General features: G+C 49.6%; 2 protein-coding genes across 9 annotated transcripts; both read right to left on the reverse strand.

Moving 5' to 3' along the window:
- Positions 1–17,115: 17,115 nt before the first annotated feature.
- LOC136329423 (lymphocyte antigen 6H-like) lies at positions 17,116–41,929 on the reverse strand. Of its 7 annotated transcripts, XM_066265542.1 has the most exons (5): positions 41,791–41,926; positions 34,548–34,699; positions 34,358–34,442; positions 33,976–34,098; positions 33,020–33,673 (listed from the first exon to the last, which is right to left on the reverse strand). In XM_066265542.1, exons 3-5 carry the CDS (start codon positions 34,407–34,409, stop codon positions 33,432–33,434), a joined length of 417 nt encoding a protein of 138 aa, XP_066121639.1. In that variant the 5' UTR covers positions 34,410–34,442; positions 34,548–34,699; positions 41,791–41,926; the 3' UTR covers positions 33,020–33,431. The 7 variants fall into 7 exon arrangements, with proteins under 7 accessions (XP_066121634.1, XP_066121635.1, XP_066121633.1 ...); XM_066265537.1 differs by lacking the exons at positions 33,020–33,673; positions 33,976–34,098; positions 34,358–34,442; positions 41,791–41,926 and adding exons at positions 17,116–18,902; positions 19,206–19,328; positions 19,584–19,667 and having other exon boundaries at positions 34,548–34,598; XM_066265538.1 differs by lacking the exons at positions 33,020–33,673; positions 33,976–34,098; positions 34,358–34,442; positions 41,791–41,926 and adding exons at positions 17,116–18,902; positions 19,206–19,328; positions 19,584–19,640 and having other exon boundaries at positions 34,548–34,596.
- Positions 41,930–43,366: 1,437 nt separating this feature from the next.
- LOC136328443 (lymphocyte antigen 6H-like) lies at positions 43,367–45,024 on the reverse strand. 2 transcript variants are annotated; one of them, XM_066264604.1, is made up of 4 exons: positions 44,887–45,024; positions 44,699–44,782; positions 44,319–44,441; positions 43,367–44,015 (listed from the first exon to the last, which is right to left on the reverse strand). In XM_066264604.1, the coding sequence occupies exons 2-4, from the start codon at positions 44,748–44,750 to the stop codon at positions 43,774–43,776; spliced, it is 417 nt and encodes a 138-aa protein (XP_066120701.1). In that variant the 5' UTR covers positions 44,751–44,782; positions 44,887–45,024; the 3' UTR covers positions 43,367–43,773. The 2 variants fall into 2 exon arrangements, with proteins under 2 accessions (XP_066120701.1, XP_066120702.1); XM_066264605.1 differs by having other exon boundaries at positions 44,699–44,755; positions 44,887–44,985.
- Positions 45,025–70,087: the final 25,063 nt, after the last annotated feature.

A 70,087-nucleotide genomic window follows, 5' to 3' on the forward strand; every position in this document is an offset into this window, starting at 1 on the left:
ACCCCCACCCCTCCAGAGGCCGTCTGCTCCTGGGTCTCCATGCTAGGCCGGCTGGTCAAGAGGCCCAGGAATGACCCCCTCTGGCCCCTAAATTTCTGTTCCCCTTGCCCGTGTCTCTTGGTTGGGCAGGGACCCTGGAGCTGCCTTGGGCTGGGCCAGGCAGGACCTGTGCTGCACCCGGTTTTAGAAGGGAGGGAGGCCATTTTAGCTGCTCAGTGTGAAGGAAGAGCAGCTGAGGAGCTGGTGAGGCTACGTTGACGCTGTGACCTTGAACTTCCTGCCTCTCCTCTCCAGGCTCAGTTCTCAGTCTTAAAGTGGAGCCTTGTTGGGCAGATAAAATATATTATGTTCACTTTGTTGAAGAGGGTGCTGCCCACCTGGAAGCCCGTCGCCCAGGTGATAATATTAGTTGCCCTTCTTGCTTGGGGTGGGCGTGATTATATTAATGTTGTTGGGGGAGGGCTTTTGTGCCAAAAGGTTTTAAAAAGAAGAGAGATCATGTTGTTCCAGGGAAGAGTGATTACGTTCTAGGAGAAGCCCATGCTGGGGGAGAGCAGAGAAAGGCCACGTGGAGGAGAAGCAGCCAAGATGGCGGAGTGCTGAGGGAGAAGCCAGTTTGTGCAGAGAGAAGGAGATGGGGAACAGAGGTGAGTAAGTCTGGTGAGGTTCAAACCTTTGATTCTAGGAAACTCGGAAAAGTCTGTGGCTTTGGGAGCCCTGAATGGAAAGGGAAGTGTTTTCCCACTGTGTGTATTTCTTGCCCGCTGGGTGCAAGTTAGGATTAAATGTAATGGCTCACCAGTTCTTGGCTCTGTTGTTTCATTACCGTCTATCCGAATCAAATGCGCACCTGCACGGGCCAGGCAGCTGTGATGGTGGCCGTGGCTACTGGCTTTACGAGCCTTCACACACTCCTCTCAAGCTGGCTCCTGCCTCCCTCAGAGAACAGTCCCGGCCCTGGCTGGTTTGCACAGTGGATAGAGTGTTGGCCCGACATATGGATGTCCCAGGTTTGATCCCCGGTCAGGGCACATGAAAAAAGCGACCATTTGCTTCTCTCCCCCACCTCCTCCCCTTCTCTCCTTTTTCTCCTCCCACACTCAGTGGCTCAGCTGGTTTGAGTGTCAGCCCCGGGCGCTGAGGATAGCTGGGTTGGTCCTAGAGTCTGCTTCAGGTGCTAAAAATAGCTCTCTTGATTTCAGCATTGACCCCAGACAGGGGTTTCCAGGTGGGTCCTGGTTGGGGCACATGCGGGAGTCTATCTCACTATCTCCCTCCTCTCACTTAAAAAAAAAGAAAAGAAAAAGAAAACAGTTCAAAGTGATGCTGTAAAGCCAGTAGCCACGGCCACCAACACAGCCGCCTGGCCTGTGCAGGTTTGGGTTTGATTCGGACAGACGGTAAAACAATGGAGCCAAAAACTAGTGGGCCATCAGCTTTAATCCTAGCTTGCACCCAGTGGGCAAGATATACACACAGTGGGAAAACACTTCCCTTTCCATTCAGGGCTCCCAAAGCCACTGACTTATCAGAGTTTACTAGAATCATCTGCCTCACCAGCCTTATTCACCTCTGTTCCCCATCTCCTTCCTTCTGTCTGTACAAACTCTGCACAAACTGGCTTCTCCCTCAGCACTCCGCCATCCTGGCTGCTTCTCCTCTCCTCCACATGGCCTTTCTCTGCTCTCTTCTCTAATGCTAACCTCAGGAACTGAGAACCAGCAAGCTCCTGGTCTGCCCCATTTTATAGTGTAGAAATCCAAACCTTTAATCCAATATACAAACAAGGAAGTCTCTGATACAAAGTCACTTATCTGAGGCATAATGGGATTCCTCATGAGAGTGCACCACCCCTTTTCAGGCAACAAAGGTGTGGGGAAAAGCTTAGTCTTAAAACTAAGCCTTAGGGCAGGGGTCGGGAACCTTTATGGCTGAGAGAGCCATGAATGCCACATATTTTATTTATTCATTTTTTTTTTTAAGAGGAGAGGGAGAGAGAGAGAGAGAGAGAGAGAGAGAGGAGAGAGAGAGAGAGAGAGGAGAGACAGAAAGAGAGAAGGGGGGAGGAGCTAGAAGCATCAACTCCCATATGTGCCTTGACCAGGCAAGCCCAGGGTTTCGAACCGGCGACCTCAGCATTTCCAGGTCGACGCTTTATCCACTGCGCCACCACAGGTCAGGCCGAATGCCACATATTTTAAAATGTAATTCCCTGAGAGCCATACAACGACCCGTGTATGTTAGGCATTATCCAATAAAAATTTGGTGTTGTCCTGGAGGACAGCTGTGATTGGCTCCAGCCACCCGCAACCATGAACATGAGCGGTAGGAAATGAATGAATTGTAATACATGAGAATGTTTTATATTTTTAATATTATTTTTTTATTAAAGATTTGTCTGTGAGCCAGATGCAGCCATCAAAAGAGCCACATCTGGCTTGCGAGCCATAGGTTCCTGACCCCTGCCTTAGGCTATAATGATCCTGCCTACTTACAGCCTGTCCCCCACACCCAATACAAACTATAAGTGAGCAAACATATATACATCATATTTGCAAACTTATTTGACCCACAGAGGCCATGACTTCAGAGCCTCTGCTCCAATCACTGGGACCTCAGAGTCTTCCTCTAACTCAAACTCCCACCCCAGGACCTTTGCATGGCTGTCCCTAATCCTAGAAGAGAATACCCAGTTCAGACCTCCCTGGCCTGTGCTCTCACTTTTCTGCTTAGGAAGGCTTTCTTCAACTCCCCAGGTGAGAGCCCTCCACCTCCTGGAATGGTGTTTGTGAGGATGGCATTGCAGTTTTTTTTGTACCAAGGCCATAGGCTTCCTCTGAGCACAAACTGAGATCCTCAAAGAACTGCCTGGTGGCTGGCCGGGTGGAGGAGGAGGGCGGTGATGCTCAGTGAGGGGACAGCTGGCTTTTGTAAGTTTGCACACCCAGAATGGATCTCTGAGAGAGGAGCTGATAAGATGCTTCAATCTGTCAGGGCATTTTTTCCAGAAGAGAGCAAAGACCTTTTACCTGGATGATGGGGTTGTCCTAGTAGGACATTAAGCATCTTGAGAGTGGAGACCTACCTTGTAAGTTTCTCCTGGTTAAGGAGAGAGATGGTGTTGGGCAGATAAGATACATTATGCTCACTTTGTTAAAGATGGCGCTGCCCACGTGGAAGCCCATCGCCCAGGTGATATTAATGTGTGTTGGGGGTGGGCTGTGGGCAGGCAGGATCCTTGAAGCCTGGGGCTTGGTTTTAGGACTAAGCCTTTCCCACCCTTTTTGATGTGGGGTGGTGCAATCGCATCATGCCTCAGATAAGTGACTTTGTATTAGAGATTTCCCTATTTTGTATATTGGATTAAAGGTTTTAATTTCTGCACTATAATGTGGGGCAGACTGGGAGCTTGCTCTCTTGGTTCCTGAGATTATCATTAGAGGAGAGAGCAGAGAGGAGAGCAGAAAGAGGCCACGTGGAGGAGGCCAGGAGAAGCAGCCAAGATGGCGGAGTGCTGAGTGAGAAGCCAGGTTGTGCAGAGTTTGTGCAGGGAGAAGGAAGGAGATGGGGAACAGAAGTGAATAAGTCTGGTGAGCTAGAAACCTTTGATTCTAGGAAACTCGGATAAATCAGTAGCTTTGTGAGCACTGAATGAGTGGGTTTTGGAGTGTATGTTTTTACTTGCCCGCCGGGTGCAAGCTAGGATTAAAGAGGATGGCCCACCAGTTTTTGGCTCTGTTGTTTCTTTACTGACTGCCGAATCCAATGCGAACCTGCATGGGCCAGGCGGCTGTGATGGTGGCCGTGGCTACTGGTTTTACAGAAGGGGAAATGGCAGATGGCGAGCTGGTTTTCTATAGAGACAGCAGTCCAGAGAGGCCGGAGTTGGGCAAATAAATTTGTAAAATGTGTGTAAGGCCAGGAGCCACCATCGTGGCCATTCACATGCAGGTTCACATTGGATTCGGACAGTCGGTAAAGAAACAAAGGAGCCAAAAGCAGATGGGCTGTCATCTTTAATTCTAGCTTGCACCCGGCGGGCAAGTAAAAATACACACTGGGCTCCAAAACCCACTCACAGTCAGTGCTCACAAAGCTACTGACTTATCCGAGTTTCCTAGAATCAAAGGTTTCTAGCTCACCAGCCTTATTCTCCTCAGTTCCCCATCTCCTTCCTTATCCCAGATACAAACTCTACACAAACTGGCATCTCACTCAGCACTCCGCCATCTTGGCTGCTTCTCCTGGCCACATGGCCTCTTTCTGCTCTCTGCTCTGCTCCCTCTGCTCTCTCATGTGAATCATCTCAGGAACCAAGAGGGCAAGCTCTCATTCTGCCCCCATTTTATAGTGTAGATTCCAAACCTTTAATCCAATATACAAAATAGGGAAGTCTCTAATACAAAGACACTTCTCTGAGGCATGATTGGATTGTACCGCCCCCACATCAAAACGGGTGTGTTGGGCAGATGAAATGTATTATGCTCACTTTGTTAGGGATTACGCTGCCCACGAGGAGGCCATCGCCCAGGTGATATTAATGTGTGTTGGGGTGGGCTAAAGGCAGGCAGAGTCCTTGTAGCCTGGGGCTTGGTTTTGGGATTAAGCCTTTCCCACCCTTTTTGATGTGGGGTGGTACAATCCAATCATGCCTCAGAGAAGTGACTTTGTATTAGAGACTTCCCTATTTTGTATATTGGATTAAGGGTTTGGATTTCTACACTATAAAATAGGGATGGAGCGGGAGCTTGCGCTCTTGGTTCCTGAGATTATCATTAGAAGAGAGAGCAGAGAAAGGCCACGTGGAGGAGGCCAGGAGAAGCAGCCAAGATGGCGGAGTGCTGAGTGAGATGCCAGTTTGTGCAGAGTTTGTATCTGGGATAAGGAAGGAGATGGGGAACTGAGGAGAATAAGTCTGGTGAGCTAGAAACCTTTGATTCTAGGAAACTCGGATAAGTCAGTGGCTTCGTGAGCACTGAATGTGACTGGGTTTTGGAGCCCAGTGTGTGTTTTTACTTGCCCGCCGGGTGCAAGCTAGAATTAAAGACTATGGCCCACCAGTTTGTGGCTCCGTTGTTTCTTTACCGACTGTCTGAATCCAATGCGAACCTGCATGGGCCAGAAGGCTGCTGTGATGGTGGCCCTGGCCGTGGCTTCTGGCTTTACAGGGTGGGAAAGGTTTAATCCCAAAACCAAGCACCAGGCTACAAGGATTCTACCTGCCCACAGAGACACACATTAATATCACCTGGGCAACGGCCTCACGTGGGCAGCGCCATTTTTAACAAAGTGAGCATAATACATTTTATCTGCCCAACAATGTGTTTTTTCGGTTTGCTTGCTTATATTTTGCATTGACCTGGGCGGTGCTCCGTGTCTGTAGTCTGTGAAAGGCTGCGTGCTTGCCCTCAGGGCAGTAGATTGCAAATTGTGGATTATCTTCCTGTTTTGGAGGGGCCATTGTATTGTTAACCTTTGCTGGAGAAGGGGTATTTCCCCCAGTCTGGGTTTTGCAGGAAGAGAAAAAGGAGTGCAGAGCTGGAACCGGAGCTGAGGGACCTTGGGAGCTAGCTCCTCTGAGGCTGGTGGGGGCCTTTGCGTCCTGGAGGAATCGGAGATTTTCCGGGCTCTGGGAGCTCTGAATGAGAGGGAAGCGGTCTTCCCTGCCTGTCTGCTCGTCTGCGGGTAGGAGACTTGACTAAACGGAATGGCCCACCATTGTTTGGCTCCATTGTTTCGTTACCTCTGCGCAAATCCAATGAGAACCTGCATGGCCGCGATGGTGGCGGCCACTAGCCATATAGCTGGCTGGGGTAGGCGACCTGGAGGCTTACCCTGCTGGGTGGTTGATGGAGACACAGAGGGCAAGGGCCTCCCTTACAGCAGTGCCCATAGGGGTGCATGGTGAAGACACCTCCTCCTACTAGGCAGAAGTCCTACATTTCCTGCGTCTCAGCCAGGCAGGGTCCAGACGCCTCCTCCCACCAAGTTCTCAGCGCCCCTAGGGGTTCCTCCACCCCAGAGGTGGTCTTGGGAGGGTCCTAGAGAGGCCGCGCTGGGCACCTTCTCCCTGCCAGTCTGGGGGCGGGGCCCGTTTCCCTATCCCTGGTGCTAGTCCTCTTCCTGCGTGCCTCGCCTGCCCCCTCGTGGCCAAAGCACTCACTGCACCCTGCTGCACGCTGGGAGGCCCCAGTCAGTCCACCCCGGAGGCTGTTGTGGTCAGTTAGCCGGCTGTTTCTCCATTCTCCTGGCCACTCAATGGATTCGCTCACACAGCCCAGGCGACTGGCCAGCTTCATCTTGTTCTCTACAGCTGTTTTATTTCCTAGACTTCCAGGCCGTCCCTGCCCTGGACCCTGGCCAGCCCCCTTACCCCAAGAGCCTGTTCAGCAGGTCTCCCTAACGTGGGTCTTGGAGTTCCTCCCCTCTCACAAGCAGATCTGCTTCTAGCTTCTCAAGGTGTCCTGAAGGCGGGGAGGAGAGCCTGTGGCTGTCTCACTGCAGAGCGGGCCCTGGAAGCTCATCAAACAGTGGCCCCTGGACCCTGCAGCTGGGCTTGCAGCCCAGCCGGTTTGCAGAGTGATGTGTGGCTCTGAGCTCCTCCCCCAGAGCAGCTAGGAAAGGCCAGTGCTGAGCCTGTGTGTCACCTGCGGGGGGGGGGGGGGCAGAAATCAGCCATCTGTGGTCACTGGGAGCCCAAATGGCTAGAGGCTGGACGTGCCTTTACATAGACCGTTGCTTTTGGCAGCTTCATTCCGACTCCGACCTCAACACAGTTCTCAGTGACTTCAGCCCGTCCAGCGGGTTTCCCATCAGAAGAGGTTCCCTCTGGGCAGAGCTAGCTGGCAGGGCTCACGCACCCTCCAGTCTCCGCAGATGTCTGAGCTGGGATCCGATTGATGACCCTGTGGCTGCCGCACTGGGCCAGCAGGGGGCAGCAGCTGTGAGCCCAAGAAGTCACCTGGGGCTGGCTGGCATCACCGGACCTTGGCAGACCAGCTTATTTGTAAAATTTCCACTAGGAAATGCTGAAAACTCACCCCTCCGCGTCTTACATGGGAAAGGAGAAAGTCCACTCGGCTGTCCGCTCGCCCCGGCCCTCCCTCGGCGATTAGGATGCAGTGGGAGCCTGCGCTCCCGCTCCCTCGGAGAGAGGACCGGCCAGTGCCCCTAGACGCGCAGGTCCGCCACCCCTGCGCTCCTCCCTTTGTCCGGGTCACAGGGCCCGTTGTGCGGCTCTGACACCATCCCGTGTCCCCAGCTGAGCTGACTTCTCCATGTCACTGATAGGGTACGGGAGGGAAGAGGGAGGAGAGAGGACAGGAGAGGTAAAGAGCGGGACAGTTCGGGTGCCCTGGGAAGCAGACACGAGGACAGTGAGAGGTGCAGGAGTCGTACAGGCGGGGCACCCAAGGAAGTTAAGGGGGAAGCAGGGGGAGAGGAGAGAGCCTTCTGGGGCCTGAGCCCTCGGAAGGAGGGAGGGAAGAAGGGAGGACTGGAGGGAAGACCTGGGGGGGGGGAGCAGCAGGGTGGAGTGTGGTCAGGCGCCTGCCAGTCCCCCCCCAACCCCCCCATCCCCGTTCCCGCTCAGCACTGGTGGGAAGGACCTGGAAGCTATAAATCTTCCTTGCACCGGCTGTCACTTGAGGGGACTTTCCTCGATGCCATGGAAGGTGTCAACGTAAGAAACATCCAAACCTGTATGAATTTTTATGAGTTTATTTGAGCCAAACTGTCAACAATTGCCGGGAAGCAAAGTCTCAACGGGTTGAGAAAATGCTCCTGAAAATGGCGGTTTCACCACTTATTTTATCCATGAGAGTCAAAGGGGAAGACGTCAGGGGGTTGCATGAAATTGATTGGTGAGAGATTAGGGTGACGGGAGAAAGCAAAGCGGGGGAATCTCTGGGATTGGGTAAAAAGTAAAAGTGTACATGCTGAATTTTATTTTACATAGGTGGGAACAAGACGGTGTAAAGCCAGTTGCCGGGACCACCATCACAGCCGCCTGGCCCATGCAGGTTCGCATTGGATTCGGACAGTCGGTAAAGTAACAATGGAGCCAAAAACTGGTGGGCCATCATCTTTAATCCTAGCTTGCACCTGGCGGGCAAGTAAAAACACACACTGGACTCCAAAACCCACTCATTCAGCGCTCACAAAGCTACTGACTTATCCGAGTTTCCTAGAATCAAAGGTTTCTAGCTCACCAGACTGTTTACCTCTGTTCCCCATCTCCTTCCTTCAAACTCTGCACAAACTGGCTGCTCCCTGAGGACTCCATCATCTTGGCTGCTTCTCCTGGCCTCCTCCACGTGGCCTCTCTCTGCTCTCCTCTCTAATGCTAATCTCAGGAACTGAGAGAGCAAGCTCCTGGTCTGCCCCACTTTATAGTGCAGAAATCAAAACCTTTAATCCGCCTGACCAGGCACTGGCACAGTGGATAGAGTGTCGAACTGGGATGCCAAGGACCCAGGTTCGAGACCCCGAGCTCGCCAGCTTGAGCGCAGGCTCACCTGGTTTGAGCAAACAGCTCACCAGCTTGGACCCAAGGTCGCTGGCTCGAGCAAGGGGTTACTCAGTCTGCTAAAGGCCTGCAGTCAAGGCACATATAAGAAAGCAATCGATGAACAACTAAGGTGTCACAACGAAAAACTGATAATTGATGCTTATCTCTTTGTTCCTGTCTGTCCCTGTCTATCCCTCTCTCTGTCTCTGTAAATAAATAAATAAATAAATAAATAAAGGAAACATTTAAAAAAAAAAAAAACCTTTAATCCAATATACAAATAAGGAAGTCTCTGATACAAAGTCACTTATCTGAGGCATAATGGGATTCCTCATAAGAGTGTACCACCCTACAGCAAAAAGGGTGGGAAAGGCTTAGTTCTAAAACCAAGCCCCAGGCTACAAGGATCCTGCCTGCCCACAGCCCACCCCCAACACACATTAATATCACCTGGGTGACGGCTTCCACGTGGGCAGTGCCATCTTTAACAAAGTGAGCATAATATATTTTATCTGCCCAACAGACGGTTAACAGTTAATGGTTCAGATAACAACAACAATGAGGTGTCTGTTGCCTTCTGCTCTGGTGGGATGTCTGAACCTGATGGAAAAGAACGATGACCCTTACATTCCAAAGGCATGTTATCAGGTGCATTATTGTAGATGCAAAAGACAGCAGACAAGCTTGAGGAAAATCCCACCGACCTTTGTGTAGAGAAAGTTCTTCCCTAGGACGTGACTACCCATCATGAGCTGCTTTTAGTTAGACAGGTTTGATTTAGACCATCCTGTGTTTATCTTAGTTTCCTGAGTTCGCAAGGACATTGTGTAGGCTTTCCTTGAGCTTGTCAGGTTGTTAGTGGCCACATCATACTTTATTAAAAAAATTTTTTCTTTTTTATTCATCCTTTTTGGGCAGATAAAATATATTATGTTCACTTTGTTAAAGATGGCACTGCCCACATGGAAGCCAGTTGCCCAGGTGATGGTATTAGATGCCCTTCTTGCTTGGGATGGGCGTGATTATATTAATGTGTGCTGGGGGTGGGCTGTGGGCAGGCAGGGTCATTGTAGCCTGGGGCTTGGTTTTAGGACTAAGCCTTTCCCATCTTTTTTTTTTTTCCTTCTTATTTTTATTTTATTTATTCATTTTTAGAGAGGAGAGAGACAGAGAGGGAGAGAGAGGAGAGAGAGACAGAGAGAGAGAGAGAGAGAAGGGGGGAGGAGCTGGAAGCATCAACTCCCATATGTGCCTTGACCAGGCAAGCTCAGGGTTTCGAACCGGCGACCCCAGCATTTCCAGGTCAATGCTTTATCCAGTGCGCCACCACAGGTCAGGCCCACCTTTTTTGATGTGGGGCAGTGCACTCTCATGAGGAATCCCATAATTGCCTCAGATAAGTGACTTTGTATCAGAGACTTCCTTGTTTGTATATTGGATTAAAGGTTTTGATTTCTATACTATAAAGTGGGGCAGACCAGGAGCTTGCTCTCTCAGTTCCTGAGGTTAGCATTAGAGGAGAGAGCAGAGAAAGGTCACGTGGAGGAGGCCAGAAGAAGCAGCCAAGATGGTGGAGTCCTCAGGGAGCAGCCAGTTTGTGCAGAGTTTGTGCAGGGAGGAGATGGGAAACAGAGGTGAATAAGGCTGGTGAGGTAGAAACCTTTGATTCTAGGAAACTCGGATAAGTCAGTGGCTTTGGGATCCCTGAATGGAAAGGGAAGTGTTTTCCCACTGTGTGTATTTCTTGCCCACCGGGTGCAAGCTAGGATTAAAGCTAATGACCCACTAGTTCTTGGCTCCATTGTTTCATTACAGTCTGTCCGAATCTAACGGGAACCTGCATGGGCCAGGCGGCTGTGTTGGTGGCTGTGGCTACTGGCTTTACAATCCACAAAGGGAAGGAAAGATGGGAGCTGTTTAAAAGTGACTTTGTTGTAACACCATTTAATCTACTGTCGTCTCATGGCTCTTTGAACTTCTCACTCAGGTCGAGACTTAAAGGTTTCACAACAGAAGGAAGTTTCCCTGATTTCCCACCAATGCTGAGTCAGGCCCCACCCTGGGTCCCTGCACTATACTCTCTGAACCATGAGTGGGTCTCAGGCTGTGAATAATGAGCCCCACCCTTGGTCTGTGATCCCATGGTCATGGTCAAGGACAGGCCACTGCCCCACCTAGCCCAGTCACAGTTCTCCCTTTCCTGGGGGAGCCAGAGCCCCTCCCACCCCTTCAGGAGGCTGATGCCATAAAGAGCACACTTTTATGAATTTTTAACAAAAAACCACTCTAAGAAATGTATTTTTTTATTATGGCCAATATATATAAATCCTTATCGTGGATGCACTTGGTATGTTTCTATTCTATCCGGGTTACCTCATTCCATTCTATTTTTTATTTTAAAAAATCTGACCAAAAGCCACTGTACCGATTTCACTGCCCAGAGTTCAGAAAGCAACAAAGAAGCCCCTAGTTCGGTGTTAGGGTTAAATTAGCCCCTGTAAAACTCGCATTCTCCTCACCCAAACATTCCGTAAGCTTACAGTTAGTTTGCTTGCTATTCTCTCTCCTAACAGCAGCCTGGCCTTCACTTTGAAATGTGGCAAAAGGTTTACCTTTGCAAAAATGTCTGGGTAAACTTGCACTGGGGAGGGACCTGACCATTAGGGGAGTTGAAATCACAATAGTTGTTTGTGAAAGCTTAGCCACAGACTCAGGCCCCCAACTGTCGCTGGGAGACTGACCTCTTGGCTGTCTTCGGAATTTACCAAAGACACCAAGTCTGTGCTACATCAAAGAATTTGTGTCTCTGCAGCAGAATTCCCCTGGTTAAATCAGTAACCAAGGCCACAAAAAACCCTGATATGCTAATCTAAGCTTGCCCAGGTGCAAACATCCCCGTGCTTGCAACAACCCCTGTATCTACCGTTCTCTTCTGCAGCGCGAGGCTGATAACCCTTTGGCTGGTCTCAGCCCACTTTTTTTTTTTTTTTTCAATTTTTAAAAAATCTTGTGAAGCTGGAAACGGGGAGAGACAGTCAGACAGACTCCCGCATGCACCTGACTGGGATCCACCCGGCACGCCCACCAGGGGCTACGCTCTGCCCACCAGGGGGCGGATGCTCTGCCCCTCTGGGGCGTCACTCTGCCGCGACCAGAGCCACTCTAGCCCCTGGGGCAGAGGCCAAGGAGCCATCCCCAGCGCCCGGGCCATCTTTGCTCCAATGGAGCCTTGGCTGCGGGAGGGGAAGAGAGAGCAGAGAGGAAGGAGAGGGGGAGGGGTGGAGAAGCAGATGGGCGCTTCTCCTGTGTGCCCTGGCCGGGAATTGAACCTGGGTCCCCCACACGCCAGGCCAACGCTCTACCGCTGAGCCACCCGGCCAGGGCCAGCCCACTTTTAAAATAAACTTTCCTTTTGGAATACACCTGCCTCGTGTTTTCAGTTCGTCCCACAGTTTCTGCCTTTCATTCAGGACATTAACTTTTTGGATGACTTCTTAAGACTTTCTTCAGAGAACAGAAGTCCTTCTAATGTAATACGAGCATTAAGTTTGAGTTTGAAAAGAGCTGATCTGGGCCATAGCAGACAAGGACCTGACCACCCGCTAGGCCGTCTCCCTGTCTGTGAAGTGGGGATGGCCTCCCTGATCTCCACAGCCGGACGTGGCAGTCCTCCGCAGACACCCACGCCCGGGACCCTCCCGTGTTTTCTGTGCTGCCTGTGGGATGAGCAGAAAGCTGGCGTGTGTGTGCCCGTGCACATGGGCACGTGTGTGAGTGAGGGGTGCAGCATGGAGCCGGGCATCCTCTGGCATCCCTCTTGGGTCCCTCACCCTACCCAAGGAGCTCCTGCACCCGGTAGTGAAACCACCTCCTGTCCTGACAGCGCTCAGGGCCCTGGTGGGGTGGGGACCGGTGTCCACCTGGAGACTGACAGACTTGGGACAACTTCAGCCTTCCCATGAGCTGTGAGGGTGGCTCAGGCAAGGAGCCAGCATGGTCTGGGGCAGGGGCCCAGGGAGGCCTTTGGAATGGAGATCAGGGAGGGACACTCATGATGGGGCAGGCCGGGCGAGCCGAGATGGGAGTCCTGGCCGGGCAGCTGAGCGAGCGAGTGAGAGAACAATGGAGTGTGGGGGAGGGGAGAGGCCCCCACCTCCCTCTTCTTAGAGCCCCCCTTGAGAAAAGGTGCTCTGAGCTCTCTCCGCCCCTTGGAGAGGTATTTCCATCACTGGAAAAGGTGGGTTTAGGATGATCTGTGTCAGGTGGTGCGGCCAGGCCCTCTCCCTAGAGGCCCGTTAGTGTTCACCGGGAGAACCAGCCTGCGGTGGGTTGCGCCCCCCTCGCAGCTGGCTGCACGGTGGGGTTTCTGGCCGTCTTTGCAATCTCCTAGCCGCTTGCCCAGGGTGGGGCACACCGCACTTGGTTTAACGCTGACTCAAGGACGCGATTCATGGAGAGGTTTCCTGGGTTGGCAGGAATTTCTTTTTTTTTTTAGGAAATTTTGTTTTTAATTATATTTCTCAACACAGCTATTTGCTGCGGGATGTGGCTGAACACTCACAAGGGTCACCATCGCCAGCACGGTAAAGGCGCTAACTTCAGTGACTGGGAGGTCCTGGTACCTTTGTGAAATGTGTTCCCTCCCCCTGAGCTTAGAGGAGATGGTCCCTTTGGGCCCAGTGCTTTGTCACAGTGGAGTCCTTGGTCCCCCCCCCCCCCATAGATCGAGGTCCTTGGTGAGTGCTGTCAGTCTCGCAATGGGGGAGATCAGGGGTCTTCGCCAGCCATTCCTGACCCTCTCCTGGCCCATCCCTCCATCCTTAGAAGCGCTGGGCCACCCACTCAGGAAGGGGGGGCTGCCGGAGGAAAGGGGGCTGGCGGAGGCCGGGCCCCCCTGACCTCGAGGGCCGAGTTCTGTGTCTTCCTAGCAGCTGTCTTCCCCTTCCTGGCGCACTGTCTCTCCTCCTTCTCTTCCTGCCCCTTCTTGTTCTGGGTAGGGCAACTGCCGAGCCGGGCCACGCCCAGGGCGGGGGCAGGAGGGCTGCAGGTCTGAGGAAAAAGAAACTTGGAGAGTCACCAAGGTTGTGCTCACAGGAGGCTCCCTCCTGGGGTTCCACAGTGAAGCACATGCCACACACATGTGCACACACTCCACACATGCACAGGGCGCCCCCCTGAGGTTCTATGTGCCTCCTTGCCAAGTGTGACCATGGCAGCTGGGCCATGAAGGAATGTGAAGCCACCTACTCATTCCACAGAAAAGAGAGCGAGGTGCAGGCCTGGGGGACACCCATCCTCAGCTGTGCAGCAGGTCCAGGCAGGACGGAGGCTGAATCCAGGGCAGACAGAAAGACCCACTCCGATCGGAGTCAACCAGTTTTCCTGAGGCCACTGCTGTGCAGCCTGTGCCCATGGAGCCCACAGATGTGGACGGACTGCAGGGGTGGCACTTGAGACCTCACTGTGGCAGCACCTGGAGGCCCAGGAGTTTCTCGTTCACAAATAGTACACAGGTAAACGGAACAGTGATGGTGAATTAGGGGTCTCAAGACACACTGGAGTGAATTACTGGAATGTGGGTGGTGGCCATCTGAAGGCTGGAGAGGCCTGGACTGGTAGCAGGGGCATAGGAGGGGACGTCCCCGAGTGAGATCAAGGGACAGGACAGGAGACGGGGTGCCAGCTCTGGGCCCGGGGTCTGGACTCAAGGCCAGGACACTGGTGGACAGTGGGGGAGAGGTGAACACAATCTGTGTGTGGATGTGTGAGTCTAATTTCCTGTGTTTGACCTCAGAGATACAGTTATGTAAGAAGGTAACATCCGAGGAAGCAAATATAGAAACCGCACTCTTTTCAAACCTTCTTTGTAAGTGTGAACAGATTTCACAAGGAAAAGTTAAAAATATTTGAAGAGCAGCATGGAATGGGTGGGGTGCAGCCGGGTGGCTCTGGGAGAGGCCAGTGTGGGGGGTCTTCAAGCCCTTCGGCCCACAGGGTGTCAGGTAGAACAAAGGGGGCTGCATCTGCCCCTCCTAACTCCCATTTTTGCCAGGACTTTGTGGGTCAGAGGGACCACAGTCTCACCCAGAGGAACAGACGTGGTTGAGACATTCAATGGCTGTTGTTGGGCAAATGAGTTTGTAACATATGATTTTTAACTTTGCTCACTTTTATTGTTACAAAATGGTGCTGGGCAGTCCCAGGCAGGAATATGTGGTCTGTGAAATTGCAAATTACCTTCCTGCTTGGAAATGAGGAGCCCTGAGGAGCCACTGAGCCACCTCACCCGCAGGTGTTGTAAAGTACCAAAAGCTACAGAATCAATATTAATATTTTAAGAGGCTTGAAAAACATTTTGTTAATTTGGGTTAAGGTGTGCAGAGAAATTTTGTGAATAATCTCTGTACTGTGTGATTGGCATAAAACCAGGATGGCCCTTGGCATTGTATTGTAAATGCAAAGGGGAGGAAAACATGGATTCCCTGACATTCCACCACACCTGTGGGGAAAGGAGTGAATGGCTAGCCAGGTGCAGGGAGAGAAAAGCCAAAATAAACCTTTTCTTATAGTGATGAGCCATTTGCAGGCATTTGTCCCCACAGAAACTACCTCTCCCACATGAATGCATATAGTTAATGTGTGTGACTCTGGACAGAGAGATGGCGGATAAACATTAGAAAATATAGGAATGTCTTTTAATCTGTAAAGAGACATCTTTCTATCATTGTGTTGACCTGTAAATTTTGTTTTCTCCCAAATGATGTATGGCTTGCAAATTGAACATGGTCCTATCATGTTAAAGGACATATGACTATAACCAATAGTGGTAAAGGGCTCCTAATTGCAATTTTTGCTTCTATACTTCCCGCTTGCAAAACTATAAAAACTAAGTAGAACAAAGGGCCGGCGCGCTCTCCCTCAGACTTCTGTCGGAGCTGCCGCCGCTTGGCCAAGCTAGACAATAAAGCTCTGGTGTGGAATTGATGGATTTTATTCCTGTCTTCAATGTTTCGAGTCCCTGAAACATTGGATTAGGCTTAACAGGAAGGGCCATTGTTTTGCTAGTGCGTGCTGGAAGAGAGGTTTTCAGGCAGAAAGTTTTGAAAAGAGGCAGAGAGAGAAGCCCTGTTTGGAGAGTGAGGGCAGAGAGAATGCAGAGTGCTGAAGAAGCCATGTTGGCAGGGAAAGAGAAGGAGTGCAGATGGGGAACCAGAGCTGAGGGGCTTTGCGAACTCCGCTGAGACGGGTGGGGCCTTTGATTCCAGGAGAAACCGGAGAAGATTCTCCTGGTTGTGGAATTGGAGAATGTGTCTGTGGCTTTGGGAGCGCTGATAAAAGGGAAGTTTTTTCCTTGTGTGTGTTGTGTGTTGGCCGGTGCGAGACTTTAATAAAGGAAGGGTCTACTATGTTTCAGCTTCACTATTCCTTTACCATCGGCCCGAAATGTGAGAACCTGCATTCTGGTTCTCACAGAATGTGCACGGCCATGACGGCAGTGAATACTGGCCATACAGCTGTAAATGCCATTCTGGTGTCTCTGGAACTGACTAACTGCAGACTGACCCACCTGAATTCCAAGGAGCAGATGAAGTCTCACCAGTTCCCTATCAACACACGTCAGGGAGAACTTCCCAACCCTATACACCCCCAGACTCCCTCTTATCAGGGCTTACGCCCATCTTGGCCTCAACCCATCTGCACCCAGATGAACTAATAAGTCCATTGTGTTACCTCCCTGGGCCTCCTGGGGTTCCTCTCATGAACCTCACACAGGACACTCTCCCCCTACGCCCACCTCACCTGGAGCCCCTGTGCACAGGGTCAGGTGTGTGGTGTCAGGACCCTCACACGGGGGCCGCTGGGGCTGGGCAGACTCAGGAAGGAAAGGAGCTGGGGTCTCCAGATGTCTTGTCCCAGAGGCACACCACCCCCGCTCAGGCCCTTCGCTTCCTCACACGGGGCCCCTAAGCCTGGGGAGCAGCAGCCCCCTTGTGGGGTTGGGACTGAGTCTCCCCTTCAGCTCAGGTAGTAAGAGGACCCCTGGGAGGAGCCCCTGGTCTGCTCTGCTCCCCTGGCTCCTGAAGGGAAAACTGAGCTGGAGCAGGGGGCAGGTCCCAGCCACAGACAGAGGGCCCAGGGCAGCACCCCGGGCTCAGCACTAGTCCTTCTCCCTCGGGAGGGCCGGACCCTGGTCCTGAGTCCCTCTGGCCTCCACCTTGAAGTCTCTGTGGGGTTCCTGAACCCACACTCAGGGTTCCAGGTGATGCAGCTGGGAGAATGGGGAGAAGGTGAAGCTCTGGCTCCCCTTGTCCCTGGGGTCCCTGAGGGGGCAGCTGCTAAGAGGGGAAAAGTGTGAAAGACCCTAGAGGGGAGGAACCAGGCCCGGTGCCCTGGGAGGCGGCTCCCTGCACCTCAGCCACCACAGGGCCCTGGACCAGTGTCTCCTCCTGGGGGGTCCCGGGGGGTCCTGGGGGGGGCTGGAGGGCAGGGCGGGTGCTGGGGAGGAAGTGCTTCTCAGAAAGTGCCGGGGTCCAGCCCCGGGGGAAAGGATCCAGGGGTCCCACAGGAAGAGACGGCGTCGGCACGAATCGAGTGAGAGAGCCGAATTCTTTTCTTTCTCTTTATTCTCCAGTTAGCATTTACTGCCAGGCATCTCTCTCAATTGCTGGTCTAGCTTTCCTTTTATGCACACACACTAAGTTACAATCACATGGTATTCAGAATACATTGATTAATCATAGTTTTTGTTTCACTATGGTTACATTTCCTAGGTAACAGTTAATTCATTTCTATAAACTATAAATCATTCAAAGTACAATTATACAGTAACTTGAACAGCAATAACAATGTTGGTACAAACTTCTAAAAGGTCAGTACTGAATAACAACTCTACCTTACCTATGATGCTATTGTCTAATCAAATTTTATTTATTACTATATTCATACTCTAGTTAAGTTCTAACTTTACTTTTCTCAGAGTGTTCCACCACCTGCAGGTCAGGTATGCAAGAAGAATGGAAAGTTTCTTTACCACATGAGAAGGCTAGGGAGGAAAAGTGATGAATTAAGTGAAGGCTGAAAGGTGCTCTGTGTATAGTTACTGTTTCCTACCTATTCATAAGTCACAATCTATTCTTTCTAACATGATTAATAAGAAGAAGTTCTCCTACCAACTTAACCCTTATGAGGGATATCATAGCCAGCCTCTTATGTCTATGAGCCCAGTTCAAGGGGCTTACAGGCTTTTCTGTGGAACTCACACCCTCTGTCTCATTTCCAAAGAAATTACTACGAATCTACAGGGAAAGCACGGTACTATTATCCCTGTGCCATAAATGATAGCACATACCCAGAAAAGGGGGGATATAAGGCCAGATTAATTCAAAAAGGTCAAAAGGGGGAAGTATCGTTGTGCCTCTCCTCTGCGGTGACTTTGTCAACCCGCAGCTGTTAGTCTTCACTGCGGTGACTATATTAACCAGCAGCCATTGGTCTTCTTCTGCTGTGACTTTGTCAACCAGCAGTTGTGGATCTTCTTCTGCTGTGACCTTGTTAGCCAGCACTAGTGGATCGGCTCCCGACAAGAAAGTGTGGGGCCTCCCTCCCCACAGGACAGAGCTGTTTCCCCCAGGAAGGCCCAGAGTGCCTGGCTGAAACTGGGCTGAAGCCAATCTCCCTTTGAAGGGGTCGCAGAGACCACCCCTCCACCCCCGGGGGCGCTGAATGGCACACAGAGAGTGGGCAGTGCAGGGAAGCGTTTATTTGCTCTCTGAGGAGGGGCTGGGGGCACACTGGCTGTGGGAGTGGTCGGGAGGCCTCTGGGTGCTGCTCTCCTGGAGGCTGCTGTTCAGCGAGGGCTTCGTGGCCTCTGCCTCTCTGGTCAGCGGTTCATTAATGGTGTTGGCCAAGCAGGCGGGCTTGGGGGCACAGCGGGGGGCAGGCATGAGTAGGCAAGGTTCAGCTCAGGATGGAGACTGCCCCCTTGCCTGGGCCTTCTTCCCGAAGTCCCTGGTGTAGGACAAGTCCAGCTCGGCCAGTGTGCAGAACACTCCCAGGTCTGAGCGTGTGTGCACGCATGTGCGTGTGTCTGCATGTGAGCGTGCTGCCTGGAACTTGATTGCCCTGCCCCTTTTCTGTGCTGAAGAGGGTCCTCACAGCAGGGCCCAGAGGAGTGTGGGCCCCAGGCTGAGCAGGAGCCCCCCAGCGAGGGCCCAGAGACTGTGCCCGGCCCGGGTCACCCCATTACAGAGGTCACTTTCACAGCAAGAGAGACCCTGCACTTCAATCCTGGAGATCAGCGGATTCTGCACTGAGTTGGCTATGAGTTGCATAGCCTCTGAAGCCGTTTCGCAGGAAGGAGCACAAGACCCATGATGCACCTTCGTCTGTTGTCCTGTGGGCAAGAATAAAAGTGACTGGTGTTGGAGGCTTCGTCCTCTTTGACCTATCTGTGCTGACCCTGGTCGCCCTCTCCCAGGCCTGCTTGGCCATCCATTCCTCTGCTGGGAGGCCCATCTCGTCCCTCCAGGCCCTAGGCTTTCCTCCAGTCAGCCTTTGCCGGCTGCTCTGTACAGAAGGGAACTAAAGCAGGGACATGGCACAGCCCCAGGTGACCTGAACATTGGCCCCTGCCACACTCACAGTTTCCACGAGCCCTCCTGACCCCCCCGTCATGGTGTGGGCACCGGGAACTCACCATTCGTCAGGGTCGTGACTAGGTCACCCTTATAGCAGACGTTGGATCCCCCTCCACACGGGAGGACTTGGCACTGCTCCATACCCTGGATACCAGTACAGAGGTAGCACCGTAGGCTCAGGGCTGGGGCCAAGTGGGGAGACAGGTCAGGCACAGATGATAGGAAGACTGTCTTTAGATCCCACAGACCAGAACCACCAGTGGAGCCGGGTCTCTGGGCAGCCTCCCTCCCCCCCTCCCGTCCCCTTCATGGGAACTGTGGCTCCTGGGATGGTAGGTGTGGGAAGCAGAACCTACAGCCTCACAAACACAGCCTCTCACGAGGGATTATGAACCCACCCTCCCGGGACAGTCCCTGCCAGTTGCCCTGGTGCTCACCATGATCGTAGCACAGCAGGACGGTCAGCAGGATGAGATAGAGACCTCTCATGGTTCCTGGACAGCATGCAATGCAGGGAGGGGCTGCAGAGTGTCCCAGGTTCAGGTTCGAGCCTCCCCTCCCCAACCCTGGCCCTCCGCGGCTGACCGCCCTGTGTGCCTCCCCCAACCTCTCCCTTATCCACTCACTGTGCACCCACTGGTAGCTTCGGTCCCACTCAGCGTGACGGCATCTGAAGCCACTTCCTTGATGCTCACATGTATGTACCCAACACCCTTGTGTCCCACCCCTCGGCTGGGATTACTTGCCCGCAGTGTTCTAGCTCTCAGACCCCACCCAGGTTCTGGAGTCCAAAGTCAAGAGGGGAGTGTTAGTTCTTGGCAGAAATAGAATTTCTTCTTTACAACCAGTCAGATGTGTTGGAGAATTTCCAAGGTGAAGTGGTGGCCCTTCCACAGCTCTCTGCTGACCCTGTCTACCCTCCTCAGAACCGTGAAATGCGACCTGTGTTCCTTCCCCTCTCTAGACTGATTCTCAGCCCCACCGGTCTCGTCGTCACTGGGCGCCCATACATTCCCCAAGAAAGATGGCACAAAAAAAGCTACAGAACCAGAAAAAATTTAAATGTTAAATACACGTTTTAAAAGCTGGTGGACATGAAGTCTTGGATACCAAGCAAGTCATTGTTATTACGTCCTCCCTTGCACACTTCCTAGGTTGAGATCATGATTTGTATAATCTTAAACGTCTAAGGCAGTGGTTCTCAAAGTATGTGCATGGTGCACTTGTGCGCCCTAGATTACCAGGTGCGCCCTTTGGTGTCCCAGAGAAACATGTGCCTGTTGGGACCAAAAAGCCAACAGGGTTTTTAAAGTTTAGATTTTGGGGGGACAGAGGTGTGGGGAATTGGCTATAAGCTGACAGTCTGCCCAACCTCCCACCTCACTTGCCTGATTAGGTTGCAAAAGGCTGTTAAGCTGTGGTGCTGGATGGTTTACACTACCCCCATGTTCCCCGGAAAGACTGGAAAAAAGTTTCTTTTATCCTTTGTTTGGTGTCAAGTTAATGATATGTATGGTGGGGGTTATCTGTAGTTGGTAAAATTTTATTTTCTTTTTTTTTTTTTTACAGTGACAGAGAGAGGATATATAGGGACAGACAGGAACGGATAGAGATGAGAAGCATCAATCATTAGTTTTTGAACGCTGTGACACCTTTGTTGTTCATTGATTGCTTTCTCATATGTGCCTTAACCGTGGGCCTTCAGCAGACCGAGTAACCCCTTGCTCAAGCCAGAGACCTTGAGTCCAAGCTGGTGAGCTTTGCTCAAACCAGATGAGCCCACGCTCAAGCTGGCAACCTCGGGGTCTTGAACCCGGGTCCTCTGCATCCCAGTCCGACACTCTATTTACTGCGCCACCACCTGGTCAGGCTGTACTTGGTAAAATTCTTGGGTTGCCTTGGCAACATGATCAGAGACCGTTGATTTGCTAATGGTCTCACTTTGCCTTATAAATATAGCAAGATGCGGTTTTTGGGCATGCTTTGTTCTTGCCAGCAGCAATTACAGGGCCTTTCCAACCCCATCTTTTATTTCTTTAAGTGTATTTTCTTTATATATATATATATATATATATATATATATATATATATATATATATATATATATTTTTTTTTTTTTTTTTTTTTTTTTTTTTTTTTGTATTTTTTTGTATTTTTTTGTATTTTTCTGAACCTGGAAACGGGGAGAGACAGTCAGACAGACTCCCGCATGTGCCCAACCGGGATCCACTCGGCAGGCCTACCAGGGGCGAAGCTCTGCCCACCAGGGGGCAATGCTCTGCCCCTCTGGGGTGTCACTCTGCCGCGACCAGAGCCACTCTAGCGCGACCAGAGCCACTCTAGCGCCTGGGGCAGAGGCCAAGGAGCCATCCCCAGCGCCCGGGCCATCTTTGCTCCAATGGAGCCTTGGCTGTGGGAGGGGAAGAGAGAGACAGAGAGGAAGGAGGGGGGGTGGAGAAGCAAATGGGCGCTTCTTCTATGTGCCTTGGCCGGTAATCGAACCCAGGTCCCCTGCACGCCAGGCCAATGCTCTACCGCTGAGCCAACCGGCCAGGGCTAAGTGTATTTTCTTTTTTTTTTTTTTTTTTTTTTTTTTTTTTTTAATTTATTCATTTTAGAGAAAAGAGGGAGAGACAGAGAGAGAGAAGGTGGGGAGGAGCTGGAAGCATCAACTCCCATATGTGCCTTGACCAGGCAATCCCAGGGTTTCGAACTGGTGACCTCAGCATTTCCAGGTCGACGCTTTATCCACTGCGCCACCACAGGTCAGGCTAAGTGTATTTTCTTAATTCCGCACGGTTCCCACTCAGGAGCGGGACTTACTAGCTGCGCTGGTTCACGGCATGTGCCCAGATATAAAAATAAATACAGTTACTCTATTATATCATTTCATTAAGGAAATACCACTCTTTTTGTTAACACATCATTATTATATTTATTACTAACACTTCATTATATTATGTATGTTTCTCATAAACTCAAGAATGAAAAAACTTAACACATTCGCACTGGGACCTGCAGAATTTACTAAATCTTACAAAGAATGTATCTGTATATATAAAAAGATAACATTTTTGTCGTTTTCTTTGTTTTTTTTTAACCTGTCTTTTTTACAAATTCTAAAATGCATAACTCAAAAAATGTAACATAAAAATGTTTTTTTAATGTCAGAATAAATGTAATTTTGTCGTATTTATTTCATTTAATTACCATAAATGCGTGCTTGGACTTTATATTTTTTCTCTTTAATATTTGACTTAATTATAACGTATTTCTCAGAAATTTGTATATAGTATGCTTCCAATCATTTGTAGGATTTTAAATGTGCTCCAACTTCAAAAAGTTTGAGAACCACTGATCTCTTGCATATAACATCAACGTATTTGGCTAGCAAACCCAAGCCGAATAAAATGTGTGTTCCTGCTCCGTTTATTGCTGGTGACTCAGAAGACAGCTGTTTTGTTGGTTTTTTTTTTGTATTTTTCTGAAGCTGGAAACGGGGAGAGACAGTCAGACAGACTCCCGCATGCGCCCCAGGGGGCGATGCTCTGCCCCTCCTGGGTGTCGCTCTGCCGCAACCAGAGCCACTCTAACGCCTGGGGCAAAGGCCAAGGAGCCATCCCCAGCGCCCGGGCCATCTTTGCTCCAATGGAGCCTTGGCTGCGGGAGGGGAAGAGAGAGACAGAGAGGAATGAGGGGGGGTGGAGAAGCAAATGGGCGCTTCTCCTATGTGCCCTGGCCGGGAATCGAACCCGGGTCCCCCGCACGCCAGGCCGACGCTCTACCGCTGAGCCAACCGGCCAGGGCCTCGGAAGACAGCTGTTTTTATGACACAAGCAAGAAGACACTAGTCTTATCTAACAGAGATGTACTGAAATCACATGAACTTGCATAGCATTTGTGCCAGTTCCTATATTTATGACAGTTTTTAGTGAGATTTCATTTCTATAAGCTCTGCTTATGTTTCAGCTAATCAGAACAATCTTCCTCATGGTATTTTATCATTTAATTTGAAAACAGCATCGGGAGGTCTGAGACCATCGTGTATACACCAGGTAGAGTACACGCACACACACAAACATACAGAAGGACACTGAGGCCTTGATTCTGAATGTCTGCCTTACAGAACTGTGATCGAGTCCATTTCTGTTGTGGTAAGCTGCCAGTCTGTGGCACTGTGTTTCAGCAGTCCTAGGAGCCCATAGGGCTCCATGTCAGCACCTGTCAGATGCGCCCCATCCTGCAGGACATCCTTGTAGCCCACCCCTGGGAGTTCCACCCCCTCCCACAGCCAGGGGATCCTTCCCTTGTCACTGGGTCAGCCGAGTTCCTAATTGTAATGTGCTCAATGTTGCCAATCCTCTTTCTGGATGTGCATTTTCTGTCTGGGTAAGAATGTTTCCCCACAGTGAGGCCAGGAGGCTCTTTACCCACATGGCCCCCTAGGAGCTTTGTTGGGCAAATGAGTCTGTAAACTATGATTTTTGAGTTTGCTCACTTTTATTGTTACAAAATGATGCTGGGCAGCACCAGGCAGGTATATGTGGTCTGTGAAATAGCAAATTACCTTCCTGCTAGGGAAGGGCCATTGCCTTGCTAATGTTTGCTGGAGGAGAGGTGTTTGTACCAGAATGTTTTGAAAAGAGAAGGAAGAAGGAGAAGAGGCAGAGAGAGAAGCCCTGTTTTTGCAGGGAGAGCAGAGAGAATGCAGGGAGCTGAAGGAAGAAGCCAGTTTGTGCAGAGAAGGGAGAAGGTATGCAGGTGGGGAACCAGAGCTGAGGGGCTTTGCGAGCTCCGCTGAGAGGTGTGGGGCCTTTAATTTAAAAAGGAAACTGAGAAGATTCTCCTGGTTGTGGAACCAGAGGATGTGTCAGTGGCTTTGGGAGCCCTGAGTAAAAGGGAAGTGTTTTTCCCTGTGTGTGTACTTCATCAACTGGTGCAAGACTTCAATAAAGGAATGGTCTACTATATTTTGGCTTCACTGTTTCTTTTTTTTTAAAATAAATAAATTTTTATTAATTTTAGTGGGTTGACATCAATAAATCAGGGTACATATATTCAAAGAAAACATGTCCAGGTTATCTTGTCATTCAATTATGTTGCATACCTATCACCCAAAGTCAGATTGTCCTCCGTCACCTTCTATCTAGTTTTCTTTGTGCTCCTCCCCCTCCCCCTCCCTCTCTCCCTCTTCCTTCCCCCTTCGCCCCCTGTAATCACCACACTCTTGTCCATGTCTCTTAGTCTTGTTTTTATGTCCCACCTGCTGGGGTCCAGCCCCGGGGGGAATCCAGGGGTCCCACTGGAAGAGACGACGTCAGCATGAATCGAGTGAGAGAGCCAGATTCTTTTCTTTCTCTTTATTCTCTCGTTAGCATTTACTGCCAGGCTTCTCTGCCAATGGCTGGTCTAACTTTACTTTTATATACACACACTAAGTTACAATCACATGGTATTCAGAATACATTGATTAATCATTGTTTTTGTTTCACTATGGTTACATATTTCTAGGTAACAGTTAATTCATTTCTATAAACTATAAATCAGGTGGTAAGTCATTCAAAGTACAATTATACAATAACTTGAACAGCAATAACAATATTGGTACAAACTTCTAAAAGGTCAGTACTGATTAATAACTCTACCTTGTCTAAAATTCTATTGTCTAGTCAAATTTTATTTATTTACTATGCTCATACACTAGTTAAGTTCTAACTTTATTCTTCTCAGAGTGTCCCACCACCTGCAGGTCAGGTATGCAAGAAGAAAAAAAAGTTTCTCTACTCTACCACATGAAAAGGCTAGGGAGGTAAAGTGATGGATTAAGTGAAGGTTGAAAGGTGCTCTGTGTATAGTTACTGTTTCCTACCTATTCATAAGTCACAATCTATTTTTTCTAACATGATTAATAAGAAGAAATTCTCCTACAAACTTAACCCTTTACGAGGGATATCATAGCCAGCCTCTTGTGTCTATGAGCCCAGTTCAAGGGGCTTATAGGCTTTTCTGTGGAACTCACACCCTCTGTCTCATTTCCAAAGAAATTACTATGAATCTACAGGGAAAGCACGGTACTATTATCCCTGTGCCATAAATGATAGCACATACCCAGAAAAGGGGGGATATAAGGCCAGATTAATTCAAAAAGGTCAAAGGGGGAAGTATCGTTGTGCCTTTTCTTTGCAGTGACTTTGTCAACCCACAGCCATTGGTCTTCACTTCTGTGACTTTGTTATCAGCAGTTTTTGATCTTCTTCTGCTGTGACCTTGTAAGCCAGCAGTCGTTGATTGGCTCCCAACAACCACCAATGTATGGAATCCTGTAGTTCTTGTTTTTTCTGATTTACCCATTTCACTCTGTATAATGTTATCAAGATCCCACCATTTTGTTGTAAGTGATCCAATGTCATCATCTCTTATGGCTGAATAGTATACCATGGTGTATATGTGCCATCTTTTTTATCCAGTCTTCTATTTTTTTTACACTGATTAAAGCCTTTAAGCAAACTGTTGGCCAATACAGCAAGAATCCATAAAAGAGTAGTGTCCTTAACATGTTCACCAAGTCCAAGTTGGCCCCAACACCATGCCAAATCCCTGAAAAATGCAACCCAACCCCAGTTCAGTCTGTTAGGAACTGTCACAAGGAGCAGGAGTCCAGGAAAAGTCCACACAGGAAAAGTCTGCATGGCACTGGAATTGTTGTCACCATTCTATACTTTGCAGCTCATGTCCAAGTCCCAATGACAGCTGCTTCTAGCTGGTAATGATTCAGGTAAACTGGAAAAGCCATCTGCAGCATGTGTGGAGATGGAGCTTCTGTTCTCTTCTGCCTGGAGAGATGAGACCAGGTTGCTTTTCCCTGGAGCTCTGTGACTGTGGCATGGTAAAGAGAACCTTGGGATACACTAAGCTGGGTGGCAAAGGTAGATTCATAATAGAAGTTGGCAAAAGGGGGAAAGAGAGCTCTAAATTAGGAGTAGGTCCCAGCCTGAAATATGTGTGGGGCATTGAGGTAGGAGGAATAGAGGAAACACTATATATTAAACAAAGCAGCAGAAAACAGGACTATCAACACCCACAACAGAGATCTTCGAGGGAAGAATAAAAAACCTGACTATTCAGGCACGACATAGTTAAGTGGCCCTTGTGCAAATGAGATCAGTTTACCTGCTTCTTGGAAGAAATACCCCAGGCTCGTCCACAGTGTCGTAGATGGGGCCGATGGCCCTGGGCACCTTCAGCCTTCAGTGGCAAACCCCAGCTTTCTGGGCAAGGTTAGGTCATAGGTGGCTGGAGCAGGGCTGGAAGAGACTGAACCCTCCCTTAGAGGAGCGAGGGGGAAGCCTACCTTCCAGTGTCTCTTTTTCCTCACAGCAGAGGCATGTAAGCCTGGCAGGCTTTAGCTCAATGACCTTCCTTTCCACTATTGAAGCAGGACCCAGATGGCATCCTATGAGACCTCTTTGGGGCGTTGGAGCCTTTAAGGGTGTATCCTAAAAGCTGGTAGTTCCCCTGATCTCTATTGGGCTTTTTCTGCCTCTAGGTATCTTGAAAGCCATTCTCAGAAGATCTCGCTGAGGGGTTTGAGGATTCCCATCCGCCTATATAATACTTTCCATATATCTGGAGCAGTCTCGGTGTGGCTTCTTCAGTGTTCCTTGGATGAAGAGTCCTCTTAGTTTAGTCCAAAGTTGGTTTTTCCAGATGATAGTTCTTAAAATTAGTTTGTAATCCACTTTGGTTCTGGGAGGTGGGTGTTGGTACGTCCGCCTACTCCAGCGCCATCTTCTCTCCTCCACTGTTTCTTTATCATCTGCCTGAATCCAGTGAGACCCTGCATATGCACGGCCATGGTAGAGAATACTGACCATACAGCTGTAAACGCCGTTCTGGTGTCTCTGGAACCGACTAACTGCAGACTGACCCACCTGAATTCCAAGGAGCAGACGAAGTCAGACCTGTTCCCTATCAACACACGTCTGTGAAATCTTTCCAACCCTGTACATACCCAGACTCCTTCTTATTGGGGCTGACAGCTTTTTCCACCTCTGCCCATCTGCCCCCAGATGTGTTAATAAAGTCCATTGTTGTACGTCCCTTGGCTCCTGGATTCCTCTCTCGGTGAACCTAACACTTGCTGCTGAAACCCGGGAGACCCAACAGGGAGCTGGGCTCCGCTAGGCGCTGCCCCCAGTCCTTGGGCTTGCAGCTCGGAGAGCAATTGGCAGCAGCAGCTAGTCCTAGGCTTAGGGCTGAGACTCCTTAGTGGTCCCCTTCTCCCAGCTGGGTCTCCTGAGCCAGTGGAGAGGAGGAAACCAGATCAGGACCTCGGCTTCCATTGCTGACCCCCCATCCACACCAGCCAGTCATCTCAGATGAACGAGTACTCTGTGGCCCCTTCTGGGTTTCCTGATTTGCCCAAACAGAGGGTCAGGGAAAGTCTTAGCGCTTAGCCAGAACCGGCCTCTCAGAGGGACGCCTGACCCAGGTGCATGTCCACTGTGCCCACGGTCACAGCGCCACTGAACTTCCGGCTATCTTCACTGGCGAGGGGACGCCCTTCCTGCTGAAATACCTCACAGCAGACTGGCAGGGTTTCTCCCTCGTCCAGCCCTTGTGCTGCGGGGAATTCTCCATCCACGACTTCTAAAAACACTCCAATGGATGTCCTCTTCCGAAACCTAAATTGCTTCTGCCTGTCCAGGGAGCTCCAGCCTAAACGTCTCATTTTTACTGCAATGTGGCCTGACCCCGATACAGGCTAGACAGTGGGTCCACTTGGCCAGATAATGGCACTTTTGATCTTAACATCCTCACTGAGCTGGACAACATCTGTCGCCGCAATGGAAAATGGTCCGAGGTTCCCTATGCCCGAGCCTTCTTCACTGCGCCCTCGCCCGTGGCACTGCCCATCCTGTTCTGCTGACCAGACTCTCCTTATGCACTCCCCGCCCTCACTGCCGTGTCCACCTCTGAGTCTCCAGACACCAGCACTCCTCCCGACACCCCTTGAGATCCAGCTGACTTAAGAGCCCCTCCCCCCAGGGACCACCCTACCCGACCCTGAGCCCCATCCTTCACCTGCTCACTCCCCTCCGTCTCCTCCTGCTTCTAACAATTTCTCTCCTGTGCACACTCACTCACCATCCGCCCCTGAGGCTGCCTGGGTCCTCCCCCTCCAGGAGATAGAGAAAGCAGGAGGAATTGTCCAGGGGCACACCTCCTTTTCTCCTTATGACCTTTCCCAGATTGAAGAATGCCTCGGATCCTTCACAACGGACCCTTCATCAAGGAGTCTGAGACTGAACCCAATCCCATGACCTGACATGGCATGACCTTTACATTATCTTATCTGCCACCCTCTCCCTGGGAGGAGAAGGAAAGAGTCTGGCTCGGTGCCCGGGCACATGGGGATGATCTCCACAGACAGGACAACACCCAACCTGTAGGGGCCACCGCTGAGTCTAGACTGGCACTCGATTGTCAATATCAGGCCGATTCCCCTGGGCACCAACATAAAATCTATATGATTACTTGTTAATAGCGGGGTTATTGAAGGCTGCCCATAAGGGAGTCAACTGTGAAAAACTAAAAGAAATAATCCAGGGTCTGACCAGGCAGTGGCGCAGTGGATAGAGCATCGGACTGGGACACTGAGGACCCAGGTTCAAAACCCCGAGGTCGACAGCTTGAGTCCAAGGTCGCTGGCTTGAGGAAGGGGTAGCTCACTCTGCTGTAGACCCACGGCCAAGGCACATATGAGAAAGCAATCAATCAACAACTAAGATTCCGTAACGAAGGATTGATGTCTGTCTGTCCCTATCTGTCCCTGTCTCTGTCACTTTCACACACACACACAAAAATAACTCAGGCCCAAACAAAAACTATGCCTCTTTCTTTCCTGCCTAAATACGCATTTTATCTCTGTCAGTGCCAGCTGTCCGGCACAACTTACAAACACTGGAAGATGGCCCGCAGGCCCCACAAAGAAACCTCGTAAACCTAGTCTTTTTAGTCTTTAATAATCGAGATGAGGAGGCAGATTACAGAAATCCTAAAGAGATCAGGTAAAATAGGAAACGCTTGCTGCTGCCACGGACAACCCAGGACACAACACGTACCATAATCCGGACGAGGGGTCCAGCCCCCTCCAGGCCCTTGGTACTAACATGGCAAGGAGGGCCGCTGGGCTAAAGCGTGTCCTGGGCCTGGCCCCGTGTGCGGGAAAGAGGCCACTGGGAGTCAGAGTGAGACAAGGCCCCTCACAGCCAGGTCCCATCCCCTCCCCGGGTGTCACAGAGTGAGCAGGACTTGAGCTTGTCCAGCCTCCTCGGACTCGCTACTGAGGAGTGACCAAGCAGACACAACTGCCCCCGTGCCGATCACACCGTCGGAGCCTCAGGTAACCTTGAGGGTGGCAGGTAAGCCAACCTCCTTTCTAATCACCACGGGGAGAGGGGCACTTACTTGGCTTTACCTGAATTCCCTGCCCTTCATGTCCATCTCAGGTCTCCATCCTGGGAGTGGACAGCTTAATTTCCCCTCCATTAGCTAGTACCCCCCTTAACTGTCACCCCCTAATGCCCCTTTCTCACATTCATTTCTCATCCTCCCCAAATGTCCAGCTCCCATCTAGGTAGGGACATGCTGACAAAATTTAAAGCCCCCTTCATGTTCTGTTCATCAATACCACGAGCCAAAGCCTCTCTCATTCTCCTCCTTTCCGCGTCACCAGGACGCCCTCCCATCACCCCCATCACTCGTAAACCCTGAGGTACGGGGTACTTCCACTCCTTCTGTAGCTCGACACTATTCTCCTGTAGAAATAAAGGTCAAGGACCTCTCCAAATTTCCTTGCCAGGCCCTATGTCTTATCTTAGCAGAAAGTCTGAGAGGATTACAGCCCATCATTACCTGCCTTCTTTCTCAAAACCTTCTAAGTCAACCTACTAATTCTCCCTGTAACACTCCCATCCAGCCTGTAGGAAAGCACAGCTCCTGTGGCCTTGCTCAGGGTCTACGCCTTATTAACCAGACGGTACCACCCATCGGCCCGGTTGCTCCTGACCCGTGCACTATGCTCTCCCTCATCCCTCCAACACCACCCATTTTATAGTCCTCACACTAAAAACTGCCCTCTTCATTATCCCTTACATCCCAGTTCCCAAGACCTATTTGCTTTTACCTGCCTGATCCCAACACTAATCTCTAACGCCAATGAACCTGGACGGTCTTAACCAAGGCTATAAGGGTAGTCCCCACTTCCGTGGACAAGCCCTGGACACTGACCTTTCTAATCCAGACATTTCCCCAAGCACCCTCTTACACTATGTCCATGATCTCCTATCTTATACAGCCCTTCACAGGAACTCTATTAAACTCAGAACTTCCTAGCAGAAAGAGTTTACTGAATCTCACCTGCCAAAGCACGACTGTCTGTTCCCCAAGTCACCCTATCATGGTCTCGCTCTGACTCCCCCAAATCGAGGCATCACGGCCGACAGAAAGGGTCCCGTTGCCTCCCTCACAGCCCACAGCCAAACTGGACCTTCTACCTTCTCAGGCCGGCTGGACAGTTCCCCCTCTGGATCCCTAAGGTCAGTGTTCTAGCACGCCCTCTTTATCAGCTACAGAAGGACCCTTGTCAGACCCCATGGACCCTGCCCTCCCTGGACAAGCACACGTCAGTCCACTCCAACAAGCCCTCCCCTCAGCTGCGGCCCTCTCCCCCCTGACCTTCCCTCCAGTCCTTCAAATGACATCTGATGAAGGACAGGGCCTGGCGGTCAGGCTGTTAGGTCAGAACTGCGGGGGAGTTAGGAATGATAGCCTGCCCTATCATAGCAGCTCGACGCTACAGTCATAGGTTGGCCCACGTGCATGCGGGCACTGGTACCAGCCTCACTAGCTCAGGAGAGTGACAACTTAGCTTTCAGGAGGCCACCTGAGTTGATTCCTCTCCTTCCCGCACTGATCTCCATCACTGGGGAAATGACTCAGCAGAACAAGACGCAAAAGCTGCAGCTTTTCTTATACACACACACACACACACACACACTCACACACGCACACACACGCACGCACACGCGCACACATGTACACACTCACACACGCACACATGTACACACACACGCACCATGCAAACACACACACACACACATGCGCACACACACACGCGCGCGCGCGCACACACACACAGAGGTTCTCAGGTGACGACCTCAGAATACTCCCAGGAGGAAGAACGCAGTCGCTTCTCTCCCTGGGTGTCCTCACCCAAGGGCCCTCACGTGCTGTCTCTCACCACACCCTCAGCAGTCCAGCTCCAGGGAGCACAGGCCTGGCTCCATCGCTCCAGAATCCAGCCTCTTCCTCCTGATCACCACGGTGTTTACAGAACCGCGGACAGGCCATAATTAATCACGCAGCTTTCGGTGAACCCCTTTTATGGCAACAAAGACACACAAAATACCAACAGTACCCCAATGTTAACGTCTTTCCTTTACAGGTTTCTCGTCCTTGTCCCCAATAAGCAGGAAGCAGCTGCAAAGAGAAACGGAACTCCTTTTTCAGACATTCTAACAAATCATTCAACCAAAGCCGGGAATGTCAGGTAGAACAAAGGCAGCTCCATGTTGCCCCTCCTAACTCCCATTTCTGCCAGGACCTTGCGGGTCACAGGGACCACAGTCTCACCCAGAGGAACAGACACGGTTGAGAGACTCCAGGGCGGCAAACAGCGTTCTGGTGTTCCTGGAACTGACCCACCTGAATTCCAAGGTGCAGATGAAGTCTTACCTGTTCTCTGGCAACACACATCAGCGAGAACTTCCCAACCCTATACACCCCCAGACTCCCTCTTATCAGGGGAACGCCTTTTCTGGCCTCAGCCCATCTGCACCCAGATGAACTAATAAGTCCATTGTGTTACCTCCCTGGGCCTCCTGGGGTTCCTCTCATGAACCTCACACAGGACACTCTCCCCCTACGCCCACCTCACCTGGAGCCCCTGTGCACAGGGTCAGGTATGTGGTGTCAGGACCCTCACACGGGGGCTGCTGGGGCTGGGCAGACCCAGGAAGGAAAGGAGCTGGGGTCTCCAGATGTCCTGTCCCAGAGGCACACCACCCCCACCATAGGCCCTTCGCTTCCTCACATGGGGCCCCTAAGCCTGGGGAGCAGCAGCCGCCTTGTGGGGTTGGGACTGAGTCTCCCCTTCAGCTCAGGTAGTGAGAGGACCCCTGGGAGGAGCCCCTGGTCTGCTCTGCTCCCCTGGCTCCTGAAGGGAAAACTGAGCTGGAGCAGGGGGCAGGTCCCAGCCACAGACAGAGGGCCCAGGGCAGCACCCCGGGCTCAGCACTAGTCCTTCCCCCTCGGGAGGGCCGGACCCTGGACCTGAGTCCCTCTGGCCTCCACCTTGAAGTCTCTGTGGGGTTCTTGAACCCACACTCAGGGTTCCAGGTGATGCAGCTGGGAGAATGGGGAGAAGGTGAAGCTCTGGCTCCCCTTGTCCCTGGGGTCCCTGAGGGGGCAGCTGCTAAGAGGGGAAAAGTGTGAAAGACCCTAGAGGGGAGAAACCAGGCCCGGTGCCCTGGGAGGCGGCTCCCTGCACCTCAGCCACCACAGGGCCCTGGACCAGGGTCTCCTCCTGGAGGGTCCTAGGGGGTCCTGGGGGGGGGCTGGAGGGCAGGGCGGGTGCTGGGGAGGAAGTGCTTCTCAGAAAGTGTGGGGCCTCCCTCCCCACAGGACAGAGCTGTTTCCCCCAGGAAGGCCCAGAGTGCCTGGCTGAAACTGGGCTGAAGCCAATCTCCCTTTGAAGGGGTCGCAGAGACCACCCCTCCACCCCCGGGGGCGCTGAATGGCACACAGAGAGTGGGCAGTGCAGGGAAGCGTTTATTTGCTCTCTGAGGAGGGGCTGGGGGCACACTGGCTGTGGGAGTGGTCGGGAGGCCTCTGGGTGCTGCTCTCCTGGAGGCTGCTGTTCAGCGAGGGCTTCGTGGCCTCTGCCTCTCTGGTCAGCGGTTCATTAATGGTGTTGGCCAAGCAGGCGGGCTTGGGGGCACACGGGGGGCTGGCATGAGTGGGCGAGGTTCAGCACAGGGTGGAGCCTGCCCCCTTGCCTGGGCCTTCTTCCCGAAGTCCCTGGTGTAGGACAAGTCCAGCTCGGCCAGTGTGCAGAACACTCCCAGGTCTGAGCGTGTGTGCACGCGTGTGCGTGTGTCTGCATGTGAGCCTGCTGCCTGGAACTTGATTGCCCTGCCCCTTTTCTGTGCTGAAGAGGGTCCTCACAGCAGGGCCCAGAGGAGAGTGGGACCCAGGCTGAGCAAGAACCCCCCAGCGATGGCCCAGAGACTGCGCCCGGCCCGGGTCACCCCATTACAGAGGTCACGTTCACAGCAAGAGAGACCCTGCACTTCAATCGTGGAGATCAGCGGATTCTGCACTAAGTTGGCAGCGAGTTGCATAGTCTCTGAAGCCTCTTTGCAGGAACGGGCACAAGCCCCGTGATGTAGCTTCGTCTGTTCCCCTGTGGGCAAGAAAGAAAGTGCCTGGTGTTGGAGGCTTCATCCCCTTTGACCTCCCTGTGTTGACCCTGGTCGCCCTCTCCCAGGCCTGCTTGGCCATCCATTCCTCTGCTGGGAGGCCCATCTCGTCTCTCCAGGCCCTGGGCCTTCCTCCAGTCGGCCTTTGCCGGCTGCTCTGTACAGAAGGGAACTAAAGCAGGGACATGGCACAGCCCCAGGTGACCTGAACATTGGCCCCTGCCACACTCACAGTTTCCACGATCCCCCCTGAGTCCCCCTCATGGTGTGGGCACCGGGAACTCACCATTTGTCAGGTTCATGACTAGGTCGCCCTTATAGCAGACGTTGGATCCCCCTCCACAATGGCGGATTTGGTAATGGTCCGTAGTCCGGTAACTGGCATAGAAGTAGCACCGTAGGCTCAGAGCTGGGGCCACGAGGGGAGACAAGTCAGGCCAAGATCACAGGAAAGCTGTCTTTAGACCCCTACAGACCAGAACCACCAGTGCGGCCGGGTCTCTGGGCAGCCTTACCACACCCCTCCCGTCCCCTTCATGGGAACTGTGGCTCCTGGGATGGTAGGTGCCGGAGGACAGAACCTTCACAGGCTCACAAACACAGCCTCTCACGAGGGATTATGAACCCACCCTCCCGGGACAGTCCCTGCCTGTTGCCCTGGTGCTCACCATGATCGTAGCACAGCAGGACGGTCAGCAGGACGAGATAGAGACCTCTCATGGTTCCCGGACACCATGCAATGCAGGGAGGGGGCTGCAGAGTGTCCCAGGTTCAGGTTCGAGCCTCCCCTCCCCAACCCTGGCCCTCCACGGCTGACCGCCCTGCGTGCCTCCCCCAACCTCTCCCTTATCCACTCACTGTGCACCCACTGGTAGCTTCAGCCCCACTCAGCGTGACGGCATCTGAAGCCACTTCCTTGATGTTCACATATATGTACTCAACATCCTTGTGTTTCACCCCTAGGCTGGGATTACTTCTACCCAGAGTTCTAGGGCAGAAGGTCCTGTGGTCTAAGGCCAGGAAGGGAGTGTTAGTTCTTGGCAGAAATATTTATATAATTCCCTCTCCACAACCAGTCAGATGTGTTGTGGAATTTCCAGGTGAAGTGGTGGCTCCTTTCACAGCTCTCTGTGGACACTGTCTACCCTCCTCAGAACCGTGAAATGAGACCCGTTGTCCTTTTCTTCTGTAACCTGGTTCCCAGCCCCAGAGGTCTCATCATTATTGGGCCTCCGGGCATTCTTCAAGAAGGACAAGCCCCAAAAAACTACAGAAGCAAAAAAAATTTTAAATGTTAAATACATTTAAAAAAAAAACTGCTGGACATGAAGTCTTGAATACCAAGCAAGTCAAGTTATTGTGTCCTCTCTTGTACACTTCCTAGATTAAAATCATAATTTTTATAACCTTAAACATCTGATGCATATAACATCCACTTATTTGGCTAACACACCCAAGTAGAATAAAATGTGGGTTCCTGTCATGCTTGTTGCTGGTGACTCAGAAGACAGCTGTTTTTATGACACAAGCAAGAAGACACTAGTCTTATCTACAGAGATGTACTCAAATCACATAACATTAGATAGCAATTGTGCCAGTTCCTATATTTATGATAGTTTTTAGGGAGATTTCACTTCTACAAGGTCTGCTTATGTTTCAGCTAATCAGAAATTGTTCCTTATGGGATTTTACGATTTAATTTGAAAACAGCATCGGGAGGTCGGAGACCATCGTGTACACACCAGGTAGAGTACACGCACACACACAAACATACAGAAGGACACTGAGGCCTTGATTCTGAATGTCTGCCTTACAGAACTGTGATCGAGTCCATTTCTGTTGTGGTAAGCTGCCAGTCTGTGGCACTGTGTTTCAGCAGTCCTAGGAGCCCATAGGGCCCCATGTCAGCACCTGTCAGATGCGCCTCATCCTGCAGGACATCCTTGTAGCCCACCCCTGAGAGTTCCACCCCCTCCCTCAGCCAGGGGATCCTTCCCTTGTCACTGGGTCAGGAGAGTTTCTTAATTGTATTGCGCTCAATGTTGCCAACCTTCTGCTTTCCGGGTGTGTGTTTTCTGTCTGGGTAAGAATGTTTCCCCACAGTGAGGCCAGGAGGCTCTTCTCCCACATGGCCCCCTAGGAGCTTTGTTGGGCAAATGAATTTGTAAAGTATGGTTTTTAAGTTTGCTCACTTTTATTGTTACAAAATGGCACAGGGCAGCACCAGGCAGGTATATGTGGTCTGTGAAATTGCAAATTACCTTCCTGCTAGGGAAGGGCCATTGCCTTGCTAATGTTTGCTGGAGGAGAGGTTTTTGTACCAGAATGTTTTGAAAAGAGAAGGAAGAAGGAGAAGAGGCAGAGAGAGAAACCCTGTTTTTGCAGGGAGAGCAGAGAGAATGCAGGGAGCTGAAGGAAGAAGCCAGTTTGTGCAGAGAAGGGAGAAGGTGTGCAGGTGGGGAACCAGAGCTGAGGGGCTTTGCGAGCTCCGCTGAGAAGGGTGGGACTTTGATTCTAGGAGAAAGCGGAGAATATGTCAGTGGCTTTGGGAGCCCTGAGTAAAAGGGAAGTGTTTTTCCCTGTGTGCGTTGCTCATTGGCCGATGTAAAACTTCAATAAAGGAATGGTCTACCATATTTTGGCTCATCGGTTTCTTTATCATCTGCAAATATCCAGTGAGACCCTGCATGTGCACGGCCATGGTGGAGAATACTGGCTATACAGCTGTAAACGCTGTTCTGGTGTCTCTGGAACCGACTAACTGCAGACTGACCCACCTGAATTCCAGGGAGCAGATGAAGTCTTCCCAGTTCCCTGTCAACACATGTCAGTGAGATCTTTTCAACCCGATACATCCCCTAGAGTCCTTCTTATTGAGGCAGACAGCTTTTTCGACCTCTGCCCGTCTGCCCCCAGATGTGTTAATAAAGTCCACTGTGGTACCTCCCTTAGCTCCTGGATTCCTCTCTCGGTGAACCTAACACTTGCTGCTGAAACCCGGGAGACCCAACAGGGAGCTGGGCTCCGCTAGGCACTGCCCCCAGTCCTTGGGCTTGCAACTGGGAGAGCAATTGGCAGCGGCAGCTAGTCCTAGGCTGAGGGCTGAGACTCCTTAGCGGTCCCCTCCTCCCAGCTGGGTCTCCTGAGCCAGTGGAGAGGAGGAAACCTGATCAGGACCTCGGCTTCCACTGCTGACCCCCCCTCCACACCAGCCAGTCATCCAGGTGAGCGAGTACTCTGTGGCCCCTTCTGGGTTTCCTGATTTGCCCAAACAGAGGGTCAGGGAAAGTCTTAGCGCTTAGCCAGAACCCCCTCGCAGAGGGACGCCTGACCCAGGTGCACGTCCACTGCACCCACGGTCACGGCCCCACTGAACTTCCGGCTATCTTCACTGGCGAGGGGACGCCCTTCCCACTGAAATACCTCACAGCAGACTGGCAGGGTTTCTCCCTCGTCCAGCCCTTGTGCCGCGGGGAATTCTCCATCCACGCCTTCTGCAAACACTCCACTGGGAGGCCTCCTCCGCAGCCTAAATTGCTTCTGCCTGTCCAGGGAGCTCCAGCCTAAACGTCTCATTTTTACTGCAATGTGGCCTGACCCCGATACAGGCTAGACAGTGGGTCCACTTGGCCAGATAATGGCACTTTTGATCTTAACATCCTCACTGAGCTGGACAACATCTGTCGCCGCAATGGAAAATGGTCCGAGGTTCCCTATGCCCGAGCCTTCTTCACTGCGCCCTCGCCCGTGGCACTGCCCATCCTGTTCTGCTGACCAGACTCCTTATACACTCCCCGCCCTCACTGCCATGTCCACCTCTGAGTCTCCAGACACCAGCACTCCTCCCGACACCCCTTGAGATCCAGCTGACTTAAGAGCCCCTCCCCCCCAGGGACCACCCCACCCGACCCTGAGCCCCATCCTTCACCTGCTCACTCCCCACCATCTCCTCCTGCTTCTACCAATTTCTCTCCTGTGCACACTCACTCACCATCCACCCCTGAGGCTGCCCGGGTCCTCCCCCTCCAAGAGGTAGAGAAAGCAGGAGGAATTGTCCAGGGGCACACCTCCTTTTCTCCTTATGACCTTTCCCAGATTGAAGAATGCCTCGGATCCTTCGCAACGGACCCTTCATCAAGGAGTCTGAGACTGAACCCAATCCCATGACCTGACATGGCATGACCTGTACATTATCTTACCTGCCACCCTCTCCCTGGGAGGAGAAGGAAAGAGTCTGACTCAGGGCCCGGGCACATGGGGATGATCTCCACAGACAGGACAACACCCGACCTGTAGGGGCCACCGCTGAGTCTAGACTGGCACTCGATTGTCAATATCAGGCCGATTCCCCTGGGCGCCGACATAGAACCCATATGATAATAGCGGGGTTATACAAGGCTGCCATAAGGGAGTCAACTGTGAAAAGCTAAAAGAAATAACCCAGGGTCTGACCAGGCGGTTGCGCAGTGGATAGAGCATCACACTGGGGCACTGAGGACCCAGTTTTGAAACCCCGAGGTTGTCAGCTTGTGTAGTAATGTATCTGAAGAACTTCCTTGCTCTTTCAATAGGAAATAGAATTTGTATATTGCTTTTTTTCCCACCTCATTGAATTTTAGGTATAGCATGCCCCTAGGCATGGAGGGAGGGGAGAGACATTGGGAGAATCTGTGAAATGTGTGTCTTGTGAATCCCCACCTGTACGTAGTTGTAAGCTTGTGTCACGATGTTATGCCTCCCCCCCCACCTGTGTGTGGTCCAAGAGTCTCTGAGCAGCCTCTGAGAGGTAGTCAGGGCCGCATGATTTGGGTAGGAGGGTTGCCCCGTGTATGCCGCCGGCTTTTCATAATAAAACTCCTCAAAATTCATCTTGGTCTTGGTGTCTCTACATGAACCTGCAGATGTGAGGTACAGTACTTAATAACACTTGAGCTCAAGGTCGCTGGCTCGAGCAAGGGGTTACTTGGTCTTCTATTGTAGCCCCCCGCTCAAGGCACATATGAGAAAGCAATCAATGAACAACTAAGGTGTCGCTACGAAGAATTGATGTTGCTCATTTCTCTCCCTGTCTGTCTGTCCCTCTCTCTGTCTCTCTCTGTCTCTGTCTCACACACACACACACACACACACACACACACACACACACACACACACACACAAATAACCCAGGGCCCAAATGAAAACCCTGCCCTCTTTCTTTCCCGCCTAAACACACATTTTATCTTTCAGGCAGTGCCAGCCATCTGGCGCAACTTACAAACGCTAGAACAGTGGTTGGCAAACTCATTAGTCAACAGAGACAAATATCAACAGTACAAAGATTGAAATTTCTTTTGAGAGCCAAATTTTCTACTTAAACTATATAGGTAGGTACATTGTTATTAACTTAATTAGGGTGCTACTAAGATGGCCTTTGAGCCACACTCAAGGGCCCAAAGAGCTGCATGTGGCTCATAAGGTGGTTTGCCGACCACTGCACTAGAACAGGGGTCCCCAAACTACAGCCCGTGGGCCGTATGCGGCCCCCTGAGGCCATTTATCCAGCCCCCGCAGCACTTCTTTCATTGGTGGTCAGTGAGAGGAGCACATTGATCATCTCATTAGCCAAAAGCAGGCTCATAGTTCCCATTGAAATACTGGTCAGTTTGTTGATTTAAATTTACTTGTTCTTTATTTTAAATATTGTATTCCCGTTTTGTTTTTTTACTTTAAAATAAGATATGTGCAGTGTGCATAGGGATTTGTTCATAGTTTTTTTTTATAGTCCGGCCCTCCAACGGTCTGAGGGACAGTGAACCGGCCCCCTGTGTAAAAAGTTTGGGGACCCCTGCACTAGAAGATGGCCCTCAGACCCCACAAAGAAACATCATAAACCTACCCTTTTCAGTCTTTAATAGTCAAGACGAGGAGGCAGAATTACAGAAATCCAAAACAGATCAGGTAAAATAGGAAACGCTTGCTGCTGCCACGGACAACCCAGAACACAACACGTACTGTAATCCGGACGAGGGGTCCAGGCTCCCTCCAGGCCCTTGCTACAAACATGGCAAGGAGGGCCCCTGAATTAAAGCGTGTCCTAGGCCAAGCCCTGTGTGCGGGAAAGAGGCCACTGGGAGTCAGAGTGAGACAAGGCCCCTCACAGCCAGGTCCCATCCCCTCCCCGGGTGTCACAGAGTGAGCAGGACTTGAGCTTGTCCAGCCTCCTCGGCCTCGCTACTGAGGAGTGACCAAGCAGACACAACTGCCCCCGTGCCGATCACACCGTCGGAGCCTCAGGTAACCTTGAGGGTGGCAGGTAAGCCAACCTCCTTTCTAATCACCACGGGGAGAGGGGCACTTACTTGGCTTTACCTGAATTCCCTGCCCTTCATGTCCATCTCAGGTCTCCATCCTGGGAGTGGACAGCTTAATTTCCCCTCCATTAGCTAGTACCCCCCTTAACTGTCACCTCCTAATGCCCCTTTCTCACATTCATTTCTCATCCTCCCCAAATGTCCAGCTCCCATCTAGGTAGGGACATGCTGACAAAATTTAAAGCCTCCTTCATGTTCTGTTCATCAATACCACGAGCCAAAGCCTCTCATTTTTCTCCTTTCTGAGTCACCAGGACGCCCCTCCCATGACCCCTATCACTCCTAAACCCTGAGGTAGGCGGTACTTCCACCCCTTCTGTATGTAGCTCAACACTATTCTCCTGTAGAAATAAAGGTCAAGGACCTCTCCAAATTTCCTTGCCAGGCCCTATGTCCTATCTTAGCAGAAAGTCTGAGAGGATTACAGCCCATCATTACCTGCCTTCTTTCTCAAAACCTTCTAAGTCAACCCACTAATTTTCCCCATAACACTCCCATCCTGCCTGTAGGAAAGGGGCATGGCTCCTGTGGCCTTGCTCAGGGTCTACGCCTTATTAACCAGGCGGTACCACCCATCGGCCCAGTTGCTCCTGACCCGTGCACTGTGCTCTCCCTCATCCCTCCAACACCACCCATTTTATAGTCCTCGCACTAAAAACTGCCCTCTTCATTATACCTTACATCCCAGTTCCCAAGACCTATTTGCTTTTACCTGACTGATCCCAACACTAACCTCTAATGCCAATGAACCTGGACAGTCTTAACCAAGGCTATAAGGGTAGTCCCCGCTTCTGTGGACAAGCCCTGGACACTGACCTTTCTAATCCAGACATTTCCCCAAGCACCCTCTTACACTATGTCCATGATCTCCTATTTTATACAGCCCTTCACAGGAACTCTATTAAACTCAGAACTTCCTAGCAGAAAGAGTTTACTGAGTCTCACCTACCAAAGCACGACTGTCTGTTCCCCAAGTCACCCTATCATGGTCTCGCTCTGACTCCCCCAAATCGAGGCATCACAGCCGACAGAAAGGGTCCCGTTGCCTCCCTCACAGCCCACAGCCAAACTGGACCTTCTTTCCTTCTCAGGCCGGCTGGACAGTTCCCCGTCTGGACCCCTAAGGTCAGTGTTCTAGCACGCCCTCTTTATCAGCTACAGAAGGACCCTTGTCAGACCCCATGGACCCTGCCCTCCCTGGACAAGCACACGTCAGTCCACTCCAACAAGCCCTCCCCTCAGCTGCGGCCCTCTCCCCCCTGACCTTCCCTCCAGTCCTTCAAATGACATCTGATGAAGGACAGGGCCTGGCGGTCAGGCTGTTAGGTCAGAACTGCGGGGGAGTTAAGAATGATAGCCTGCCCTATCATAACAGCTCGACGTTACGGTCATAGGTTGGCCCACGTGCATGCGGGCACTGGTACCAGCCTCACTAGCTCAGGAGAGTGACAAGTTAGCTTTCAGGAGGCCACCTCAGTTGATTCCTCTCCTTCCCGCACTGATCTCCATCACCGGGGAAATGACTCAGCAGAACACGACGCAAAAGCGGCAGCTTTTCTTATACACACTCACACACACACACACACGCATGTACACACTCACACACACACACACACACACATGCGCACACACACGCACACACGCGCACACACACACACAGAGGTTCTCAGGTGACGACCTCAGAATACTCCCAGGAAGAAGAACGCAGTCGCTTCTCTCCCTGGGTGTCCTCACCCAAGGGCCCTCACGTGCTGTCTCTCACCACACCCTCAGCAGTCCAGCTCCAGGGAGCACAGGCCTGGCTCCATCGCTCCAGATTCCAGCCTCTTCCTCCTGATCACCACGGTGTTTACAGAACCGCGGACAGGCCATAATTAATCACGCAGCTTTCGGTGAACCCCTTTTATGACAACAAAAATACCAACAGTACCCCAATGTTAACGTCTTTTCTTTACAGGTTTCTCGTCCTTGTCCCCAATAAGCAGGAAGCAGCTGCAAACAGAAACGGGACTTCCTTTTCAAACATTCTAACAAATTATGCAACAGAAGCCAGGACTGTCAGGTAGAACAAAGGCAGCTCCATGTTGCCCCTCCTAACTCCCATTTCTGCCAGGACCTTGCGGGTCACAGGGGCCACAGTCTCACCCAGAGGAACAGACACGGTTGAGAGACTCCAGGGCGGCAAACAGCGTTCTGGTGTTCCTGGAACTGACCCACCTGAATTCCAAGGAGCAGATGAAGTCTTACCTGTTCCCTGGCAACACACGTCAGCGAGAACTTCACAACCCTATACACCCCCAGACTCCCTCTTATCAGGGCTTACACCCATCTTGGCCTCAGCCCATCTGCACCCAGCTGAACTAATAAGTCCATTGTGTTACCTCCCTGGGCCTCCTGGGGTTCCTCTCATGAACCTCACACAGGACACTCTCTCCCTCTGCCCACCTCACCTGGAGCCCCTGTGCACAGGGTCAGGTGTGTGGTGTCAGGACCCTCACACAGGGGCTGCTGGGGCTGGGCAGACCCAGGAAGGAAAGGAGCTGGGGTCTCCAGATGTCCTGTCCCAGAGGCACACCATCCCCACCATAGGCCCTTCGCTTCCTCACATGGGGCCCCTAAGCCTGGGGAGCAGCAGCCGCCTTGTGGGGTTGGGACTGAGTCTCCCCTTCAGCTCAGGTGGTGAGAGGACCCCTGGGAGGAGCCCCTGGTCTGCTCTGCTCCCCTGGCTCCTGAAGGGAAAACTGAGCTGGAGCAGGGGGCAGGTCCCAGCCACAGACAGAGGGCCCAGGGCAGCACCCCGGGCTCAGCACTAGTCCTTCCCCCTCGGGAGGGCTGGACCCTGGTCCTGAGTCCCTCTGGCCTCCACCTTGAAGTCTCTGTGGGGTTCCTGAACCCACACTCAGGGTTCCAGGTGATGCAGCTGGGAGAATGGGGAGGTGAAGCTCTGGCTCCCCTTGTCCCTGGGGTCCCTGAGGGAGCAGCTGCTAAGAGGGGAAAAGTGTGAAAGACCCTAGAGGGGAGAAACCAGGCCCGGTGCCCTGGGAGGCGGCTCCCTGCACCTCAGCCACCACAGGGCCCTGGACCAGGGTCTCCTCCTAAAGGGTCCTGGGGGGTCCTGGGGGGGGGGCTGGAGGGCAGGGCGGGTGCTGGGGAGGAAGTGCTTCTCAGAAAGTGTGGGGGCTCCCTCCCCACAGGACAGAGCTGTTTCCCCCAGGAAGGCCCAGAGTGCCTGGCTGAAACTGGGCTGAACCAATCTCCCTTTGAAGGGGTCGCAGAGACCACCCCTCCACCCCCGGGGACGCTGAATGGCACACAGAGAGTGGGCAGTGCAGGAAGCGTTTATTTGCTTTCTGAGGAGGGGCTGGGGGCACACTGGCTGTGGGAGTGGTCGGGAGGCCTCTGGGTGCTGCTCTCCTGGAGGCTGCTGTTCAGCGAGGGCTTCGTGGCCTCTGCCTCTCTGGTCAGCGGTTCATTAATGGTGTTGGCCAAGCAGGCGGGCTTGGGGGCACACGGGGGGCTGGCATGAGTGGGCAAGGTTCAGCGCAGGGTGGAGCCTGCCCCCTTGCCTGGGTCTTCTTCCCGAAGTCCCTGGTGTAGGACAAGTCCAGCTCGGTCAGTGTGCGGGACACTCCCAGGTCTGAGCGTGTGTGCACGCGTGTGCGTGTGTCTGCATGTGAGCGTGCTGCCTGGAACTTGATTGCCCTGCCCCTTTTCTGTGCTGAAGAGGGTCCTCACAGCAGGGCCCAGAGGAGTGTGGGCCCCAGGCTGAGCAGGAGCCCCCCAGCGAGGGCCCAGAGACTGCGCCCGGCCCGGGTCACCCCATTACAGAGGTCACTTTCACAGCAAGAGAGATCCTGCACTTCAGACTTGGAGATCAGCGGATTCTGCACTGAGTTGGCTATGAGTTGCATAGTCTCTGAAGCCTCTTTGCAGGAAGGGGCACAAGACCTATGATGCACCTTCGTCTGTTGTCCTGTGGGCAAGAATAAAAGTGACTGGTGTTGGAAGCTTCATCCCCTTTGACCTCCCTGTGCTGACCCTGGTCGCCCTCTCCCAGGCCTGCTTGGCCATCCATTCCTCTGCTGGGAGGCCCATCTCGTCTCTCCAGGCCCTGGGCCTTCCTCCTGTCGGCCTTTGCCAGCTGCTCTGTACAGAAGGGAACTAAAGCAGGGTCATGGCACAGCCCCAGGTGACCTGAACATTGGCCCCTGTAGCACTCACATTTTCCACGAGCCCCCCTGACCCCCCCCTCATGGTGTGGGCACCGGGAACTCACCATTCGTCAGGGTCGTGACTAGGTCGCCCTTATAGCAGACGTTGGATCCCCCTCCACACGGGAGGACTTGGCACTGCGCCATACCCTGGATACCAGTACAGACGTAGCACCGTAGGCTCAGGGCTGGGGCCGGGTGGGGAGACAGGTCAGGCACAGATGACAGGAAGGCTGGCTTTAGATCCCCACGGACCAGAGCCACCAGTGGAGCCAGGTCTCTGGGCAGCCTCCCTCCCCCCTCCCGTCCCCTTCATGGGAACTGTGGCTCCTGGGATGGTAGGTGTGGGAAGCAGAACCTTCACAGCCTCACAAACACAGCCTCTCACGAGGGATTATGAACCCACCCTCCCGGGACAGTCCCTGCCAGTTGCCCTGGTGCTCACCATGATCGTAGCACAGCAGGACGGTCAGCAGGACGAGATAGAGACCTCTCATGGTTCCTGGACAGCATGCAATGCAGGGAGGGGCTGCAGAGTGTCCCAGGTCAGGTTCGAGCCTCCCCTCCCCAACCCTGGCCCTCCACGGCTGACCGCCCTGCGTGCCTCCCCCAACCTCTCCCTTATCCACTCACTGTGCACCCACTGGTAGCCTCAGCCCCACTCAGCGTGACGGCATCTGAAGCCACTTCCTTGATGCTCACATGTATGTACCCAACACCCTTGTGTCCCACCCCTAGGCTGGGATTTTTTCTACCCAGGGTTCTGGCAGGCAGACCCCACCCAGGTCCTGCAGTCCAAGGCCAAGAGAGGAGTGATATTGTTTGGCCAAAATATAATTTCCTCTCTACAACCAGTCAGATGTGTTGGAGAATTTCCAGGTGAAGTGGTGACTGTAGCACTCTAGTGGAATCTTTATAAGGGAAGTGTCTATATAAAACACATTAAGTGGAAATTTATCTGAACTCCAGAGTTGAAAAAGCCCCTAAACAGCAAAAGCATAATCAGGAACTTAGAAAAACCACAAGTTCACAGTTTGCTACCTGCGAAAACCCCTGGAGTAGCAATCTGCACCCCACATCCTGAAGTTGTTTTGCAGCCCTTATAGAAAGACAAAGGTTTTGTAATTTTAAAATTTTCCACCAGGTAAAACCCTTAGTTTCCAAGGCATGTGACAAGAACCCCCATGTGTAAGCCAATCGCTAAACGCCACACTCAGCTTCTGTACAGAGTCGCTTGCTTGCTTTACTATAAAACCCCTAGTTTGTGAGCAAAGGGTGTGACTCCTGGTGACTGCCACCTTGGAGCTCACCCCTGCGCAGGTTTGCATTTTGGCCAATAAATTTTTTGTACTCTCCAACGGACTCCAGCATTTGTCTTTGCGCGATTGGGTGCAACAGTGACCCTTCCACAGCTCTCTGCTGACCCTGTGTACCCTCCTCGGAACCGTGAAATGAGACCTGTTTTCCTTTCCTTCTGTACCCTGATTCTCAGCCCCACAGGTCTCGTCGTCATTGGGCCTTGGTGCATTCCTCAAGAAAGACGACCCCTAAAAAACTACAGAAGCAGAAAAATTTTTAATGTTAAATATATCATTTTTAAACCGCTGGACATGGAGTCTCAGATACCAAGCAAGTCGTTGTTATTGCGTCCTCCCTTGTAATTTCCTAGATTAAAATCATAATTTTTATAACCTTAAACATCTGATGCATATAACATCCACTTATTTGGCTAGCAAACCCAAGCAGAATAAAATGTGTGTTCCTGCTCCGTTTATTGCTGGTGACTCAGAAAACAGCTGTTTTTATGACACAAGCAAGAAGACACTAGTCTTATCTAAGAGAGACGTACTGAAATCACATGAGCTTGGACAGCATTCGTGCCAGTTCCTATATTTATGACAGTTTTTAGGGAGATTTCACTTCTATAAGCTCTGCTTATGTTTCAGCTAATCAGAACAATCTTCCTCATGGTATTTTATCATTTAGTTTGATAACAGTATAGGGAGGTCGGAGACCATCGTGTATACACCAGGTAGAGTACACGCACACACACAAACATACAGAAGGACACTGAGGCCTTGATTCTGAATGTCTGCCTTACAGAACTGTGATCGAGTGCATTTCTGTTGTGGTAAGCTGCCAGTCTGTGGCACTGTGTTTCAGCAGTCCTAGGAGCCCATAGGGCCCCATGTCAGCACCTGTCAGATGCGCCCCATCCTGCAGGACATCCTTGTAGCCCACCCCTGAGAGTTCCACCCCCTTGGCCTGGCGTGCAGGAGTCCCGGGTTCGATTCCCGGCCAGGGCACACAGGAGAAGCGCCCATCTGCTTCTCCACCCTTCCCCCTCTCCTTCCTCTCTGTCTCTCTCCTCCCCTCCTACAACCAAGGCTCCACTGGAGCAAAGTTGGCCCGGGGGCTGAGGATGGCTCCATGGCCTCTGCCTCAGGTGCTAGAATGGCTCTGATCGCAACAGAGCGACACCCCAGATGGGCAGAGCATCGTCCCCTGGTGGGCATGCCGGGTGGATCCCGGTAGGGTGCATGTGGGAGTCTGTCTGTCTGCCTCCCCATTTCCAACTTCAGAAAAATCCAAAAAGCTGACAAGCCGCCCCAAGGAGGGGCTCCAGACACACCAGGACTTTTGATTCAACACCCACATGCTCGAAGCCCCCCAAGGAGGAGCATTCCGGACATACCAGGACTTTTGCCTCAGTATCCCCTCAGGCTCTCCCAAACACTATATAACTCGCCCCTAGTCTGTAACCGGTGCTCTTCTCCCTGGAGAAGTGCCCAGCAGGGTTCCTTCCTTCCTTTCAATAAAGCCTGTTACTCTGGTCTTTCGGACTCCCATGGATTCCAACACGCACCACCAACACAAATTTGTTTGTTTGCGTGTGACCACCCTGTTCCAAATGCGGTTTCCGCCTCCACCTAACTCTTTCTACTTCCAGCCCTTCCTGCTGAGAGCTACTTCCCCTCGTGGGAAAAGTCAGCCGCCCGCCCATTTCCTGTTTTCATCTGGTGCCGAGACCCCCTGGCTCCTGCAGCTGTGCCGGCTTCTCCTTTCTATTTGTAACTGAATTCCTGCGTCCTCTTTCAGTCCTGTGGTCTAAGTGCTCCTCGAGTAATGCATTTCCGGCTCCAACCTCTTCACTGTTGTCGGGCAGATAAAATGTATTATGCTCATTTTGTTAAAGATGGCGCTGCCCACGTGGAAGCCGTTGCCCAGGTGATGTTAATGTGTGTTGGGGGCGGGCTGTGGGTAGGCAGAGTCCTTGTAGCCTGGGGCTTGGTTTTGGGATTAAGCCTTTCCCACCCTTTTTGATGTGGGGTGGTACAATCCTATCATGCCTCAGAAAGTGACTTTGTATTAGAGACTTCCCTATTTTGTATATTGGATTAAAGGTTTTGGTTTCTTACACTATAAAATGGGGGCAGAACGGGAGCTTGCTCTCTTGGTTCCTGAGATTATCATTAGAGGAGAGAGCAGAAAGGAGAGCAGAGAAAGGCCACATAGTGGAGGCCAGGAGAAGCAGCTAAGATGGCAGAGTGTTGAATGAGAAGCCAGTTTGTGCAGAGTTTGTGCAGGGAGAAGGAAGGAGATGGGGAACAGAGGTGAATAAGTCTGGTGAGCTAGAAACCTTTGATTCTAGGAAACTCGGATTAAGACAGTAGCTTTGTGAGCACTGAATGTGAGTGGGTTTTAGAGCCCAGTGTGTGTTTTTACTTGCCCACTGGGTGCAAGCTAGGATTAAAGATGATGGCCCACCAGTTTTTGGCTCCGTTGTTTCTTTACCGACTGTCCGAATCCAATGTGAACCTGCATGGGCCGGGCTGCTGTGATGGAGGCCCTGGCCACTGGCTTTACACTTAGTGTTGGCAACGCCGTTTTACAGAGGAAAGGTCAGGCTTCTTGCCCTCTCCTTTCTGGGGAGAGTGGAGGGAGAAGAATGCAGGAGCTTCCTGGCTTGCGAGGACAACTGGGTCAGATAAGTCATAATTTAACTACAGAGCAAGGATGATAGAACTTATCTAAGAATCCCTTCACTTCTCTTAAAAGCCTTTAGAAAAGAATGTTTATGTACCTTAATTAGGAATTCCTACATTCAGACTCACCTTCCCCCCTGGAGTCCTGAGAGTGACCTATACCTACCTCTAGACAAAGGGATCACGAGACCACTCCCCTTGCTTGAAAAACCTGCGTTCTGTAACATTTTATATGCTTTCTAATAATCATCCTTCTTGAAATCCTTTATATGGATTGTAAAGCCAGTAGCCACGACCACCATCACAGTAGTCTGGACCATGCAGGTTCGCATTGGATTCGGACAGTCGGTAATGAAACAACGGAGCCAAGAACTGGTGGACCATCCTCTTTAATCCTAGCTTGCACCCAGCAGGCAAGAAATACACACAGTGAGATAACACTTCCCTTTCCATTCAGGGCTCCCAAAGCCACTGACTTATCTGAGTTTCCTAGAATCAAAGGTTTCTACCTCACCAGCCTTACTGACCTCTGTTCCCCACCTTCTTTCTTTCTGCACAAACTCTGCACAAACCGGCTTCTCCTCCAGCACTCCGCCATCTTGGCGGCTTCTCCTCTCCTCCATGTGCCCTTTCTCTGCTCTCCTTTCTTTGCTCTCTTCTCTAATGCTAATCTCAGGAACTGAGAGAGAGTAAACTCCTGATCTACTCTCTATAGTATAGAAATCAAAACCTTTAATCCAGGGGTCTCAAACTTGCGGCCCTCGGGCCGCATGCGGCCCGCCGAACAATTTTGTGCGGCCCGCAGACTAATCCACAAAGTTCAAAATATTTTGGATAAAATTAAGTAAGCCTAGGGGCCTACTTGTATTTTTCATTTCTCTAGCATCCTAGCTAGATATTAGCTTAGTTAACAGCAGTTGTGATGCGAACTACAGTTTCTGGTCGTTTTGTGACACTGAAAAGTGTTGTGTAACAGTTGCCTTTTGTAGACCTAGTGCGGCCCGCCGAATGGCTGTGATCTTGCTCTGCGGCCCACATGCTGAGTTGAGTTTGAGACCCCTGCTTTAATCCAATATACAAACAAGGAAGTCTCTGATACAAAGTCACTTATCTGAGGCATAATGGGATTCCTCATGAGCGTGCACTACCATTATCATGCAACAGTCAAGGGTGTGGAGAAAAGCTTAGTCTTAAAAACTAAGCCTGAGGGTCCTGGCTGGTTGGCTCAGTGGTAGAGCATCGGCCTGGCGTGCGGAAGTCCCAGGTTCGATTCCCGGCCAGGGCACACAGGGGAGGCGCCCATCTGCTTCTCCACCCCTCCCCCTCTCCTTCCTCTCTGTCTCTCTCTTCCCCTCTCACAGCCAAGGCTCCATTGGAGCAGGGATGGCCCCGGAGCTGGGGATGGCTCCTTAGCCTCTGCCCCAGGCACTAGAGTGGCTCTGGTTGCGACAGAGCGACGCCCCGGAGGGGCAGAGCATCGCCCCCTGGTGGGCATGCCGAGTGGATCCCGGTCGGGCACATGCGGGAGTCTGTCTGACTGCCTCCCCATTTCCAGCTTCAGAGAAATACAAAAAAATAAAAAATAAAATGTTAAAAAAAAACCCCAAAACTAAGCCCTAGGCTATAAGGATGCTGCCTGCTTACAGCCTGTCCCCCAATGCAAACTATAAGCAAGCAAGCATATATATCGTATTTACAAACTTATTTGACTAACATTCCACCCCTTTTGCTCGTTTCACAGTCTAAAGCACAGGTATTTCTGCACAAGGAAATTAGGCACATGACACAAAGTACAACAGCACAAATCATACAGTTTCAACAATCACAAAGATACACTTCACCAGTCTCTGAGCACTTTGCCAAAAGCGCAAAATGTCCTCCGCCTTCCTTCTAGCCATTTGAAAGGCTTCCCGGGGCAGGGGAGTGCTTCCAGCAAAGCTGCCCCCTACCCCCGTCAGGGTATTTCACATTGTCCAAAATCTGAAAGTCCATCCAACAAAGGAATCGTGCCCACTCCAGCCGTAGTCCAGGAATGTGTCCACGCACATGGGGCCTCAGCCACCCCCCTCATCCCTGCCATTCTGGCAGGTCTTACACTGTCCCAAGAGGAGCATGTGACAATGGCAGTCAGCATTTCCATCTCTGCTCCGGAGAGCATGATGGCATGCACCCCTATGTCCCAAAATCGCAGACCTACCAGGGACATAGTAGGTGCTCCTTCCAGCTGGGCTCTCACCTTCTGGAGACTGCGGATCACAACTCCAGCCTGATTCTCCTCATCCTCCAAAGAGGAACTGAAAACATCAGCTCCTGCTGCCGGCCTTGCAGCCCCGGGCCCAGCCTCAGCCCCCGCCTCAGCCTCAGCCCTGGCCTCCTGCCGCTGCTGGCTCTCCACAACGTCCAAGGCAATCTGCAACTCACGAACCTGTGATTCCTTCTGCAGCAGCTGCTCCATTTCCAGGCAAATCATGCGAACCTGGTCGGCCTCCTCCAGTGCTTGCTCCAGCTCCAGGGTCGGCATCTTTTTCTCCCACGTTTGCTCCAGCTCCTTCCACTGCTCGGTTTGCAGGTCCCGGGCAGCCTCTTCCACAGAGCTCTCAGTTTCTTCATGCATGGCTGTAAAAGTCAGCCAGCCTACAGCCCCCAAAAGGACAGCCATGGGGAACCCTAACAGCAGCCAGTCCTCTTCTCCACCACTCAGAAGGGGTGGTGGCTCCATACTCATCTGTATCGAATCCTGCCACAGACTATGCCAAATGTAAAGCCAGTAGCCACGGCCACCATCACAGCCGCTGAAGGAGAAACACAAACTGGCTTCTCCTTCAGCACTCCGCCATCTTGGCTGCTTCTCCTCTCTTCCACGTGGCCTTTCTCTGCTCTCTCCTCTAAAGCTGATCTCAGGAGCCGAGAGAGAGCAAGCTCCTGGTCTGCCCCATTTTATAGTGTAGAAATCCAAACCTTTAAGCCAATCTACAAATAAGAAAGTCTCTGATACAAAGCCACTTATCTAAGGCATAAATGGGATTCCTCATGAGAGTGCACCACCCCTATCATGCAATAGTCAAGGGTGTGGGGAAAAGCTTAGTCTTAAAACTAAGCCTTAGGCTATAAGGACCCTGCCTGATTACAGCCTGTCCCTCACACCCAATGCAAACTATAAGCGAGCAAACATATATCATATTTACAAACTTATTTGACCAACATGTATACAAACTGGTAAACTAAACAAGTGGGGACTAGGTTTCCTAATCAGCTAGCCCCAACACTTTTAGCAAAGATATTTTCACTTAGCCTCTCTCCTTATCCTAAGCTAAACATTTTGTTGTGGCAACAGGGATGGGGGTAGACATTAGAAGATTTGGGAATGTCTTTGCCAGGTATGTAAAACAATTATCACTACTGTGTTATCTCGTGGTGTAGGAATGCTTTTTCCTTTTAATAGATCCTATAGATAAATGTTGTAAGCTTAACATTTTTGACTAAATAATTGACTAAATTGACTATTGTACCATGCTCCCTCCTTACCCACCTGTAAAGCCAGTAGCTGCGGCCACCATCACAGCCGCCTGGCCTGTGCAGATTCACATTTGACTCTGACAGACGGTAATGAAATAATGGAGCCAAGAACTGGTGGGACATCATCTTTATCCTAGCTTGCACCCAGCAGGCAAGAAATACACACAGTGGGATAACACTTCCCTTTCCATTCAGGGCTCTCAAAGCCACTAACTTATCCAAGTTTTCTAGAATCAAAGGTTTCTACCTCACCAGCCTTATTCACCTCTGTTCCCCATCTCTTTCTCTCTGCACAAACTCTGCACAAACTGGCTTCTCTTTCAGCACTCCACCATCTTGGCTTGCTTCTCCTTGCAATGCTAGTTTCAGGAACTGAGCGAGAGTGAGCCCCCCCTCCCCGTCTGCCCCACTTTATAGTGTAGAAATCCAAACCTTTAAGCCAATATACAAATAAGGAAGTCTCTGATACAAAGTCACTTATCTGAGGCATAAATGAAATTCCTCATAAGAGTCCACCATCCCACATCATGCAACAGTTAAGGGTGTGGGGAAAAGCTTAGTGTTGAGAAGATTTTAGGATTAAAAGGGTGGGAAAAGTTTAGTTTTAAAACTAAGCCTTAGGCTATAAGGACCCTGCCTGCTTTCAGCCTGTCCCCCACACCCAATACAAACTATAAGCAAGAAAACATATACATCATATTTGCAAACTTATTTTACCCACACCACCCCAACCAGTACTTGATTTTGTATTAAAGAAGGTCTAGAATGGTAAGAGGACCTACATAATTTGGGATCGTGTCTGTTGGGCAGATAAAATGTATTATGCTCACTTTGTTAAAGTGGCGCTGCCCACGTGAGGCCATCGCCCAGGTGATATTAATGTGTGTTGAGAATCCTTGTAGCCTGGGGCTTGGTTTTGGGATTAAGCCTGTCCCACCCTTTTTGATGAGGGGCGGTACAATCCAATCATGCCTCAGAGAAGTGACTTTGTATTAGAGACTTCCCTATTTTGTAGATTGGATTAAGGGTTTGGATTTCTACACTATAAAATAGGGAAGGAGCGGGAGCTTGCGCTCTTGGTTCCTGGGATGATTAGCATGAGAGAGCAGAGGGAGCAGAGCAGAGAGCAGAAAGAGGCCATGTGGCCAGGAGAAGCAGCCAAGATGGCGGAGTGCTGAGTGAGATGCCAGTTTGTGTAGAGTTTGTATCTGGGATAAGGAAGGAGATGAGGAATTGAGGAGAATAAAGCTGGTGAGCTAGAAACCTTTGATTCTAGGAAACTCGGATAAGTCAGTGGCTTTGTGAGCACTGAATGTGATTGGGTTTTGGAGCCCAGTGTGTATTTTTTACTTGCCCACCGGGTGCAAGCTAGGATTAAAGACTGTGGCCCACCAGTTTGTGGCTCCATTGTTTCTCTACCGACTGTCCGAATCCAATGCGAACCTGCATGGGCCGGGCTGCTGTGTTAGTGGCTCTGGCCCTGGCTTTTGGCTTTACACCCGTGGATTAAGATACAGTATTTTACAACAGAAACTACAAGGTTGTGGGTTCGATCCCTGGTCAGGGAACACACGGAAGCAACCAAAGAATGCAGGACTGAGTGGAACAACAAGTGAATGCTTTGCTTCCCCTTCCTCTCTCTCTTCTGTCTCTCTAAAAAAAAATCAATAAAAGTTAAGCCCTGGCGGGACAGCTCGGTTGGTTGGAGCATCATCCTGGAGCAAGAAGGTGGCCAGTTTGATTCTCTCACCCGGGCACATACAGGAGCAGCTCGGTGTTGCAATGTTCCTGTCATTCTCTCTCCCTGTCTCTCTCTAAAAAAAAAAAAAAAAAAAAAGAGGCAAAAAGTTGGTCTTCTCAGAGAGAGGCTGATGACCTCCTCACCTGAGCTATGGTGAGGAAGGAGACTCCCCCTTGAAATAAGAGGCTTCAAGGATATTTTATAATTTGGCCAAGTGTTCAGAGAGAGTTTGTAATGTGGTAAGGTGCTGAAGAATTGCAAAAATTAATATTAATATTTTAGAAGGAAGAGTCAGGTTTCTTGCCCCCTCTTTTCTGGCTTACAAGGACATACTATGTACTGAGATAAGAAACCCACTTTTACTAAGAGGCCTAAAAGGCATATTATGATTTAGGCCAAGCATTCAGAAAATTTTGTAAATGTGATTTTTATACTTGTGTGTAATTTACAAGTATAAAAGATGGCCAATCACATTCATGCTTAGAAAGGGCTATTATAAATATATTGTAAATAGAGAGGGTTTTTTTGTTGTTTTTTTTTTTACAGAGACAGAAAGAGTCAGAGAGAGGGATAGACAGGGACAGACAGACAGGAATGGAGAGAGATGAGAAGCCTCAATCATCAGTTTTTTGTTGTGACACCTTAGTTGTACATTAATTGCTTTCTCATATGTGCCTTGACCGTGGGCCTTCAGCAGACTGAGTAACCCTTTGCTCAAGCCAGTGATCTTGGGTCCAAGCTGGTGAGCTTTGCTCAAACCAGATGAGCCTGTGCTCAAGCTGGTGACCTTGGGGTCTCGAACCTGGGTCCTCCACATCCCAGTCTGATGCTCTATCCACTGCACCACCGCCTGGTCAGGCTAGAGAGGTTTTTTGAATGGAAGGAGGAAGGGGACTTGGACCCCATCTCTTCCCCACAGCTAACCAGGTGCAGGGGAAGGGAAGAAAGATTTAAGTAGCCCTTTCTTCTCCCCTTTCTTTCTCCTTAATGGGCGATTTACAAACGCTTATCCTCTGACATCATCTAGCCCCTTCCCATCCTGAAATCGTGTGATTGATGTATGTACCTCTAGACTAGTGGCAGTCAACCTGGTCTCTACCGCCCACTAGGGGGCATTCCAGCTTTCATGGTGGGCGGTAGCGGAGCAACGAAAGTATAAATAAAAAGATAGATTTAACTATAGTAAGTTGTTTTATAAAGATTTATTCTGCCAAACTTAGCGAAAATCTGATATAAAGTACTTGGTAAGTAATTATTATTATATGCTTTAACTTGCTGTAACTCTGCTTTATAAATTTTATAAAGTAAAGTTACTTCCCTACTTTATAAATCACCATTACTGTGGAACCAGTGGGCAGTTAGAAAATGTTACTACTAACAGAGATACAAAAGTGGGCGGTAGGTATAAAAAGGTTGACTACCCCTAATTTAGACAAAGGAGTCACAGGACCCCTCCCCCTCCTTCTCCCCCCAACCTGTATGTGATCAAGTGTATATAACTAGCCTCAGAGCTATATTTGACGCTACACGATTTGGGTCAGCTATACCTCGTGTAAGTCATATGCAGCTGGTTTATTAATAAATCTCCTCTTGGCCCTGGCCGGTTGGCTCAGCGGTAGAGCGTCGGCCTAGCGTGCGGAGGACCCGGGTTCGATTCCCGGCCAGGGCACACAAGAGAAGCGCCCATTTGCTTCTCCACCCCTCCGCCGCGCTTTCCTCTCTGTCTCTCTCTTCCCCTCCCGCAGCCAAGGCTCCATTGGAGCAAAGATGGCCCGGGCGCTGGGGATGGCTCTGTGGCCTCTGCCTCAGGCGCTAGAGTGGCTCTGGTTGCAACATGGCGACGCCCAGGATGGGCAGAGCATCGCCCCCTGGTGGGCAGAGCGTCGCCCCTGGTGGGCGTGCCGGGTGGATCCCGGTCGGGCGCATGCGGGAGTCTGTCTGACTGTCTCTCCCTGTTTCCAGCTTCAGAAAAAAAATAAAATAAAAATAAATAAATAAATAAATCTCTTAAAAATTCTTCTGTATCCTGTCTTGGTGTTTCTATATAACCCGTGGAATTAAAGTATGCTACTTTACAACAGTAAATATGATTGTTTGTGTAATTTATAAAATCTCAAGATGGCCGATCCTATTCCTGCTTAGGAAGGGCTGTTGTAATGTAAATAAAGAGGTTTTCATACTTATAAGGTTTTGAATGCAAAGGAGGAAGGAGGCTTGGACCCTCTCCCTTCTCCACACTTGGGTGAAAGAAGGTAAAACAGCCAGGAATGTAGGAGGGGGAAGGGAGCCTTGAGTAAGTCCTTTCCTCTCCCCTTTCTTTCTCCTTAATGGGAGATTTACAAATGATCATCCTCTGGCATCCTGTAAGCCCCTCCCATCCTGAAATCATGTGATTGATGAGACCCAATAATGTGAACTTATGTTCTGTAAAGGGTATAGAAGAGGTAAGAAATCGAATTTCTGGGAGCACGTATCTTTGGAGCTATACCCTCGTGTGCTCCGCCGGCTTAATAAATTCTCTTTTTTCCTCTTATAAGTTGCCTGAGTGTCAATCCTCCGAAGTTTTGCTCTCCTGAAACAAGGGCACTCCATCCATGCCTAGTACCTAGCTAACTCGATATTGTCAGATAGGATACATTAAAGCATACTGTTGTAACTATTGTTATCACTATTCCTTCAGTATTGTTTTGTAAGTCAGGGGAGCATCCTGCTTTTCTCTGCACACACAGTGGTGGGGACAACTGGGATTCAGGCGTCTGAGTCTTCCCAGCTGAGATGCCCACAGCTTGTCAGCAAGACCCACACCTGAGGTCACTTAAAGAAGCCCTGGTGCTGTGCGTAGAGGTGTCCTTGGCATACGCTGAAGGCAGAGGGACTGAATCTGGACACCGGTGAAGAATACACTGTCGGGAACCGATCAACAACTGCTGGCTGACAAGGTCACAGCAGGAGAAGACCCACAACTGCTGGCTGACAAGGTCACAGCAGAAGAAGATCAAAAACTGCTGATTGACAAAGTCACAGCAGAGAAGACCAATGGCTGCGGGGTGACAAAGTCACCGCAAAGAAAAGGCACAACGATACTTCCCCCTTTGACTTTTTGAATTAATCTGGCCTTATATCCCCCCTTTTCTGGGTGTGTGCTATTATTTGTGGCACAGGGATAATAGTACCATGCTTTCCCTGTAGATTCGTAGTGATTTCTTTGGAAATGAGACAGAGGGTGTGAGTTCCACAGAAAAGCCTGTAAGCCCCTTGAACTGGGCTCATAGACACAAGAGGCTGGCTATGATATCCCTCGTAAAGGGTTAAGTTTGTAGGAGAATTCCTTCTTAATCATGTTAGAAAGAATAGATTGTGACTTGTGAATGGGTAGGAGGCAGTGGCTGTGCACAAAGCACCCTTCGGCCTTCACTTAATTCAACATTTTTCCTCCCTAGCCTTTTCATGTGATAGAGCAGAGAAACATTCCTTTCTTATTTGATCTGCAGATAGTGGTACACTCTGAGAAGAATAGAGTTAGAACTTAACTAGTGTTTAAATACAATAAATAAGTAATATTTGACTAGACAATAGTATCTTAGGTAAGGTACAGTAGAATGGCCCATTGTGTGGCCTAGGATGAGAGCGTAGTCAGCAAGAAAAGAATGTTTTACTAAGAGAATTGTCTTTTGACTAAAGGCAATTGCTAGGCTTTCTCAATGAGATGTTCTCATGAGATTTAAAAATGTAGGGAAATCCATGGAAGTAATGACAGTTAATGTCTTGTGTTGCTGCTGGGCTATCTTGCAAGTGCACTCTGCATATCTTTGGATGAAAGCTATTCTTAATGTTATGTTAATTTCTTTAGAGGCAAGCCTTTTAGAATCTTGTGAGAAAAAGTAGGACACTGCATAAACTCAAGGCCATTTACCTGAGCAAGCGGTGGTCCATTGTTAGTCGTCTGCTAAATCTCTCTCTGCCCCTTAACTCACAACAGCAGTAAAGTTAGTTAACTATTAGAACTAATACTCTAAAAGCTTTTACTGATGTTGTTATCGCTATTCAAGTTATTTTGTATTTTGAATGATTTGCTACCTGGTTTGTGACTCATAGATGTAAATTAACTGTTATCTGGAAACATGCAAACATAGTGAAACAAAAGCAATAATTAACACCATGTGATTGTAACTCAGTGTGCGTGTATAAAAAGGGAGCTATACTAGCATTTGGCAGAGATGCCTGGCAGTAAATGCTAACCAGAGAATAAAGAGAAAGAAAAGAATTCGGCTCTCTCACTCGATTTTACCGACGCCGTCTCCTCCTGTGGGACCCCTGGATCCCCCCCCCCCCGGGGCTGGACCCCAGCAATACACATCACAGTAGGCAGTCGTATCTGGAATTTTCCAACTGTTTGAGAGCTGAGGACTGAGGAAGTGTGGCTCCTACACTAATGACAAGTGTAAGCCATTGAGGCTCTCCGTAGTCATTAATTAAATGTAGCACATAATTGTATCAATTTCCATGCTCCCATTCCATTGTAGATCTCTCATCTTCTCTTAGGTTCGCTTTCTTTGTCTTGAAACAAATCCAGAGGGGTTCTTTGAGTGAGGATCTGTGATGAGCAAAGTATTTTTGCCCCTCTCTGTTGTTTTGACAATGTTTCATTTAGTCAGTATTTTTTTTAACTTACTGATTTTCAAGAGAGAGAAAGGAAGTGAGAGAAACCTCGAGTTGTTGTTCCGCTTATTTATGCAATTATTGGATGATTCTAGTCTGTGCCCTGACTGGAGATGAAACCTGCAGCCTTGGTGTATTGGGACGACACTCCAACCAGCTACCCAGCCAGGGCTAGTCAGTATTCTTGAGTGGATATTCAGCAGCATTTAAATTTCTATACTGACAGTTACTTTCCCAATATACTTCAAATACATTGTTCCGTTGTGTTTGTTTTTTTTTTTAACATTTTTAAAAAATTAATTTTAATGGGGTGACATTGATAAATCAGGGTACATATGTTCAGAGAAAACATCTCCAGGTTATTCTGACATTCTGACATTTAATTATGTTGCATACCCATCACCCAAAGTCAAATTGTCTTCCGTCACCTTCTATCTGGTTTTCTTTGTACCCTTCCCCTCCCTCATCCCCTCTCTCTCCTCCCCCCCCCCCGTAACCACCACACTCTTGTCCCTGTCTCTGAGTCTCATTTTTATGTCCCATCTATGTATGAAATCATATAGTTCTTAGTTTTTTCTGATTTACTTATTTCACTCAGTATAATATTATCAAGTTCCATCCATGTTGTTGTAAATGATCCGATGTCATCATTTCTTATGGCTGAGTAGTATTCCATAGTATATATGTACCAAAGCTTTTTAATCCACTTGTCCACTGATGGACACTTGGGCTGTTTCCAGATCTTTGCTATTGTGAACAATGCTGCCATAAACATGGGGTGCATTTCTCCTTTTGGAACAGTGTTATGGTGTTCTTAGGGCAGTGGTCCCCAATCCCTGGGCCGCAGACCGGTACCAGTCCATGGGCCATTTGGTACCGGTCCACAGAGAAAGAATAAATAACTTACATTATTTCTGTTTTATTTATATTTAAGTCTGAACGCTGTTTTATTTTTTTTAAATGACCAGATTTCCTCTGTTACATCCGTCTAAGACTCACTCCTGACACTTGTCTCGGTCACGGGATACGTTGCCGCTAAAATTAAACCCATAAACTAGCAGAGTGAGTGAAAAACAAAATTCCATCGAAAGGTTTTTTGCGAAGTAGAAAAGGGCCAGTGAGGAGACAGAAGAAGAACCTACGACCTCGAAGAAAAAGAAGGCTTCATTTAACAGACAATACCAGGAGTCCTACTTGAAGTATGGATTTATCGCAACTGGTGATTCTCGCGCACCAAGGCCGCTCTGCATAATATGTGGTGACCGGCTAAGTAATGAGGCAATGAAGCCTTCAAAACTACTTTGCCACTTGGAGACCAAGCACCCTACTTTAAAAGACAAGCCTTGTGAGTATTTCGAAAGAAAAAAAGCATGAACAAGAAGGACAGAAACTGGTGGCCACTACATCACTAAATGCGAGTGCACTGAGAGCATCATACTTGGTGGCTAATCGTATTGCTAAGGCTAAGAAGCCATTCACCATTGGTGAAGAGTTGATCCTTCCAGCCACTAAAGACATTTGTCGTGAACTTCTAGGAGAGGCTGCGGTTAAAAAGATAGCACAGATGTCTCTTTCAGCTACCACCGTCACACGGTGCATTGAGGAAATAACAGAGGGCATTGAATCACAGTTGTTGGAAAGGATTAATAAATCTCCATGGTACACTCTCCAGGTTGACGAATCTACAGATATTGACAACAAGGCAATGCTACTTGTTTACGTGCATTATCTTTATAAAGAGGATATGCATGAGGATATGTTATGTGCACTATCATTGCCAACCAAAACCACAGCCGCAGAACTATTTAAATTTCTGGATGACTATATATCAGGAAAACTGAAATGGTCTTTTTTTGTGTCGGCATATGCACAGATGGAGCTGCTGCCATGACCGGAAGGATGTCTGGTTTAACTACTCGGATTAAGGAGATTGCACCTGAATGCAAGTCTACGCATTGTGCCATTCACAGGGAAATGCTGGTTAGCCGAAATATACCACCGGAACTTAACAGCGTATTGAATGATGTCGTTAAAGTTATTAACCACATCAAAGCACATGCCCTGTTCGAGCAGCTTTGTGAGGAAATGAACGCAGAGCACAGACACCTCCTCTTATACACAGAAATAAGATGGTTATCCCGAGGGAGGTCCCTCGTCAGAGTGTTTGAATTATGAGAGCTGATGCAGAGACTTCTCTCAGAAAAAAAGTCACCGCTAGCAGCACATTTCAGTGGCGAGAAATGGGTCGCAAAACTCGCTTACTTGTGCGACATATTTAACCTCCTCAATGAACTCAATAGGTCACTTCACGGGAAAATGACAACTGTCTTCAAGTTGGCAGATAAAGTAGCTGCATTTAAAGCCAAACTGGATTTGTGGGGATGACGCGTGAACAGGGGTATATTTGACATGTTTCAAACATTCGTGGGAATTCTGGAAGAGACTGAGCCCAAGCCGTCATTGTCCCAGCTGGTGCACAATCACCTGTATTTGCTTTTAAAAGAGTTTGAACGCTACTTCCCAACCACAAAAGACCCACGAATTGCCAAGGAATGGATCCGCGATCCGTTTGTCAACAAACCAGGTGAATCCAGCGTGTCTATGCAAGAAGAGGATCAACTACTGGAGATCGCTAATGACTGTGGCCTTAAAAATACGTTCGAGACCACAACTCTGCCCGTGTTCTGGATTCAAGTCATGGCAGAATACCCCGAGATCGCCACAAAAGCACTAAAAACCCTGTTGCCATTTCCGACATCCTATTTGTGTGAAGTGGGATTTTCTGCAGTGACTGCAACCAAAACAAAATTACAGAATAGACTGGACATAAGTGATAGATACGTGAATTCCAAGCTGCCCTCTTGATGTTCCGCGTATCTGTCAGACCTCACCCTTACTGGACTATTGACCCTGAGACAGAGGAATTCCAAAAAGTTGACAACCCACCCCAAGGAGGGGCTCCGGACATACCAGGACTTTTGGTTCAACACCCACATGCTCGAAGCCCCCCAAGGAGGAGCATTCCAGACATACCAGGACTTTTGCCTCAGTATCCCCTCAGGCTCTCCCAAGCACTACATAACTCGCTCCTAGTCTGTAACTGGTGCTCTTCTCCCCCAGGGGGAGTGCCCGGCAGGGTTCCTTTCTTCCTTTCAATAAAGTCTGTTACTCTGGTCTTTCGGACTCCCATGGATTCCAACATTTGGTGCCGAAACCCGGGACAGGGTACTAACTGCCTGGACAATCCCTCTTTGCCGTCCAAACTTACAACCAGGGAAGCAATGGGCAGCAGCAGCTCGTCCCGGGCTTACTCCCTGATTCTGTTTGGACGTGTAATTGTGGGTTGATTGGCCGGCAGTCTAACCCTGTCCTGAACCCCTGCTGGACCAGAAGGTAAGGAGTTTCTCCCTTCCCCTTCCCCGGTTGGCCTCTAAATTTCTCTCTAAAAACACCCCTTCCTGGTCGGATGGTTTTCTCTGACACGCCTCACGTTTTGAGGGGTTTGACTCAGTCTCAGTGGACTGCACGGAAGACTAGGCGCCCAGCCAGACCTCTCCACTCTCTCGGACTTCTCGTCCTCGGAGCTCCCTGACAGGTGGTGACGGCCTCTATCAGGGGCGACTCCCCCACACGGAGATTTTTTCCTCTTGGGACAGTGACAAAAGGCGGGGACGCCCCCTCTTGCTCACCTGTCTCCACTCTGGGCTCTTCAGGGCCTAAGCCTTCCGACCAGACCCCTCTAGGATGTCTCATAAAAATACTCGCCAAATTCGGTCTCTCAGACCTTAAACCAAAGAAATTAATCTTCTTCTCTAACACTGCATGGCCTCAGTACAGACTAGACAATGACTCCCATTGGCCTGAAAACAGGACATTCGATTATAATATCCTAAGAGATTTTGACAATTTCTGCCACCGGACGGGGAGGGCATCAGAAGTTCCTTACGTGCAGGCTTTTTCTCTCTCTTCTCTCCTGTCCTTAATTTCTGAACTTTCTGTTCTACACGCAGGCCGGTTTTGGCCAAAGAAACCTCACCTAAAACCTCTGCTCCTAATCTTTCCTTCTCTGAGGACTCCCAACTCTCTCCTTCTCCTGCCTGACCCCCGGGGTCACCCCTCTCTCGGGACCCCTCTCTACTCCCTCAGCAAATCTTTTTTGCTGGAGTCTCTTCCCTCCAGAAAGCCCTTCCCTTCACTAAATCCTGTTTTCTCATTCATCAGTCTCTCTTTCTCCTCCCCTGCTGGCCAGGGGCCTCTCCCTTCTCCACTGTTCTTCGTCCCCTCTCCCCTCCTCAGAAGCTGTGGCTCTGGCTGCAGTGCCTGTCTCATCTCTGACCTCTCTTCCCCTCTTACAAACTGCAGTTGTCTGTCTCCTCTCCGACCCCTCCTCCCTCCTTACAAACTGTGACTGTACCTCTTTCCTCCTCGTCCTCTCCCCTCTCCTCAGAGCTCTAAATCCTTTTGACTCCTCTGACCACGTGGCACCACACCAGTACTTTAACCTCCTTCTCTCCTCCTGCAGATTCTGACCCTCCTTCTTTTCCATCCAGCTGCTCACACTGTCCATCCGTCTGCTTTCTCTCTTCCTCCTCTATGCTGGCAACTCCCTGCCATCTCAAAAAACTTTAAAAAGCAGAATTATATTAAGCTATGTAAGTAATCTGTCTTGTCTCATTGTCAGAAAATATTTCCAGTGAATTGAAACAAGTAAAGCGCGCTCATTTAAATTTCTTAATTCATAATATGTGAAGTCTTTGTTTAATGTGTAACTGTGTCTGTTTCTAAGGCCTTAAACCAGTAATTGCCCATCTCATAAACCAGGTTTTCTCATCCCCACGGAATCTCCCTGCAATATCCCCATTTTTCCTGTTCGAAAACCTTCAGGAACTTATCACCTCATACAAGCCTTATACCTAATCAATGAGGCAGTAATTTCTCTCCATCCAGTAGTCCCTAATCTCTACAAATTACTGTCACACATTTTCTCAAACACCACTCACTTCATGGTCCTAGACCTCAAAAATGCCTTCTTTACCATTCTACACCCTGACTCTTACTTTCTGTTTGCCTTTACCCAGACACTAATGCAGCCCAGCAACTTACACGGACTATTTTACCCCAAGGGATCAGAAACAGCCCACACCTGTTTCGGCAGGCACTAGCTCAGGATTTAGCAGCATGCAATCTCAAAACTAGTACTCTCTTACAATATGTAAATAACCTACTCCTCTGCAGCCCCTCCCTGCCTGCCTCAAGGAGACTCACCACCACCCTTCCTAACTTCCTCGCTATGAAGTGTTATCCTGTCTTCTCTGCTAAGGCTCAACTTTATTCTCAGTCCCTAGACTATCTAGGCATTACTTTAATCCTCACCACCTGAAGTCTCACCCTAAATCAAACTCAGACCCTCCACAGTCTCCAACCACCTACCACCACAGATCAAATCTTTTCTTTCCTCAGTGTAATAGGCTTCTTTAGACACTGGATTCCCAATTTTGCTCTCTTAGTCAAGCCCCTCAGTGAGATCTTCTGAGCATGGCTTTTAAGGTCTATAATGACCAAGGAAGTAACAGAAAAGGCAAATAAGGCCCAAAAGAAGTCAGGAAATACCAACTTTTGGCTCCAGCGCCCTAAGGGGTTTCACAGCATTCTATCAAGGCCCTGCTCCAGAGTGGAAAGAAAGGTCACTGAACTGAAGCCTGCCAGGCTTCCCGGCCCCACCGGTGACACACCTGTGCTGTGGAAAGAGGGACATGAGAAGGTAAGCTGCCCCCTTGCTCCATGGAGGGAGGGTTCAGTCTCTCCTAGCCCTGCTCCAGCTACCTGTGACCTGACCTTGCCCAGCGTCCTGGGAATTGCCACTGAAGGCCCAAGGACATCGTTCATTCACGAGCCTAAGGTATTTCTTCCAAGTAGCAGATAAGCTAATCTCATTTCTTGTAAACACAAGGGCCATCTACTATGCCTTGCCTGAATATTTAAGTTTTATTTATCCCTCAAAGATCTCTACTGTGGGTATTGACAGTCTGATTTTATTGCTTTATTTAATGTTTAGTATCTCCTTTGTTCCTCCTATCTCAGTGCCCCATGCCTATTATAGGCTGGGACCTGCTGGTAATTCCAGCTAGAAGCAGTGGTCACTAGGACTTAAACTCTAACTGCAAAGTGTAGAAATGTAACACCTTTTCCCTAAGTACTTGCAGGTTTTATAGGTCACTCAGCAAACTGTTCAAACACTGTCCAAGAGGCACTTCCAGCATTACATCACCCAAGGACTGACTTTCACATGGACAGGTCCACACACCATGATCCTGACAACTCCCACTGCTGCTAAAATAGAAAAACGGAATGCCTTACTCCAATCACAAACCTGAAGCTGGTTGGTCTACGTATGGCAAATATATGAAAAAACTAAGGACTCTTTTAGTCAGGCTTTGGGAAAAGGGAAACTAGGATAAAAAGAAAGTCAACTTAATTGTCACTAAAGGTTAAAGATTTTTAAATCAAGAGTTCTGACTAGAAAGGAATTGTATGGTTTTGATAACAGAAGGTATAAGGTATGAAAATACTTTTGAAAGAAAAAGGAAAAGCAAGTTGTTATGAAGGCCAGTTATTTCTGGATAAGAAAGTGCATGAAAGTTGAAGGTTTATGTAAGTTGTAGAAGGTTTGTGCAGTGTAAGGCCAGGAGCCGTCATCGTGACCATTCACATGCAGGTTCCCATTGGATTCGGGCAGACGATAAAGAAATGGCGGAGTCAGAGGATGGGGGGCCATCCTATTTATTGGTGTCTCACCAAGACAGGCAAACCACAAAAGAAGACAAGGGAAAAGCAGAAAACCAGCTCTTCCCATGAAGGGCAAGGGATCAGGTAGAGCCCCTGCAATTGTGATAGCAGGAACTGTGTGTCTGAGCTCCTGGTCTGTCCCACTTTATAGTGTAGCAAACCAAAATCCCTTAATCCAATATACAAACAAGGAAGTCTCCGATACAAAGTCACTTATCCAAGGCATAATTGGATTTCTCATGATAGTGCACCACCCAGATCATACAATCAATCAAGGGTGTGGGGAAAAGCTTAGTCCCAAAACCAAACCTCAGGCTACAACAACCTGGCCTGCTTATAGCCTGTCCCCCACACCCATTATAAGTCACAAGCGAGCAAACATATATATCATGTTTACAAACTTATTTGACCAACATGCAGGTTGTAGGAGATTTGTACCGAGAAAAAAAGAATTTGTACAGTCAGAAAACTGGTTTTCAAAGAATGTTTAATCAGTCACCCTAGCTAACAATCCTCTACCCTCCCCACTTATTAGGACGACTCTTTCCTCCACCCTGACCATCTGGAGCTCAGAAACAGAAACAAAACCGACCTCTTGTCCTTCTATTCTCTATTCACCTCTCAGCCTACCTCACCAAATCAGGAACTTTCTACTTGTGTGGGACCAACACCTATCTGTGTCTCCATACTAATTAGACAAAAACCTGTATCCTAATCTATCTCACTCTAAATATCAACCTAATCCCACCCCATGAGCCTCTTCCAGTTTCTAATATACTATCCATCAATGTAAGGACCAAACAAGCTATACAGGTAATTTCTCTTCTTATTGCTTTAGAAATCTCTACAAAAGTAAATCTAGGGACAGGGGACTAGCCACATTTCCCTGTCTTATTTATATTTGCTCTCTCTCTCTCTCTCTCTCTCTCTCTGAAGCCCAGTGAATTCGTAAACATGGAATCAGTGGTTTCACACAAACTGGGCATCTTGACTATTACCTTTCATTGCTCCACTCACTCTCCTATTTATTTTTCTAACTTTTAGACCCTGCCTCTTACATTTGTTCACTAGTTTCTTACAGAACTACATGCAGACCTTCGCCAATCAGACCACTGGAAAAATCTACCTAACCCTACACATCAACCCTGAAACCTGCCCTCATGAAACAGAAAAATCTGAAACCCTGTATCAGCAAACCTCCTATATTCTATCTTTCAACCTCTACAGGTCCCCTAACCCTAAAGCTCTCCCATATTCCTGAAGAACTAGGAGAATAAATAGCAACACCTCTTAACGCTTCTCAGTCTTTTTCCCTTCACATAGTAAAAGGACAAGATCACTGGGTCTTCTTGGCTGAAGAAGAGCCTACAAATGGACATGAAACATTTCTTTTTAACTCAAGCTTACTGCTCTCTCCAGGGCTGCCAGGAAAAAATGTCTCTAACTTTACCATGGAAGAACTTTCACACACACACCCCTATACAACCCTCCTTATCTCTGCATTGCTAATCTCCAAATACCTGCCTCATTTTTTATTAAGTTTCTACAGGCCAGGATGAGAGAAATCTCTAGGATTACCTACAATCAAATGCTCCTACACTCCTATTCCCTAGTACCCCAAGGAGAACTTCATGAGGGAAATATCAAATAGGTAGGGATGACAGCAGGAAGAAGCCGCCCCTCAGCCCGAGAAGTTCCCTCCTGAATGTTCTCCAAACCCTCTTCCTCTTTACCACACATATTCAATCCTTCTAAAAAAACTTATACCAACAGGTTTCCTGTATCTTAAAATCTCCACATGTCCTCTCATTTGAGAGGAACCAGACCAGCATGTCTCATGAGGCTCATACAGGAGACCATGTATCACCATGTCACTCTGTCCACTTGGCACTTGCAGCAAGCAACTAACAATTATTACCTCGCAAAAATTTTTTTTTACTTCCTCACTCAGGTTTTCAGAAACATCGCCTGGTTCAGACCTCACAGCATGAAAATTGACGACCTCCTTAACTGGATGAGGGACTTGGCTTGACAAGGTTCCCTTTTTGAGTTCTCTCCAGAAGAAGCAATAATTTTCCAATTGTTTATCCTCTTTCTCCTCATCACCCCTCACCATATATTATAAAATTAATAACTATTTTTCTTTTATATGTAACCACAGAGTCGAGAAATGATAGATACGTGAATTCCAAGCTGCCCTCTTGATGTTCCGCGTATCTGTCAGACCTCACCCTTACTGGACTATTGACCCTGAGACAGAGGAATTCCAAAAAGTTGACAACCCACCCCAAGGAGGGGCTCCGGACATACCAGGACTTTTGGTTCAACACCCACATGCTCGAAGCCCCCCAAGGAGGAGCATTCCAGACATACCAGGACTTTTGCCTCAGTATCCCCTCAGGCTCTCCCAAGCACTACATAACTCGCTCCTAGTCTGTAACTGGTGCTCTTCTCCCCCAGGGGGAGTGCCCGGCAGGGTTCCTTTCTTCCTTTCAATAAAGCCTGTGACTCTGGTCTTTCGGACTCCCATGGATTCCAACAATAAGCAATACACTTCGGGTGTCATTGTCTCCCATTACCCCTAGATGAGACCGTCTCGTTGCAGAGAAACAAGCTCAGGGCTCCCACTGATTTAGCGTTATGGTTGTTGAGAGATAGACTACTATCTCTCATTCTATATAAACATTGTAATAAATAATCCTTAACTTACAATATTCATAACAATGGTGAGTTGTATTTTTCATGCACTTTATATTTGTTTTTGTGTTGTATCTTTTTCTAAGGCATGTTTAAACGTTACCATAGCGACTGGAAAGTGTTTGGACGCAGAGAGGATGTTACTCATGCTATGTTGTTGGTGCGAGGTTAAGAGGACTTTTCTAATAAAGTTGCATACGAGTACACAGTGGGTTCATGTTTATTTTTATTGTCGTAGGTTCATGATTGGTAGCGAGCCTGAGCCTATCATATTACATATTAATGTCAGACATGAAACATTGTCAGAATAACAAATTTAAATACAGCCTGAATAATGAGGACATGCTCGTTCCTCCTTTAACTTAGCCCAATAAATATCGTAAGTTCGACGATTATGTTTAAAAACACCACAGTTTTTACGCCGGGCACATAATTTTATTTTGTGCATTTATCCGTCCCACCCTAAAGGCCGGTCTGTGAAAATATTTTCTGACACTAAACCGGACCGTGGCCCAAAAAAGGTTGGGGATCACTATCTTAGGGTATATTCCTAAAAGTGGGATAGCTGGGTCAAAAAGCAGTTTGATTTTTCATTTTTTGAGGAATTTCCGTAGTGTTTTCCACAGTGGCTGCACCAGTCTGCATTCCCACCAGCAGTGCAGGAGGGTTCCCTTTTCTCCACATCCTCGCCAGCACTTATCCTGTGTTTTGTTGATGAGCGCCATTCTGACTGGTGTGAGGTGATTTCATTGTGGTTTTAATTTGCATTTCTCTAATGATTAGTGATGTTGAGCTTTTTTCTTTTTTTTCGGATTTTTTTCCCCAAAGTTGGAAATGGGGAGGCAGTCAGACTCCCACATGCGCCCGACCGGGATCCAACCGTCATGCCCACCAGTGGGCGATCCTCTGCCCATCCGGGCATCGCTCTGCCACAATCAGAGCCATTCTAGTGCCTGAGACAGAGGCCACAGAGCCATCCTTTGCTCCAATGGAGCCTTGGCTGCAGGAGGGGAAGAGAGAGACAGAGAGGAAGGAGAGGGGGAGGGGTGGAGAAGCAGATGGTCGCTTCTCCTGTGTGCCCTGGCCGGGAATCGAACCCGGGACTCTTGCACGCCAGGCCGATGCTCTGCCACTGAGCCAACCGGCCAGGGCCTAAGCATTTTTTCATATGCCTATTGGCCATCTCTATGTCCTCTTTGGAGAATTGTCTATTCATTTCTTTTGTACATTTTTGATTGGATTGTTTGTCTTCCTGGTGTTGAGCTTTACAAGTTCTTTATAAATTTTGGTTATTAACCCCTTATCAGACATATTGTCTCCCATCCAAGTACTAACCAGCCCGACCCTGCTTAGCTTCTGAGATCAGACGAGATCGGGCGCGTACAGGGTGGTATGGCCGTAGACCAGACATATTGTCAAATATGTTCTCCCATTGTGTAGTTTGTCTTTTTATTCTGTTCTTATTGTCTTTAGCTGTGCAGAAGCTTTTTAGTTTGATATAGTCCCATTTGTTTATCTTGTCTTTTATTTCACTTGCCCATGGAGATAAATCGGTAAATATAATATATTGCTGCGAGAGATGTTGGAGAGCTTACTGCCTATGTTTTCTTCCAAGATGCTTATGGTTTCACGGCTTACATTTAAGTCTTTTATCCATTATGAGTTTATTTTTGTGAATGGTGTAAGTTGGTGGTCTAGTTTCATTTTTTTTGCAGGTAGATGTTCAATTTTCCCAACACTATTTGTTGAAGAGGCTGTCTTTACTCCATTGTATGCTCTAACCTTCTTTGTCAAATATCAGTTGTCCATAAAGGGGTGGGTTTATTTCTGGGTTCTTTGTTCTGTTCCATTGATCTATATGCCTGTTCTTATGCCAGTAGCAGGCTGTTTTGAGTACAATGGCCTTGTAGTATAACTTGATATCAGAAAGTGTGATACCTCCCGCTTTATTCTTCCTTTTCAAGATTGCTGAGGTTATTCGTGTTCTTTTTTGGTTCCATATAAATTTTTGGAATATGTGTTCTATATCTTTGAAGTATGTCATTGGTATTTTAATTGGTATTGCATTGAATTTATAAATTGTTTTGGGTAATATAAACATTTTAATGATGTTTATTCTTCCTAACCATGAGCACAGCATATGCTTCCATTTGTTTGTATCTTCCTTGATTTCTTTTATCAATGTTTTATAATTTTCTGAGTACAAGTCTTTAATCTCCTTGGTTAAATATACCCCTAGGTGGCCCTGGCCAGTAGGCTCAGTGGTAGAGCGTCAGCCTGGTGTGCAGGAGTCCCGGGTTTGATTCCTGGCCAGGGCACACAGGAGAAGCACCCATTTGCTTCTCCCCCCTCCCCCCCTCCTTCCTCTCTGTCTCTCTCTTCCCCTCCCACAGCCAAGGCTCCATTGGAGCAAAGTTGGCCCGGGTGCTGAGGATGGCTCTGTGGCCTC

The sequence above is a fragment of the Saccopteryx bilineata genome, chromosome 3 (genome assembly GCF_036850765.1).
Source record: "Saccopteryx bilineata isolate mSacBil1 chromosome 3, mSacBil1_pri_phased_curated, whole genome shotgun sequence".
Taxonomy (NCBI): domain Eukaryota; kingdom Metazoa; phylum Chordata; class Mammalia; order Chiroptera; family Emballonuridae; genus Saccopteryx; species Saccopteryx bilineata.

Excerpts from the sequence above, each read along its gene's own strand:
- LOC136328443 (XM_066264604.1), bottom strand. The coding sequence starts at position 44,750 with ATGAGAGGTCTCTATCTCGTCCTGCTGACCGTCCTGCTGTGCTACGAT. Across the intron at positions 44,442-44,698 it reads CCTGCTGTGCTACGATCATG|CCCTGAGCCTACGGTGCTAC; the intron begins GTGAGCACCAGG and ends ACCCGGCCCCAG. Across the intron at positions 44,016-44,318 it reads AGTCACGACCCTGACGAATG|GACAACAGACGAAGGTGCAT; the intron begins GTGAGTTCCCGG and ends TCTTGCCCACAG.
- LOC136329423 (XM_066265537.1), bottom strand. The coding sequence starts at position 19,635 with ATGAGAGGTCTCTATCTCATCCTGCTGACCGTCCTGCTGTGCTACGAT. Across the intron at positions 19,329-19,583 it reads CCTGCTGTGCTACGATCATG|CCCTGAGCCTACGGTGCTAC; the intron begins GTGAGCACCAGG and ends ACTTGGCCCCAG. Across the intron at positions 18,903-19,205 it reads AGTCACGACCCTGACGAATG|GACAACAGACGAAGGTGCAT; the intron begins GTGAGTTCCCGG and ends TCTTGCCCACAG.